The following is a 60,948-nucleotide window of genomic DNA, read 5'->3' as shown; positions in this document are numbered from 1 at the left end:
GATGATCTAATTTTCCTCTCCCACTCTAACAGTTTGGGATTTTCCTCTCCAAAAACGACAAATCCTACTTCAAAGTTACTAACTGGCATGTGGTAACTTCATATTGAGTGAAGTACTTCAGCCGTTGCCTTTATCCTTTCCAGGAGGCCTCAGTTTACTCCCCGCAGTCACAGTAACCGCCTGGGCACTCCCTGGGCGGAAACTTGGAGTGAGACCAGCAACTACGCCATTATCATGCGTCCCATTTGCCAGGTTAAAACATGGCTACCGCTGCAACACCCTACCCAAGATTCTCACTAAATACCTGGGCCTGACGAGCTTTGGGTCTTTCTCTACAGCAGGAAAGGAAGGAACAGCCATGCTAGTAAGGCGCACAAGATTTTAGGAAACCGCCACCCGACCCTTAGCTCGCCCGGCCTCTCCAAAACATACCCGACCACCACCCTATACCGTCACTTCCGTCGACCCAAGTGCACAGGATTGACAGTCGCGGCCATCCAATCAAAAGCAGGCCTTCCCCACTGGCAAGGCGGGGACGGGCCTGAGACCGAGAAGCCCCGCCCCCGTCGACAAGTGACGTCAAAATCGCCATGGCCAGCTATCCGTACGGGCAGGTGAGTGTGTGAGGGGCTGGCGAATCCAGGCAGGTGACTTTCCAAGTTTAGGCTCGGGACTCTGGCTTTGTTTTCTCCGCTCATCCTCTGCGCCTTTCCCACACTGAGGTCTCGCGCGGGAGAGAAGGGGAAAGGGATAATCGGTCGCTCCAATCTCACGTCACTCAGGTCTACACATCTGAGAGGTGGTGTCGCTCCCCCTTTGACGTTGCCCACCTGAGGATTTGGGGACCTTGGACCCCACACACAGGCTGGGCTCGGCCAGGATCCCACGCCTTCGCAAGGCTCCCGAGGGGGCTCGGGCGGGGTCATCAACGACAACAGAACTTTTAGAACAGTGATCCGTCGGTTTCATTTGAGATAAAATACGCCCCTGACGTACTGCATCCGAATAATCAGGAGAATCTGTAGTTTTAGCAGGCTCCACAAGTGAGCTTGTTTGACTACTTAGTCCAACACCTCCATTTCACACATAGGAAAAGTGAAACCCATAGAAGACACAGCGAAGTCACCAGGCAGTTAGGCAGCAGACCCCGAAGCTGTGAGCAAGATACCTCTTACCTACTTACCAGCCCATTTTGATCCAGCCAAGAACTCCACAGCAAGGTGATTTCTGTGGTCAGAATGCTTTGTTGGATGACAGAATGGTAGAATGGTTAAGTAAGGCGCACACCTTGGCTCCATCACTTTAATAGTTTTGAAACCCACGAGCAAGGAAGGGATTTTGCTTTTCTGAACTGAAGTTTCCTCCTCTATAAAGTAGGGCCGTGTAATAGGGTTTACCTCATAGCACTGTTAAGAAGAGCAATGAAGTGATTGTAAACCATTTGGGTACTACTAAAAGTATAACAGGTGCTATCTTTTAGTATTTTGATTTTAGACTCCTAGAAGAGTGCTGGGAGGGACCCTCGAAATCATCTCTTCATTTTAAAAGGAGGAAACTGAGCCCAGAGTGCAGTCTTGAGTTACCCAATATCACACTAATTTAGGGGATAAAACCCATGCAGGAGTTTTTGTACAAAGTATTTGGACCTCCATTGTCTCAATCATGAAGGCCCTGTAGGCATGGTAACAGGGGGTATTACCCCCAAATTATAGCTAAAGAAGTAGCCCAAAGAGGTTAAGTGGCTTGTCTGAGGTCATACATAGCAAGTGAGAAGATGAAGCCAGCACTAGACTTAGAACTCCTTTTATTGTATACTTAGTAGAGGTAGGAAAGAGAGAGGCCCACACCGCTGGAGTTAGGAGGAGGCATAACCAAGCAGTGTTTCCCAAGCTTCATTCCATTTGCTGAGTCTTGTGAGATGTTAACAGGTATTACTAAAAGAGGAGGACTCTGTGGTTAAATTTGGGGATTACTCTGTAAATACAGCTGAATAAGTTTGTTCACCACAGGGCAGCTCAGAATTCTTAATTTGTTAATCCATTATAAATATTCCAGAGAGGGATAGAATATGCAGTATTTTTTCAGACTTACTTAACCATGGAACCCCCTCATACACATACACTTTTTTTTTTTTTTTTTTTTAATGTTTGGTCATCTTTTGGTGACACTAATATTCCTAAGGAACACTGTTTGGGAAATCATTGCTGTTGTTTCTCAGTGAATGGTCTGGATCAGAATCACCTAGGAGCTTGTTAAAAAAGCAGATTTGGGGGTTCTACCTTAGACTTGTTCTGCACCTAGGAAGGGCCAAGGCATCTACATTTTAATAAGCTTTTAAAGGTAATTTGTATGCATCCTAGAAGCAGTGACATAGAAATTAAGAGCCTGAACTTCCAGTTTAGACAGAATGGGGCTGGAATCCTAATTTTACTTAACAGTTATATGCCCTTGGACAAATCATCTAAGGGATCTGAGTCTCAGCTTCCTACCTTTAAAAAGAGAGGACTAATACTTCAGAGGGCTGAAATATGATAAAGCCTATGGAGAGCTTGGCACATTGCTCATACTCAGTTTGTGCCAGTGCATGAGGGCATAACTCTTCCTGCTGTGATCACTGTTATCATGCCATGCTGCTTGGGCTTATGCTCAGTGAAATATTGAAAAGGAGCGCAGAGAGAAACATGTCTGGGATAGAAGAAAAACTGCTTTATTCTCCCATCATACCCTCGTTCACCTGTCCAGCTCCTTTCTGGTCCAAGAAAGGGACTAGGTTGTTTTAAAACATCCAAATACTTGGTGCCACCTCCTCTCCACCTAGTGCATGGCCCTGGAGGATTCCAGCCTACTGTTAGGAGTCAAAACTGTAATTTTCCACTGCACCGGGGTCCTCAAGCATTGACTAGGTGTTGGAATAGGAAAACTCAGATACCCTTTGGTCCTGTGGAGGAGCCAGCCTGATGGGTTTCAGTGCTTAAGAGCTTGGTCTCTGAGGCCAAAGAGATCTGGCTCCAAATCCCTGCTCTGCCATTTCCTTGCAGAAGTTTCTGGGAACAATCTGAGGCTCAGTTACCCCTTCTTTAAAATAGAATCATAAGAGTACCCACCTCAAGAGTTACTGTGAAGATTAAATGATGTAATCCATGTAAAATGCTTGATAAGGTGTTTCGGCATATAGTGGAAGAGTCATACAGATGTATAAGTTGTAGAGTAAGTTGGTAAGTATTAAGTGGGAGTAAGTATAAGGTACTAGGACAGCAACAGCAGGGATACCTAACTCAGCCTCAGTCCAGTTGCTATGAAGAGGGGGAAAGAGGGGGTAAGAAGTGAGACCAGACAGGTAAGCAAGGATCAGATGTCTTTTTGAGGAGTATAGACTTTGTCCTAAGAGTAGTGAGGGAGCCGCTGAAGAGTTTTTTCCCATTTGTGCTTTGGAGCTATTGCCGTTGGGCACTGAAAATGAGTTGAAGCAAGAGAGACTGGAGGCAGGGAAACCAGTTTCAAAGTTATTGAACTAATCTAGGTTAGAGAGACAGTGACCTGGTGAAAATGGTTTGAGAATCATTTGGGAGGTAGAGTTGAGAAAACTTGGTGCCTAATTGAGGCGTTGGATGGGAGGAAAGAGGAGGTACCCAGGAGGGCACTAGGGTTTCCCATTTGCTGAGATGGGAACACAGGGAGGAATAGATTTGGAAGGAGTGTCCGGGAGGTTGTTGGATACTTGGGTCTGCAGCGCAGGAGAGATGAGGCTGGAGGGAAAGACGGCACATTTGGAGTGTCAGCACAGATGTGGTAATTGAAATCTTGGGACCATTATTGGCTCGCTGTCTAATGGCTGCAGGTTTCTGGCCTTTAACTATTTTGGGAGGCTCTGTTGGTGATAGTCCAAACCACTCCTATGTCTTGTGATTGTTTAACCCCTTAGAATGGGCTCTAGCCTCCTCCGGTGGGCACTTGAGGGGTAGCTCCAGAGCACAGGTTTATCTTGGCAACGCAGCCTGCTCTCTTCTCCATCAGGACTCAGCATGGACCAACCTTTAACCTTGCAAGAGTTTTGGAGGTAGAAGAATGAGCCCTCAGAGCCGAAAGAAAATGTAGGACTTTCTGAGTGGCTTTAGTGGGATGGGATGAGCTCCCCATCACTTGCAGGTATACCGACAGATTCCAGAGATTCCAACATTGACTGAGAGGTTAGACTGTAGGGTCATTGGGATCTCTTCCAATACTGTAGCTCTCAATTTGGGTCTGGAGTGAAAAAAGAGTAAGATTCTTCTGAGTCTCCCTGATTTCTGGGCGTGATGCCTCTAAAAGAACTAATCCAGTCCTCTTCCTTAAACCCCTTCCACTGTAGAAATCCATTTTATTTGGCAGATACATTTAGGACAATCCTTGGCACTGCTACATGGTTGATGCCCAGTCATTTATTGAATACGCAGAAGAGGGTAGTGAGGTGGAGTCATGCAGACCCTGATTTAAATCCCACTTCACCTGTTCCAGTTGTGTCATCACAGGCACAGTATTAAACTTCGTGCACCTTAATTTGCTCATCCATAAACTAGGGATAATAGCACTTACCTCACAGGACTGAGGATCAGCGAGAGCCAGTTGAACTGGCAGTATCTAGGAGAGTCTAAATAAAATGTTAATTGCTCCTCCCCCACTCAAATAGTTCTGTGAAGCTTTGGGAACCATGGTTACTGAACTCTTCCTGTATTTTTTTTCCCTTTCATTTTCTTATGTTTATTAGCGTGAAATGCTCTTGGAAAACCTCTCAAAAGGGTCGGCAGCATGGAGTAGCATTAAAGAACCTGGAGTTAGCGACTCTGATTTTCATTTTTAATTCAGAATCTTTACTAACAACTCGGTGACCCTGGGAACTATTTTGCTGCCTCAGTTGGTAGCTCCACTTTCTTCATCTTGTGCAAGCTAGAAGCCTGAGTCATTCTAAACACTTGGCCTTTTCTCGCTCCCTGCTCCATCTCCTCCCTAATCTAATTAGTTGCCAAGTCATGTCTAGTCTATCTCTGAAATAGCTTCAGAATCCGTCCCGTTCTCTCTATCTCAGAGTCTGCTATCTGATTCAAGCCCTGCCTGCCCAGCGCCTGGCCTCCTGCCTCCGCCGCCAGCTCATCCTCCACACTGCTGCTGGTTAATTCTCTAAACAAGGCTCTCATCACGTTCCTCCCCTACTGGAAACCCTTCTATGGTGCTCTGTTTCCTCCAGCATAAAGCCCAAATTCTTTATAGAGTGCTATTCATTTCTTCAAATATTTATGGAGGATTGCAGGTGTCAGGCACTGTGTTGGACCCTGGGGTATGGTGATGAATGAGGACCAGTGTCTGTCCCTGGGGTGCTTACTGTTGTGTGGAGGAGACCATAGATTAGATGGACAGAAACTACTCCTAGATACCAGTAACTCCCCAGCTAACTGAAAAGCAGCAGGAAAGGTGTTTGGACAAGGAGTGTGTAAGAGCCTGCCTTTGAGTTCACACTGCATTCTTGCCCTTGCACTCTGCTTTTTTGCCCATTCCTTCACCACTCCTTGCTTGCTCATAGGTCTGTGCCTTTGTCTCTCTTCTCCCTTCTGTCCTGGATTGTTGTCCTCTGCCTCCATTTTGGAAAAGGCCTATGCATCCTTCAACGCCAGCTCCTGTGTTACTCCTGCCTCCTCCAGGAAGCCTTCCTTGACCCGTTTCATACATTTGTTCATTTTATTGTTCATTTATCATCTAACAAACAGAACAAATTCCTCTGCTCATGCCTCCTTGATAGCATTTAAGTAGATGTTTTCGATGGCACTGATCAGACTGTATCATAATTATCTGTGGGCTCCCCAAGGACAGGCCCTATTTAGTGTTGTGCCCCAGGCCTAGCACAGAGCCTAGCACAATATTGTCACTCTGTAAATGCTTGCTGAATGAAATCTTTTAATAGTTGTGTACCTCAATTTCTTCATCTAAAAATAGGCCTACTAATAGCTTCCTTTTTTCTGTTACAGGATTGTTGGCAAGATTCTTCTGTCAGTAGCGTTTGTATGCATGTGAAAGTGCTTTGTAAACTATTCACATGAGGGCTTTAATGCAGGGCAGAAAGGAAAGAGTTTAGTTGCTCCCAGGCTGCACGAGGCCCCCAAGAATATAATATGGAGGGTAGACCTGCCTGAGAGCATGTGCTTTGTTGGCCTGGGGTTATTTCATGGGGGGGGGGGCACTGTGCCTTAGGTCAGGGTCCCCAACCCCTGGGCCATGGACTGTTACCTGTCGATAGCCAGTTAGGAACAGGGCTGCACTGCAGGAGATAAGCAGCAGAAGAGGGAGCAAAGCTTCATCTGTATCTGCAGCCACTCCCAGCGCTAGCATCACCACCCTCAGCTCTACCTCAGATCATCAGGCATTAGATTCTCATAGGAGCACCAGTCCCTGGTGCCAGAAAGGTTGGGGACCACTGCCTTAGGTGCCCTAAGTGAGATGTAGTTTATGGCTTTGATCACAGGAGTTATTATAGAGCAGCTACTTCCTGGCTTGGGGTCAGCCTGTTCTTTGGTTGTGCCCAGACTCTGCAGAGTCCCCACTCCCATTTCTATTTTAACCTGGAATCCTGTGCCCTATTGCTTAAGGTGAGAAGGCTGTACCAGGAGGCCATGGGAGTCATTGGGCTTAGGTGTGGGTAGGAGTGATCTTGCTCCGCTTGTCTCCAACTCTTCAGTATGTCCCAAGCAAGTCCCTTCCCCTGTCCTGCCTTAGTTTCCCTATCTGTAAGTTGAAGGGGTTAAGTTAGGCAACTGACCTCCTAGCCACCTCTTCCATCACACCTCTCCAACTCCCTTGGGAATCTTTTTCACGCTTTAAGTCTCAGCTCAAATGCTGCTTTCTCATGGAAACCTTTCCTGATTTCATCCTTTCTCCTTTGTGATGCTATGGCACATGGCTTATGCATCCGTTTTAAACGCCCATTTCCTTATGCTGTTTGGTTAGAGGTTATAGAGAGTGTTTCCATTCCTTTCCTGTTAACTGTGAGCTCCTCCAGAATGTTTCGCTCTTCTTTATGCCCCACCCCCACCCCTGCCCTGCCTTGGTTTACCTGGCCCAGGGCTTTGCTGATAATGATAATTAATATAATAAGAGTAGCAGCCGTGATTTATTGATAATCTTCTTTATACCAGGCATTGTTGTAAGAACTTTTGTTTTTGTATTAATGGTTTTCAAACTGTCTTTTGGGTCATTGAGTCTTCTTTAGAGCTCTCTTACAATCTAGCAGGGGAGGGGCCTGCATGGTGAGGGGTCTGTAATCCCCACCTTACTTCAGCCAGAGCAACTTTCTTTGATCAGTTTTTAAATTTTTATTTTATCAAAAGATTCTTTAGCTAAAAATTAAACCATCAAAATTCTGCATTTCTTATGATCCACAGAACAATTCTGTGAGGAAGGAATTATTATAGTTTACTTGTGAGGAAATAGGCTAGAGAGGTTACAGTCATGAACTCAGCTGGGGAGAGCAGAGATTTATTTGCCTTTGACTTCATTGTCTGTGAAAGAGTCTTGCTACTAGCTATGGTAGCTTTCAGGGCAGAAGGGCTCCCATGATGCTGAGTGGGGAAGGAGGAAGGGCCTCCTGCTTCCTGTCCTTCCTCAGGAAGCCTTCCTTCTTTAAGCAAGCAGAACCCCTATTAGGTGAAGTGTGAATTTGGCTTTAACCTTTAGGGTAACACCCCCATAAGCTATCAAACACAATAAAAAGAGAAAGGCCAGGCTCCAGACTCTCGGTGGCTAGGCCACTGAGGTACCTTGCAGGTTGATCTAGAACGTGTCTAGGTGGCACCATCCTCACCATCCTCAGAACTGGGCCCAGCTGTGTGCTCTCTGTACCTTTGAGCTCAACCTGTCCACAGATGTGATGGAGCTGTGTTCTGCCCAGCCTTTTGCTGGCTATTTAAGGAGATGGAGCTGAAGACTCTGAGCCTCAGGGATCCCTGGCTGGAGGTGTGGGCTCATGGACAGGAGAGAGAATGCTCCCCGGCGTGCTCTAATATACAGATGGCTGGACTCAGCAGTCAGGAGACCTGAATTCTGGTCCCAGTCTCTTCACACAGTCTGTGTGTGATTTTTCTGGACTTGAGTTTCCTGCTCTGGAGAAGGTGCTGTTATTAATAGTTAATGTGTATTGAGTGCTTACTCTGTGCCAGGGTCTGTGTCAAAGCTCTTTATGTGACTGGTCTCATTTCATTCACATACCAACCTGGGCGGTAGGCAGGCACTGTTATTCCCATTTTAGAGCATAGGGTATTGAGATTTAGAGAGGGTAAGTCAGTAGATCAATTAGTAAGTGGCCAAACCTGAACTTCCTTTTGACTTGTAATCTTTGTACTATATTACCTTAGATAGAGTCTTGCCTGCCTGTCTCACAGAGCCAGGAGTGAGGATAGGGAAGTATTTTTGCATCATGAGCTACAGTAGGGTAAGGAAAACATGCTGAGGATGAATCCATTCTATGGATACATTGTTCGTGACTGAAGAGTGTCGGGGGCATGTGGTGGAGATCACATATGCACAGGGAATTCTGCAGAAGGTACCACGGGGTGAGGATTTGGAATTCTCTTTGATTCATTTGCCTACTTGTTTATACAATAAATATTTACTGAGCATCCATCCTACACTGGGGCTGGAGATAAAGTGGCAAAGCAGATATGATCCCAGCCCTTGTGGAGCCCCCTTAGAGTGCGGGGAAGGGGAGCCAGGAGGGTAGGATTCTAGCCCTGACTGCTGGTCATTGGTGGTGTGACCTTGGGTAGGTTGTATCCCAGCTAGAAGCCTCAGGTTCCCTATCTGAGTAATGGGGTCATAATTCCAGCCCTGCATATAGGATCAATTGAAAGAATGGCAGTGGCAGTGCTTTATAACTGTCAAGTGCCATGCTGTGGCTAGTTTCTGGCCTGTCATTCTGACCAATATCTTGCTTTTCTCACAGGGCTGCCCAGGAACTGGAGGACAAGCGCCTGGAGCACCTCCGGGTAGCTACTACCCTGGTGGAGGGCAATATGGCAGTGGGCTACCCCCTGGTGGCGGTTATGGAGGAGGCCCTGCACCTGGAGGGCCTTATGGACCACCAGGTGGTGGAGGGCCCTATGGGCACCCCAACCCTGGGGGACTCCCCTCTGGAGCTCCGGGAGGACCATATGGTGGTGCAGCCCCAGGGGGCCCCTATGGTCAGCCACCTCCAAATTCCTACGGTGCTCAGCATCCTGGGCCTTATGGACAGAGACCTCCTCCAGGTAAGTAGGGATCTTGGGCTCCAGTTACCCCTGACCTTGTTCTGAGTTGCACAGGGCCCATCCTTGCCTTTCCTGTTGACATGCAGGCAGCCTTACCTCCGGCCTCTTAGCATCTTGCTTCTAGCTTCAGCTCACGTCAGCAGAATGAGAAGTCTAGTAGTTATCTTTGCTGTGGTAACAACAACTCCAAAGTCTCTTTGGCTTGCAACGACAAACAAATTTATTGCTTGCTTGCACTGATTTACTCTTGCTTACACGTTGGCAGCTACGCATTTGGCTGCTGAGGTTCTGCTCCACATATCTTTTCTTTCCAGGATCCAGGCTGGAAGAGCAGCTCCTATTTGTGATATGCTGTCCTTGTGTCAGCCAAAAAAGAGCAGGAAAACTAACAGAAATGCATGATGCCTCTTAAAGCTTGTGCTTTCAAGTACTTTGTATCTCTTCTGCTTATGTTCTGTTGGCCAAACCACATTCCCTAGTCAAGCCTGGCATCAATAGGATGGGAGTGGCTACCCCTCTCATGGAGGGGCTCCTCAACCCACCAAGCAGTGGAAAGGATGCACAATGCTCTTATAAGGAAGTGGGGTGAAGATTAGCAAATAGTTAGAGACAGTAATATAGTGTGACATGGGGAGAAGGGCCATTTCTGTGTAAGAGGGACAGAGCACTCTATGTAGAAAGGCAAGGTAGCATAGCCATTGCAAGTTTGGGCTTCTGAGATCAGACTACTTACTGACCTGACCAAATTACTTTGCCTTTGTAAGCCTCAGTGTTCACATCTGAAAAATGGGTGAATGTCTCTACCTCGCAACATTGTTAATAAGGATGAAGTGAGAAGGTGCACATGGGCACATGGGAAGAGCTTCATCAGTATTCTGTGAGAGGACTCATGCTGGGGCGTTCTTAGCAAAGAGGTATTTAGCATTTAATGTGACAAGAGCCTTACCACTGAAAGATGCAGAGGCAGGCAGGAGAATGTTGGGATGAGACATGAAAGGTGAGGTACTGGACAGGGTGGGGCATGGGGAGGGGGCTTTGGCAATTCATGAAGGCAGAGAATCTTGGGTGGGGCCTTTGGGCTCTGAAAATTTCTGAGTGGTCTTAGACGGGGTCAGGGAAGGTGAGTGTCCAGTCCCTTGCTTCCTTCCAAACTCAGTCCAGTTGGACTCTTCACAGTATGCTGTTCCCAGGGGACCAAGTCAGTGGCAGCCTGGACCACTCTGGTGCACCTGAAGCATCTCTAGGGAATGGCACTGCTGGGAAGCTGAAGCATCTCAGCACATATACCTGGGCAGGAGACCCTGAGGGAAATGGTCAAACCTCAAGGGTTCTGAACTGTGAGCCATGGTATTTATCTTATCAGACCCCAGAGCTTCTGGCCGTTTGTTTTCAGCTCAGCAGCTTCATGGTGGATTTCCTCATCTTTTTAAAATCATGTCTCTGAGCCTATAGATATTATTGCAGGGAAAGGAGCCCCTGGCTGTGAGGCTTATCCCTTCTAGGCTTGAGACCAGAGAGAATCTCAGGCTGCAGAGGGGAGGAGAGATGTGTCTCAGGCTCTTAGCTGCTCACCTTCTGCAGCTTCCTCTCACCTGGCCACCATTGCCTCCTCTCCAGTGCAGCTAGTGGCTGGCCCTCCGGAGCAGTGCTTTTTAAAGTGTGATGCATAAATCGCCTGCACTGGTCACCTGGGGGGCCCCATCTCAGCCCCACTGAATCCAGAATCTGGGATTTGAGCACCACTGCTCTGCAAGACAAATTTGACCAATAAGCGTGCCCCACTGCCTGCAGGAAAGATCCTAAAGGCACTCGAGATCCAACGGGCCTGTCTATTCTCCTCTCCTGCATTGCCCCTCCCTCCCATTAACCCAAGACCCCTTGGAGTACTCTGAACACACTCTGCGCCTCTACCACATGCTTTTTCTTCTCCCTGTAACAACTCTTAGACATCTTTTCTGGCCCAGTTTAAATATCCCTTCCTCTGCAGAAATGGGACTGCACATATTCCAGGCCCTTTGCTAAAATTTTGATTTGCTGTTATTTAATCATCACAACCACCCTGGGAAGTAGGTCCATTTAGAAATGGGGGAATCAGTGCTCAGAAAATTAGATAATTTATCTAAAGTCACATAACCTAATAAGGATCAGAGGTCTTTGCTTCCAGAGCCTGAGCTCTTCCATGCAAACTGTAGGGACCGCATGTTACAGAAGCCATCCTAGGGACTGTGCCCCTCGTTCCCCCATGACAAAGCTACTGTTTTAGGAAGGGAGGTGGGGTCTGCCTGGATTTCATCCAAGGGGGTCGGAACAGTCCCTCAGTCAGGCAAACTTCTGGTCTCACCTTTGGGGCTGGGTTCTGGTTTCGCGCTACACAGCTGCCCACAGCTGTCTCTAATGCTGCCTGTGTGGAGGAGCCCCTTTGTGGCCAGTTAAGTCATTAGGTGTGGCAATACTGTGTAACTGGCTTGTTCCTAAGACAGTCTTCTGTGCTTCTTCACGTTCATCTACCACCCCTTCTCCTGCCCCCACAGCTCACCCTGCGTCTATTTCCAAGTGAATGATTTTTTTCCTCCATCCACTGACATACACTCAAAGCTACTTAAATATTCCCAACAGACACACAAAGCTATTTGAACCATGACAACAGCACTAATAATCAGCAGTTATATAGTGCTTAGATTGTGCCAGGTGCTGATTTAAGGGTTTTCATGTATTCATTATATCTTCACAATAACCTTATGAAGTAGATGCTATTGTGTCCTCATTTTACAGATAAGAAAACCGATGCACAGAGAACTTAAATAATAACCAGAGCTGCAAAATGGGGGAGCTGAGACTTGAACTTAGGCGAACTTTAGCATGAATCGAGCCCCTTCCCTTTTTGCGTCTGGCTCTGTGCTGGCCCCTGGGGATCTGGAGATGAGTTAGGCTGGGATCCTGCCGAAACGTGGCTCCAAGTCTGACCTGAGAGGTGGCAGGAAAAAACATGTCCACAGTGGAGTGAGCAATACCATAAAAGAGAAGGAGTAGAAAGAAGAGGGGAAGGCTGCCTGTCCAGGGACAGAAGAATAGCAAGGCTTTACGGAAGGAATAGCATTTCGTTTGGGTCTTGAAGGGTGGAGACGAAGTGGATGCAAAGAGATGAAGGAGAAGGGGTACGAGGCAGAACAGAGTGAGTACAGGCTCTGGCGGGAATGTGCAGGTGTGTGTAAGAGCAAATGCAGTGCTTCATCTGGGCTGGAGCAGAGGTGTGAGGGGGACAGCGAGGACAAAGCGAGAGAGGTAGGCAGGAATAGGCCCCATTGTAAGGGCCCTGGAATGCTGTTTTAAGGATATGGGTCTTTATTTTGTAGGCAGTGGGAGCCATTGAAGAGTTTTGAGTTGCGGTGGGGGTAAATCGGTGAGAACAGAGTTCAGTTACACAAAGATTACTTGGTAGCAGGTGCAGCGTGACAGAGTCACTGTAAGGATGATGCCGATAGGCTTTTTGGTTTGTTACAATGGTCCAGGTGAGAGGTATCTGAATCAGGACAGGTATGGGAGGAACAGGGAGGAGGAGGAGACACCTGTTTGTGGAAATGACAGAACTGGGCAGCTCTCTGCATGTGTGGTATGAGCAGGTGTCAAAGATGTCTCCAGGGAGGTTTGGCGATGGGGACGCACATGCACATCACTAGTGGTAGGGAAGGAAGACAGGAGGAGTTCCATGGTCACACATACTCTGGCAGCTCCTGGTAGGCTGTGTCAGCTCTCCACCATGCCTGGATAATCAAACCTGATTCCCACCCCAGAGAGCTCCCTGCTGCTAGAATTCTCAAATACTTGTCTTTGGGCTGTGCTTGTTAGGTGCTCAGCAAATATTTTTGGGTCCCCAGTCTGTAGAGAAGAGAGAATCTCTTTTCAGAGAAATGTTAATCAGCCAGACAAGACCCTGTCCCTTAGAAACTGAAAATCAAATAGAGATGTGACTGGCACACTATAGGGAAAGTCCAACAGATTCACGGAGTAGAAGTCAACCGCAATACTCTTGAGTCTACACCAAAGGTCTTCTCCATCAGTGTAAGGATGCTGGCTTGATGGAAGGGGGCGCCGAGGGGAGTGGATTCGTGAGGCTTGGTGGGTGGGCAGAGTTAAAAGTCAGGGAGGCACTGGGACTGGCCCTTCCCTGCATTTTTGCAGATTCGCCTTAAGACCTGCATCTGGCTCCCCTGGTTTTCACCCCTTCCTGCAGGCGGCGCCCCCCCTAATGTGGATCCCGAGGCTTACTCCTGGTTCCAGTCAGTGGACTCTGATCACAGTGGCTACATCTCCATCAAGGAGCTGAAGCAGGCTCTGGTCAACTCCAATTGGTCCTCTTTCAATGACGAGACGTGCCTCATGATGATAAGTGAGTACTAGCCTTCCCCATGTGCTCAGGCTGGGCAGAACCACCTGATGTGACAGTAGGCAGGTAGGCATCCATTCTAAGGAGAAATCTTTTGGCCAGGGAGGATTTCAGGCAGGGAACTGGGTTTAAAGTTAGATGTCCTAGGCTGAGAGCACTTTCTCTTAGGTCTTTTCTTAAGTTGTAGGCTCTTCTGAGTCACAGGCTGACTCAGTTTCCCATTCTGCAGAGAGGGAGTGCATGCTCTGGTAGAAGACGGCAGCGGGGAGCGGGGGGTGGGTCAGCTGCTAGATTTGCAGAGAAAATGCAGTTCTGGCAGGAGTCGGGCAGAGGGTGGCCAGGGGTGGGGGCTGGTGCCCCGCATGATGAAGGTGTATCTCGGATTTAGCATCTGGGCCTCAAGTGTGTGGTTCTGTGGAGTCTCCTACTCCAGCCTGGGGAGAAGTGCTGCCTCAGTGGTACCCAAAGACCCTTGGCCCTTAATCTTGAAGCCTGACTTCCCTCCTCTCCCTCCTCCTGTCCTCCCCGCAGACATGTTTGACAAGACCAAGTCAGGCCGCATTGATGTCTATGGTTTCTCAGCCCTGTGGAAATTCATCCAGCAGTGGAAGAACCTTTTCCAGCAGTACGACCGGGACCGCTCGGGCTCCATTAGCTACACAGAGCTGCAGCAAGGTGAGGGCCATGACAGGGCACAGAGTGCACAGGCAAAGCCAGACTTTTCTCTCTGCTCCCTAAGATAGAGCAAGGGCTTTTCTCAACTAATACCAAATGTCCAACTGCACTGAAAATGACTGCCCTCGACACAGGCCCACTTCCCACCCCTTCTGTGACCTGGCTGGGGCATTGAGCCAAGATCCAGAGCAAGGAAACACCTGTGTCCAGGATCGGGGCTGGACTCCTGGTGATGGGCAGTGCTAGGTGAGACAGGCCCAGCTGGCAAGGAGCCATGGGAGTGCAAACTCCGCAGCCCAGAGCACTTTGAGACTGTGGCTTGTATGGCTCTTTTGCCTCCAGTTTCTAGTATGCCAAATGGAAAGAGCCTTGGACAGGGCTCGGCAAGATGGCCTTTGTTGCTAGCTCTGCTAGAAGGCAGTTTCCTTCCCAACTCTGGGACCTGCCCAGACCACTCTTAAAGTCGCGGTTGGGAAAATGACCTGAGGTCACAGCTCCAGGTCTGGTTCCAATTTTGATTCTAGAGGGTGAGTGATTAGTGGGGTGATAACCTGACAAGGGCTCCTTGGAGAACCCAGCTCCTTGCCCTGGCTGTGGATTTTAGTCAGACTAGGAAGCTCTGTGGGTGGAGATGAGCTCACTGTATCTGTACTCTGGTAGAAGGGAAAGATGACCTGTACTGATCACCTACTCTCTTGTGGGGTTATGGATATTGGTAAGGGTGATATCACAACAAAACTAGTATTTATTGATGAATGTTTGTTATTCGCCAGGCACTGTAATAAGTACTTTTAATATGTTTCATTGTTTATTCTCCTCATGTGATAGGTAACTTTATTATTCCCTATCCTAGACGAAGGGTCCCTTATGATTGCCCTTTTACTCATGAGAAACTTGCCCAAGGGCCACATACCAAAAGGGGAGCAGAGATGCTAGCCTGAGCGGGTAGATTGTGCAGAAAGAAGGAAGGAAGCCTCACAGGTGGGGGGACAGGGATAGCAGCATGTAGGCTGTGACCTTGGAACTGCCCAGAAGCCTTGCCTGGGAAGATGATGATGATTTTATTATTTTGAACAAATAATATTTACCAAATGCTTATTATGTGCCAGGCACTTTACCAAGTGCTTTTGCATGGTCTGCTCCTTTCATCCTTACTAGAACCTACCAGACAAATATTATCCCCATTTAGAGACGTAAGACAGAGGGATTACAAGGTTATGCAGCTTGCCGAGGGCCTCTCTTGACTCTAGAGCAGGCCTCTGATGTCCGCCCTGGGGCTCAGGCTTCTTTCTGTAATTCAGGTGAGTTAGAGATGAGCACAGATAGTCTGGTGTCATTCTGGGACCTCACAGGCCCCTGACTGAACAGACAGTAATGGAGGTTTAGAAAACAGGGACGAGGCCTTTCAGCTAAGGGAAGCATCCAGACAGAGCCCCCGTTGTACTCCTGGCATCTTGGATAAATTCTCGGGACTTCTGTCCTGTTTCTGCTTCGGTGCCAATCCCCGTGAAGACCCCTGAAGTGCTGTGCTCATGGAGCTGGTTGATGGCAATGCTCATGACAAGTTTTTGTGTCTGCTGTGTGCCCCTCCTCTCCAGCTCTGTCCCAAATGGGCTACAACCTGAGCCCCCAGTTTACCCAGCTCCTGGTCTCCCGCTACTGCCCGCGCTCTGCCAATCCTGCCATGCAGCTAGACCGCTTCATCCAGGTATGCACCCAGCTGCAGGTGCTGACGGAGGCCTTCCGGGAAAAGGACACAGCTGTGCAGGGCAACATTCGGCTCAGCTTTGAGGACTTCGTTACCATGACAGCTTCTCGGTTGCTGTGACCAGCCCATTGTAGAGAGTGACGTGCACCAGGGGACCTTGCCTGGCTCCACATAGTGGAAGAAGCATGTGGCCCTCTCTTCTTTTCCTGCCCCTCCTAGTAAAGGATTCTCCCTTGCCTGCTGCCGCACTGTTCCACAAGAAGGGTAGGCATCCTATGTCATAACCACCAAATAGCGGGGTCCTGGGCTGAGGCCATACAGGTAGGGGCTTGACCTAGGTCAGGACTGAAAGTTGAATATCTTACAGCCCTGCGCATTTAAGAGGCGCAGCCGTGCAGCGGTAACAGGAGATGCCAGTCATGGCAAAGGAGTTCGTGTCCAGCTGGCCGGGCTCCAGCCTCTAGCTTCCCTTCTGTGCCCCAGCACCAGCAGTGCTCCCCTTAGCACCTGTGTCCCCTCACCCGTGCCGTTCCGGTTTCTCCAAAGTGGAATCTGACCAAGCATGAGAAAGAGTTGCCCGGGGGAACAGTGGCTCGGATCCCACCACCCCCACAAGTCTGCGTGTGTTAACTTCCGGGGGCTGTCCCTGCTCAGGGTGCCTAGACAGTCTGCTCTCTGGGCATGCTGGGCCAGGCTACTGCCCTCTGCAGCTCACACTCCTCACTTGTCCACCGTTCTCTGCTTGGCTTCAGTCCCCAGGAGGCAGTTGCCACTCCCACTGCCAATGCTTTTATAAAATGTTGTTTAAAATGTTTTGTTTATTTGGGGCCAAAAGTCCAGTGAAACTATAAGCTTCAATAAAATGATAAAACTCAGTTCCACATTTTCTACCTCACCTTCCCAGCTATGGGTTTATATGCTCATCCATTCAGTTATTCTTTGATTTATTCTTTCATTCAATAAATGTTTGAGTACATCCTATATACCATGCCATGCAAAAAAAAAAAGGCAGTTCAGGGTACATGGCCTACATAAAGCTGCTCCCATTTACCAGGATGAAGTTGAAGGGTAGGGATCTGGGGTCAGCTCAAGAAGCTGACCTTGTGTTTTATAACAGTTTTAGGGCTAGCATTTTGGGATGGAAGCAGACAGCTGCCCTAAACTTTTTACAGCATGGCCTTTTTATTATCTCAAGCCCGGTTTTATTTTACAGACAAACTCCATTTATTGTTATAGCCTTACCCCCATTTTTATTAAGCACAAACACCTGAACTTGCCTGTTGGGTCTTCAGATCAGCGTGATAACCAGTCTATACCGAATGGTTATAGTGAGCTTACAAAATTTCAATCAAAAGCCAAGTCACATTCTGGTTTGCCTGGGAGACCTTATCCTAGGTAATGATGTGATATCCTTTTGCTTTGGATGGGCAAAGCTAAGGAACTCCATGCCCTAAGCAGGTGCTCCCCTCCCTGCAGTGGGTGGTTGGGAAAAGAAGCAATGACTGTTTGGCAGTTCAGGCCCAGCAGGTATGTCGGGCTCAGCCAGTTCAACCCTGCTCATTCTCTGTACTACTGGAGTCCTAGAATTTGATGGAATCCAGTTCCTGGAGGCCAGCTCCCGTCCACAGCTAGAATCCTCTCCATGGCCCACTGTGAGTCCTGCCTCTGCTTGCCAATCTCCAATGACAAAAAACTCAGGGCCTTTCTAGGCAGCCCATTTCCTCCTTGACTCCTAGAACCTTCTTCCCGATGTGGTTTCCAAATCCTGTCACCTGGAAGCCACCACCCATTGGCTACGGTTTTCTCTTTTGGGCCACCCAGAACATACATCACCCCTTTCTCCATGCCAGCCTTCTAGATACCTGGAATCTGCTACCACATTTCCCTCAAGTCCTCCCAAACTCTCCAGCAACTCTTGACTAAGCATTGCTCCCCTTGGCACCTTGGTCACCTCCCCTGAATTTTCTCCAGTTTATCCAAGTCCCCCAAATGGAGGCACAGGGCTCACCATGGCACTGGGTTCAACCAGTAGAGTAGAACTGCCATTATGGAAAGTTTCTGTTGTTTCTTTGTTCCCACTGAGCCAAGCATGTACTAAAACCCATCTTCAGATTAGTGCCAATCATAGCCTCAGCTGGTGCTCAGCTGTGGCCAGGGAGCCCAGGACCTAGGTTGGTCCTTGTGGGCATGGTTGGTTATGAGCTTGGGGGCCAGCCCTCACACCTCATTCCGCACACTGCACCTCCAAGCCTGGCTGCAAACTTGACAAACAGCTTTGGATCCTAAAGCCAGCAGCAGGAGTGCAGAATGGGCAGTACAGCCCAGCCCACCTGGCCACAACTGCACATCTGTGGAACTGTCCACGAGAGCAGGGTTGGTGAGTGATCTGTAGGGTGGGATGATAGACTACACCTTCCACCCACTCAGGCAGTGCCTAAAACTCTCTGACTGGGCCCCTGGCAGGATCATGGTTTCACCCCACTTCTTGACTTGACAGGTGAGGTCAAGAAGGAGCCCACAGCTCCATTAATCAGGTTAAGCAGACCCAGTGGTGCGCACGGCTGGCCTGGCCTCTGCCAGATGTCCCCTGCCCCTCTCAGCAGAGCAGTACTTCAGACTGTGTTCCACCTCCCGCTCTGGCAACAAGGATCAGGGCATCTGGCAGCCCTCTGATCATCTTGGTGGCAGACAGAGCACGTCTAGCCAAGTCTGTGGCTTTCTCTTATTATCCAGTGAGTTCATAGAGAATAAATGCAAGCTCTGATTTCCAAGAAGGCGAAAAGAATAGTAAGTCTGCTAACCCCACTGTTTGCCCACCCCGACCTTCCAAAGGCCTCTGGGCCCATGAGCAGACAGATGTGCCGAGGATCGAGGTCCCAGGCATCAGAATTGGTACTGCCTGAGGAAGCAGCACTGGGTGTTCTCAGGCCTGGCTAGGAGCCCATCTGGGATGCAGTGTGTTGGGGGACGGGAGGTGGGAGTAGTCCCTAGATAGCAGCATTCCAGTGCTGCCTGTCTTCCTTCCCCGCCCCCACCCCTGCACTGACTTCCCCACCTTCCTTGTTCCTAACCTAAGCACAGATTTTGTGCAATGACAAGGAAAGGGAACATTCAGTGCCAGGCTTTTAATTACAATTGCTTCGGGCTGCTGGCCTCCATGCTAAATGGCAACGTGGAAAGTGTTTTATCACACCACAAAACCGAAAGGGTCCAGTCTACGGTGTGTGCACTCGGGCACCTGGTGAGCATGGGGCTGTGTTCCCACAGGGGAAGGGCTGGGCCCAGATCAGTTCGCCGGGCATGAGAGTGGCTGGCTTTAGGGAGCCACTGGGCCAGATGGAATTGCCTGCTGGGGCCCTTCTAGCAGACTCCAGGGAAGGCTGGTAATTGGGTAGGAGAGGGGTCTTTGGGAGGAAGGCCAAGCTCTGCAAGGATGATGACGGCGGATGGTACTGTGGTGTATGGCCAAGTGAGAGGAATACAACGATAATCTTGTCCACAACTCTTTACACTTTACAAATTGCTTTCTACTCTCTTGAGCATGCTTAATCCTCACATCAGTCCTCTTTAGGGGACACAGAGAGAAAGGAAGTGACTGGCCCAGAGTCAAACAGGTAGAAAACCAGGACTGGAGCCCTGGCCTTGCACTGGATCCAACAGTCTTTCCACAAGGAGTGGGGGCTGGTCCCCCAGGAGCCACTAGCCCTTGCTCAAGGCAGCACCGTGGTGACGCTGGTGAGCACCACGTGCTCTGAGACTTTGGAGATGGAGCACCGGCTATGCAGGGACAAGGACTTGTGGCTGGCAGAGGAGCGGGGGCTGGGGGCTTTCAGAGAGCCGCAGGGACCCGGGCCAGGCAGACAGCAGGAAAAGGCAGCCTTAAACTGCTCCCGGAATTTACCTTAGTTGGGAGACAGAAGACAGCCATAAGGAGACAGGTGTAGCCGGAAGGGGCCTTGGACCCAGGGACACCCATGCAACTCCAGCCAAGCTGCCTGTGAGGGGGCAGGAGGGAAGGGTGGAGCTGGGAGGGAGAATGCCCCAGGGCCACCCCTTCACTGCCAGGAAGAGAGAGGACAGAGGCCTCAGAGCCAGTTCCCAAGGAGGAGTACCATTCTTATCTGATTCCTTGACTGCACTCTGGCTCTGAGCCCAGCTCAAAACGTGGCATCTGGCTCAGGGGCCTCAGGTCACCTCTGCCCTCTGTGTTGTGTAGGTGGAGGAGCTTGAGGCTCACCTTCTGTCTAGGCTTTCCCCGTCTCTGCTCCAAGGTGATGAAAACGACAGCAGTAGTAGCCCTCACACCAGGCACCGTAACTGGGTGTCTCGGCCTTGACCCCCAGGAGAGGCGGGGTCCTTTAAATTCGCTTCACAGATGAGACACACAGAGGTGCAGTGGTTTGCCCAAGGTCACAACCAGAAGGTGGACCGTTTCTAATGCCGAAGCCCTTTGCTTAATGAGTACGAGAGTGGCGAAGGAGCAACTACCACAGCCACCGTGTCCAGCCAAGGGGCACCAGGGAAACAGGTTTTTGTCTGGAACCGAAACCTCCTTGATCATGTTTCATCATCCTGCGAGCCTCTCTGGTGCCCAGCAGAGGGTCAGGCACACAGTAGGTGCTCAGTAAATGTGGACCAAACAGAGGAATGCACGTCAGGAAGTGCCTGGCTGTCCACTGTAACACTCCATTCATCCCTTCTGTTCTCTGAGCCGCAAACCACCCGGCCAGCCTGTTAAGTAATTCTTGAGCCTCAGTGAGGGTGATAATATTGACCCCTGATCCCTTTCAACCTCTTCTTGAAGATTATTTGTGTCCAGGCTCGAACAGTCATCTGGACCAGTCCTTTAGGCCTTGTCCCAGAGTCAGAGGTCTGGTGAGTCACACTTTTGCTGAGTCAAAGTTAGGGGTGCATGACCACTCTGAGACTGAGGTAGAGGGATAGGAACTGCGGGACAGCTGAGAGGAGGCCCTGGTGGGGGTCAGGGACCGGGAGGCCTGGAATTCCGGAGAGGGGAGTGAGAAGGCTAGTGCTGGAGGAGGCTGGATCCAGGATAAACCTCCAAATTCTGGTCCCTCTGCCAGTGTGTGTCTAGCCTGAGAAAGCCCTCTCCCTGCCTGGGGCTGCCTCCGCTGGTGACCCTCTCTTTCCTCTGACACCCCAATTATGCAGTCATCTCCTCAGGCCCTCTTCCCACAGGCATGGCTCCCTCTGGAGCCTCTGTTAACCAGAGGGGCTGACTGGAGGTCCTGCTGTGCACGCACCAGGCAAGGGTAGAGGTGAGCTGGCCTATCCTTCCCACCCACTCGCTGATCTGTATAATCTGCAAAACTGGGTCCTGGGTGGTGGTTAGCTTCCTCTGGCCACATTTGGGAGTGTGGCCAGTCTCCCACTCAGACCAAGGCTCCTGGGTGGGGCCAAGTCTTCTCCCTGAGTGGGAGTGCCCAGAGCAGAGTCAGGATCCCTAGAAAGGAGAGGTATCTCCTCCCCTGTCATCCTTTATTCGGCCTAGGCTGGGGATAGGGAGACTATTCTCCTGGGGACTGTTGCCGCCCTCGGTCACTCTGCCTCGCCAGCCCACTTACCACTGAGGAAGTTGTAGATGATGGGGTTTGCAGCGCTGTTGGCATACACCAGCCAGTGGGAGAAGGTGAAGCAGGCATAGATCGCTTCTCGGTCACTGGCTTCGTGGAACATCCCGAACACCCTAGAGGGCAGGACAGTCAGAAATGGGGCAAATGTGTGTGTATGTGTTTGTGTGGTGTTGCTCATAGAACTCAAGCTACAGGTCTGTAAAGTACAGGAGCTGCCCTTCCATCCGCCCGGTATCCCTTTCCTGGGTCCGGGGTCTTGACTACAGTTTTTTGTCTTGAACAACAGAGAGTATGACTAGAGCAGGCCTAGGGACAGGGACCAGGGTATATCTGCTCAGTCACCAGCTACCTAATCCCCTGAGGCTCCCCATCTACTTTCTCATCCATCCTGATAGCAACATGATGGGAGTCATAGGCACCATCCATTTTTCAAAGAGGGAAACTATTTGAGGCTCAGAGAAGTTAAGTGACAGGCCTAAGGTCACACAGCCATGGAGCGGCCAAGCACAAACTCACGCTGAGATGGTCTCGTGTCAAACACTCCATGTTCTTTCCTTGCACCTCAAGGCCCCTCGCTTGTGGCGCCCCTGTCTCCCTCTGTTTAGCATGCCGTCCCTCCTACAGGGCTTGGTCCTTCCCTTCCTTCAAGTCTGCCAAATGTCACTTCCTCAAAGAGGCTTTTTTTAAACGATTATATCTTAGAAAAGATTTAAAACCAAACCAAACAAACAAACAAACAAACACCAACCCCTGTGACTGTCACTCTCTATCCACTTTCCCTATTTTATTTTTCTTCATAGCAGTTATACTATATATTTCTTTCTCTCTCCCATTGGCCGTAGCTTCTGGAACAGCAGGGACTCTGTCCTGTGCACTGTTCACTGTGTTTTCAGCCCTACCATCTGATGGGTGGATGAAAGAGTATTCACAGTAGCCCTAGGAGGTCAGGACTGTGGTTATTCACATGTTACAGATGAGGGAATTGAGGCTCAGAGAAGAGAAATGACCTTCCCCAAGGTCACACCATGGCCTTGGCATGGAGCCAGGTCTTTCTCCAAAGCAGAGAGAGCTCCTTCCTCTGACCCCACCCACCACTACCACCCACTCCAACGTCTCCCTACGTGTTCTCCTCACCTCTTAAGGACATTGAGGACACTGATGGGCAGGTAACAGAGGGCAAAGACCAGCAGCACTACCATCAGCATCTTGGCTGTCTTCCTCCGGGCACGCATCTGCTTCACCTCGGCCAAGAAGGCCCGGGCCCTGGGCGGAGGCTCTGCCCTGGGGTCCTGCCCCTGCTCTTCCGGCTGGTCTGAGGGCAGCTTCCAGTTTCTCACCAGGGCGGATGTGGTGCCAGGGATCTGTCCAGCACACAGAGACAGCGATGGTGGGAGGAGCTTCCGGTGGGAGGAGCTCGCGGTGGGAGGTCGGTTTCCTTTGCAGGGCTCTGCTTCAGGCTGGACCCTGGGGCAGGTGGAGGTGGATGAGGGGAACAAACCCTTGCAATAGGAAGGAACCTAATATTCATGATAAAGACCAAGACTGGACTGAGAGTGAACACCATACCTTCATTTTTCATTAGCTCATTGTGAGACCACCCCCAACGTGCCTTTGGGGACAGTATTCTTGGCCCTCAGTTACAGATGAGGCAACTTAGAGAGGCAGGGGACACTTGACAACATCCTCCCAGCTGCCCATCCATCTTCCTTGGATCACCATCTCCTAAGATCACCACCTCCATCTGTAGGGTAGGAGCGGAGGTGAGCTGTGCCTCCCGCTGGCCCATGCCTGCCTACAGGGAGGTCTGGGCAAGGGGCAAGCAGGTGGGTAGCATGGACTGACCTGGGCTTCAGAGCACAGGTCCCAGCCTTGGGTCAGTACCCATAAGCCTATCATGGTTCCAGGCTCCTGGAGCAGCCACTGATATTCTTGAAGTCTCTTCTACCACCGGATGCCTGAATCACCCCACAGCAGAGGGCATGAGGCTAGAGTCCAGGAAACTTGGGGTCTAGGGCCAGCTCAGCCATTCATGAGCCATATGACCTTGGTCAACTTTCTTTTTCTGAGTCTTGGTTTGCCTGTCTGTTAGAGGAGGAGAGTGACTGCTGCCACCTTGCCTGGGAGCTGTGAGGAGCAGGTGGCATGTGGGAGATGGTAGACTGCAAGGCTGGCCATGTTCTAGCTTGCATCTTCTCACTGTCCAGACACTGACCCGACACTGACCCAGGACTCACTCCTGCTGGTGCCAAGGGCCTCTAAGCACCCTCCACATTTCCTCCCCCGCTCCACCCCTACAATAAATACCACATAAAGCCTGCTATGGGTCAGTTTGTAATAGGGTGAAGAAGGCAGGCCCTGGGACCAGGAAGGCTCTGCCACTCAGCATCTTCAGAATGGGTAAATGGGTAACGATACTGCTGCTTTGGTCAGATAGTCATGAAGACATTGTGGGCAACATGCCTAATTTGGCAAACAACATGGAGGTGCTATTGTTCTGGCACTGAACTGAGCACTGCAATCCCACAGATCTGGGTTTGAGTCCTTGACCTTCCTCCCACTGGCTGAGGGCTTTGGGAGAAGTTGCTTTGCCTCTCTGGGTCTCTTTGTTCACATATTAAGTTGGGGATAATATAAGAGGATGCAAGCCTGCCTGGAGGTGCATGGTGCAATCAGTGGCAGCTACTGATACTAGAACAATATTAGTTACTATTTGGTTCCAGGATCAGTGGTAGCGCTTTTGGCTTTGAGTTTCATATGTCCCTGGGTGTTGCCTCTCTCTGGCTGCAGACAGGATGGCATGGCATGTTCTGAATGCAGAGAACTGTCTACTCTTTTAGACCAGTACCCCATTCCCTCCCAGCCCAAATAGTGACACCAGAGTGGGCCTCACCTGGCGACCCCAGAGCTTGCGGAAGATCTGGAAATAAGCCACGGCCATGAGGCCCAGCGGGGCCAGGTAGGTGACAATGAAGAAGCAACTATGGTAGATCTTGGGATAGAGGTCATCTGTAGGAACCAAGAGATGGAAAGTTTGGGCCTAATCTGGGACCCCTCAACCTTTCCTGGTTAGCAATACCACCACCCTGCCCCTACTAGGGCCAACACAAGCAGCTGGGCCCCATACAGGGACCATGGCAGAGAGACTTTGGAGTTGCCCGACATGGGGGTGCCCATCCTGAAGGAATCCCTAGCAGATGTCTATACTAGAAGAGGTACCCACTCTGGAGTTGCAGCTGGTAGATGTCTGGTCTAGGGTGTCCTCCGGGAAGACACCCACCCTGGATGCCCTGACAAATTTCTGCTCTAGGGGAGTATGTGACCTGGAGGTGCCCACTTCACGGATGCCTGCCCAAGGCTCCCGCCATTACCTGCCCAGCGTTCGTCACAGACAGAGAAGAGCCAGGTGCGGTTGGCTAGCTCGGGCAGCACACTGCTGCATTCCATAACAGCAGCCTGGGGTACCATGACAGCCAGCGACACAGCCCAGATGCCTAGGATGGAGCCGCGGGCACGCCGGGCGGTGCTCTTGAACAACAACGGGTGGCAGATGGCATACCAGCGGTCCAGGGCGATGAAGCTGAGCGTCAGCACTGCCACTGACACAGACACGGCCTGGCCCATGGGGACACAATGTCAGTCCTCTCGGGTGCCACCCAGAGACATGGGGTCAACGGTGGGGCTCACAGCCCAGAAATACCACGCAGCTGCTAGGTGCAGTGCACATCCTGACCCCACCACTTACTGGCTGTGTAAATTTTGGGCAAATTACTCACCCTCTCTAAGCCTCACCTGCAGAGTGGGAATACATCATTCACCTGGCAGCATTCTCATGAGAATAAATGAAATCATGGATAGAAAATGTCCAGCTTTGAGGCCTGGCAAAGAGTAGGTGCTCCCCTGCTATGAATAATAACTTAACACTTATGGAACTTCCTACATGCCAGACATTGTCCTCATTATCCTCACCACAATCCCATGAGATGGGGACTCATCCCCTGTTACAGAAGAGGAAACTGAGGCAGGGAAGGTTAAATATCTCCCAGGGTGATTTTCCTCGTCAGCCTGTCTTTATCCTTAGGGTTTCTAGAGTTAATCAGTTGAATAGAAAACCTCAAAACAGTGGGAAATCCAAGAGGCATTCCTCTCTGCCCTGGGATGCTATCCCTTCCGCAGGCTGTTGGGAAACAGGCCTCATTCTGGGAGGCAGGGATGAGCCTACGCTCCAGGTGTAGGTGGGCAATACCTCCAGGAGTGCTCCCGCCTTCTGGGGTACCGGAGAGGGTTGAGGAATACAACTGAGGGGCCATTCTGGCCTCTGGCCCACCTTCCACTCCCTGCCCCCCAACCACATCTGGACATCCTGATTCCCAATGGGGGAGAGGCGCTGGCCAGGGTGGGGGAAAGGGGAGGAGACTTTCCAGCAGGCCCCTTCAAATCTACTCCCCTTGGGATCAGGAAGCAGGCCCACGCGCATTTGTGTCTGCCACTGTGGGCTTGCGCCTCTCTCCTCCACTGCGTGTGGTCTACCTGGAGATCACTGTGTATGTGTCCACACACGGCTGTGTGTGTGAAAGGGAGGAGAAAGGATCTCTGTGTGAGTATGCGGAGCTGTCTGTATCCTCCAGTGTCAGGCTTGCCTTTGCCCTTGCCAACAGTAGAGGATGACCTGCAGAGGTACTGAGCCACTGTGTCCTGTCTGAAAGGCATGTCTGAGGGTCACATGCTTTGAAAGGCCATGGTTTTTTAACTTGGAGGGTGTGACAGGAGGGTGATGAGGGGCACGGAGACAGAGCTCACCTGTAGATAGGGGATGACCTTGCAGAGGGCATGTCCAAAGAGCCAGGACTCAGTGATGTCTACTAGGAGGCTAGCCGGCAGGCAGATGGCTGTCACCAGCACGTCAGCCAGGGACAGGTTGACAATGAAGTAGTTGGTGACGGTCCTCATGTGGTGGTTCCGCCACACGGCCAGGCAGACTGAAGGATGGCATGGGGATGCAGTTAAGCCAAAAGCGGAGCCATGCCCATCCTAGCTCAGGCTCACCAGCGAGCCCCGACCCTACACTACTGGTGCAGAGAGATAGGGGCTGGGGAAAGGGGAAGAGAAGAGAGGCCTAGGACCCCTTCCAGTTCCCTAGGGAATCCCGCAGCAGCACGAGGACATAGGGACCTACCCAGCGTGTTGCCAACAAGGGCCACGAGGAATACAGCCACGTAGGCGGCGATGAGGACCCACTCGTACTGCTTCGGGTACAGATAATCGCGCCACAGATAGCGGAGCAACTCATCTTCGTAGTCGAGAGGCACCGCGGACGGTTCCCCACTGCCAGCGGGGACCCCAGTCTGGGCAACTAGGGTGGCGGAGGGCTCCATGAGCTCAGGAGCTGCTGCGGCAGAGGGGCATCATGGGCTCTGCGGAGGGAGGGGAGCCCGGGCCAGGCCTCAGCCCACTTCTCTCAGGCCCCGGAGTCTCGCACCCAAGGCTTTTGGGGTTCCAGACCCAAACCTCCTGAAGGAAGGAAGGGAGGAAGAAAGAAAATATTAGGGACTATGCTAGGCAATTTGTATATAAACTATATCTTAATTCTCACAGTCCTGTGGATTGTGATGGAGAAGGACAGAGCTCTCCCCTTTCATCCTCGGTTTCTCCATCCATACAATGGAGTAATGACCGTACCTACCTCACAGGACCGCCTAGGACAGTAATGAGCTCTAAAGCATGCCTAGTGCTTTATCCAGAAACCAGCGCAGAAAGCCAGCTTCCCATTATTAGAGAACCCTGCTTTACAGAGGAGTTGGAAGCTCAGAGAGGTTAAGACCCTTGCTCAAGGTCACAAAGCTACCATGCCGGGTCTGTCTGAATCCGCCAAACACCACAGACTTCGGAGGGAAAGCCAGACGATTGCAAATATTCACCCCTGAGTCCATTCACAGGCCTGAATTTTTGCTTGGAAAAAAAGTCAAGGCAGGCGTTAGAGACTCAGGCCCCGCCCATTGGACCGGTCAGACCCTTCCCGGTGCGCGCGCGCTCACACACCCCCGCCCCCGCACCCCAACACACACACACACGGTGGGGGTAAGGGTGCAGGGAGGAACTGATAACCTCTCTGGAAGTGAGGAGAGAGCCCCAGGCCCAGCTCAGCCCCACAACTAGCCCCATCTTGAATCCCGGGAACCGCAGTGCATCCCAGCGGCCGCCAGGGGTCGCTGGGCCTGCGTGTAGGCTGCACTCTCCATTCATAAATCTGGCCTCGCTCCCCGCCCCTAGGCGCTGGCTCAGACCCCTCCTTCCGCGGGGCTGGGCCAGGACGACCCCCGACTTGTGTAGGAGGGTTTCGAGTCCTTAGAGACCCCTAGAAGAGGGGGAGGAGGTTCCTTCATACCCCCAACGAATGTCGGCAGACCCACTCCCTGAACGGGACGCTCCTTGCATCTTAGGGACTTGGGGTGGGGGGGGCGGGGGCTGTGGAGTTTGGGGAGGAGGAGTTTGGGCGTTGGGGGTTCTGCAGGAGCCTGCCAGGAGGAAAGCCTGCTGGAGACTCAGCCTCCCAGCACCCAGGTTATCCCCCTGAGACTCCTGGCTTCTGCGGAGGATCCTTTAGAACCCCTACCTTAGGCTTGGGGGTCCCCCACATCCCGCACCTGTTAGTTCCGAGACCCCGGCGTCCTTGGTTGCTGGTTCCGGACCTTGCACTGGGGACTTCGCCTCCCTTCCCCGAAGGCCAGGCTCCTAGGGGGGCTGTGGCTGGCGCGGGTTCGGCTGGGCTGCGCGCCGCAGGGAGGAGCAGGAGGGGCAGGACGGGGAGGGGGGCCCCAACCGGTCTCGGCTTCTTGTCTCCTAGCTCGGAGACCCGGAGGGCGGAGGGCGGAGGGCGGAGGGAGATGCTCATTCCTTCTCGCCTGCCACTCACGCTTCCATCCGATTCCATTCATGCGTCCAACCGCTCATTCATACCGTTCACATTCATTCCAAATTTCTGCCTCTGGCCACTCAGCATTCGAAGTGCACCTACTGTGTGCCAGCGAGCCCTGGGCAGCTTCGGAGAGCCACAGTGCAGAGGGGATCCCAGCTCCTCTCTCGCTGCCTCACCTAGATGATAAGGATGATGGCACAGGTGGCTCACAGGACTGAGAGATGACGCCTGCACCGCCTCCAGCAAAGCTCTAGGGCTGCTGGAGTGGCTAGCTCCCAGCGATGCCAAAGGCCAGGCTCGCCCATCTCCCAGCCCCCATTCTATCTGCCCCCAAATTCTTTTTGTTCATGCCACTCTTCCCCTCCCAAGACAGAGACGGTAGGTGGGGGTAGGCAGAGGGCAATCAGAGGGGCTAATGGATTCGACATTTACTAAGCAGTGTGCTCGGCAATGAGCTATAATAATACAACTGCATTTGAGTAGTCCCAGCCGCGCATGATCTCATTTAATCAACCCTGAGAAGTAGTTGTTATTGTCCCCATTTTACAAGTGAGAACACTGCACTCACATGGTTCAGCGACTTGCCCAAGGTCACATAGCAGAGGCAGAGCGGGGATTAAAGCCTGTGCTTCTCTTCAAATATAGCTGCCTCCTCACCTGGCCTGAAGCAAGTGAGCTCATGGCCTGGCAAGTCCTCTATGGTGCCAGGAGAACTGTGAGCGAGCCCTGGGTGGAGTTGCTGTGGGCCACAGAAGGACAAATTGATCAAACCAGGACATCAAGACAGGCTTCCTAGAGCAGGAATGAATACCTGCAGACCTGAAGAATGAGAAGGTAGCCCTGCAAGGGGATTGTGGTAGCAGCAGAGATAATCAAGGTAGAGGAAACAGCAGGTGCCAATGTGTAAGAGGTCAGGCCTTCTAGGAAACACAGGTAGGTGAAAAGCAACACCCTGGGCATCGGGCAGTCACATTGGCTGTCCTCCGCCTCAGGACAGGACCTTCCTAACACATCAGACCCATCCTCCTTCCTTGCCCTCTGAGACTCACTGATCCCTCCTGGGAGATGATTTTTGAGATGTAACCTCTATCTTCTCTGTTGCAGCCAAAGCCCTTTTTCAAAGGAGCTGGAGCTTTGCTGTTAGGCATAGTGCGTAGGAGGGGGAGCTGGGGCAGCATAGGGGACTGGTTCCAGTGACCCTTTTTGCCTCTCCAGAACAGGAGAGAGGATTGAAGTTAACCCTAAGGCAGAACCCCGTCCCTGGGCAGGCATGACCCAGCACAATGGGTGAGGGGTCATAGCATCCCTCTGTTCACAGAGCTCTGTCGTGCCTGCCTGAAGTGCTGGCAGAGGTAGGGGAATGAATGAGGGGACACAAGAGAGGAATGGCTGGTTTGTGTTGTGTGTGTGCGTCCGTGTGTCCCCACACTCGTGCCTGTGCATACATGTGTGTTTGAGTGTATTTAAGTAAGGGCTGGGTGTGTGTCTGGGAAATCCCATGTGTGCCTGTGCGTGTCCGGTCTCTGAGTGTGTATATAGGTAGGGGACAGGCTCTGGGTTGATGACTAGGGGCCACCCTGGGTGGGATGGGTCTCGATTTGTCACTGTATATGTTGGTGTATTGGTGTTCGTGTCTCTGAGGAATGTGGGAGGTGGAGGGGGTGTCTGTCTCTCTGTGTCCGGATGTGCAATTGTGGCTGCGTAGCACTGGCTCCTGGTGTGTTCCCTGTGAGCGTGAGAATGTGAGTATGGGCCTTTCTGTCCATGGCTCTTTGAGTGTGCGTATGTGGAACTTGGTATGTCTGCCCCCACAGCGATGACTCATCTAATCCCCCCATGTTATGCACCCTCATCTAGAGCTGCAACTGTTTGCTATGTAAGGGCTGAGCAGGGGGTTGTAGCATGTGGGGGATGGGAGGCAGATCTTGCAGGACACTCAAATGACCAGCTGCAGTAAACAAGGTACAGCCAGTGATGTGAAAGGTACAGACTGGTGTCTGCCTGTGTGGGCAGAGGGCACCAGCTGAGCCCAGCATAGTCCAGGCTTAGAACCCAGCTTAGCGCTCAGAACTCCACAACTCAGGCTCCCCAGACACCCTGGCTACAGTGAGTAAGGAGGTCCCCAGAACCCCCCACCATTATACATGAAGGTACATATGTCTGTGTGGGGAAAGAGATGTGGCTGAGAATCCACCTTCTTATCCACAATATCCACTTTTACAGAGCCGGTCCTACCTCTTCTTAAGAGAGATCTCAATTGCCGAAACTCTCTTTATTTTTTGGTACCCAGAGATGACTGCTCCTGAGGACAAGGGATCATAAGTAATTCTTTCTACCCTGAGACAGCAAATCTTTCTTTCTCCCTATCAGACCCTACTCAGGCAGGAGGCTCTGGGTGCCCACGTCCCTCTGGTCCTGAGTCTGGCTCCCTTAGACAAGCCTGAGGGTGAGAGAGGTCAATTATTTGGCCTCAATGAGCATGAGGGAGAGACTCGAGGTGTATGCTCAGAGAAGACCCTGGAGCCCAAGTGGGGCTGCTGGTGCTATGGAAGACACACAAGGAACTCGGTATTTGGGTCCTTGGGCCCGATAACACTGGCCTCCAGGAACTCCTGGCAAAGTGCTCTGTCCACGGAAAGGACTCAGGGACCTCATGTCCTCTGTCTCCAGTCTGGGCGCTCAGCCCTGACACCTCCACCCAGGGAGGGTGGCCTGAAACCCTTGTTTTGCCCAAACTGTCTGTCAACCAGTGGTCACAGGACCTCTTGTTGATCTAATTCTGAGCCTCTGAGCCACAGGTCCCTGTTACATCCATCTTTGAGTGTCAGCCCAGGCACCGGCCCCAGGTGCTATCCCCCCTTCGTCCCAATTCCGGTGTGACTTACAGTAACCTCTGTCTGGCTAGGACTAGAGTAATTGAAATGTAATTGAATTTTAAACTTGCTGATGCTGCCACAGGCCTGGGATGTGGATGGGAACACTCTGGGAAGGGCAGAGGTGCTTTTCAGAAGAACAGAAAACAAGCAGAGGTGTGGGGTTAGGTGAAGGAGGGCCAGCAGTGGCCTGGCTGTGGGCCTGGAAAGGGGTGCTCTGAGGTCTTAGTCTAGGCAGGCCATGGAGGCAGTGGGGGCAGTATGGTCCTTGGGCCCAATAGCACTGACCCTGGAGCTTCTTGCAAAGTGCCATGCCCATGGAAGAACCCAGGGACCTCATGTCCTCCATCTCCAGGCCAGGCACTAAGCTCTCCTGCCTCATCTCTGCAAGGAGGGCTGGCGCTCCTTCAGGGTTTAGGTGGCTTTAAGGGGATCAGTATCTACTGGGAGAGCAGAGGACCCAGGGCCCAGAGTCACGCATCTTGGTGGCTTCACGAGCTAGAGAGCATCTTCAAGCCAGCGGGAGAGGCAAGAGGGAAGCGGCTGGAGATAGCCATCTTCTGTCTGTTCACTCCTCAGATACTCACTCAACAAACACAGGCAGATAGGTTGCAGAGATGGGCGCCCTGCTGGTTATCTTGGAGAGACCCCATGTAAACAAATGGCTGGGGGTGGGTATCTAATGCATTAGGGTGGCAGACTGTAGAGTCAGGGCTGCAGGACGGGACTGAGACCAACAATGATAGTGCATGTGAACCCATAGGAAAAGCAAGGCAACCCCCAGTCTGTTAAGTCTAGTGTCAAAAGGAGGTTAGGAGCATAGACTTTGGGGCTAGAAAGGCCTGGGTTAGACTCCTGACTCTGCCTGTGTGATCTTGGACTGGTCACTTTGTCTCTGTGATAGGTTGGGTAATGGCCCCCAAAGCTGTCCATATCCTACTCCCTGGAACCTGTGGATATGTTACATGGCAAAAGGGACTTTTTGCAGGTGTTACTAAGTTAAGAATCCTGAGATGGGAGATTATCCTGGGGTATCCAGGTGGGCCCATTGTCATCGCAAGGGTCCTTATAAGAGGGAAAACAGAAGGGTCAGAAAGATGTGATGGTGAACCAGAGGTTGGACTGATGCTAGTGCTGGAAGGGGCCATGAACCAAGGACTGTGGGTGGCCTCTAGAAGCTGGGAAAGACAAGGAACAGATTCTGCCCTATAGCCTCCAGAAGCAACACAGCCCTGCCAATTCCTCAGTTTTTACCTCATAAGACTCATTTTGGACTTTAAAACTCCGGAAGTGTAAGATAAAAAAATTTATTTTAGTCACTAAGCTGGTGGTAATCCGTTACAGCAGCCATAGGAAACCAGCGCAGCCTCTCCGTGCCTCGTTTCACCGGTTTCGCCCACAGGAGCCTTTGTCACATCGAGTTGTGTAACGTTCACTGCAAACGGGCAGATGTGCAGAACAGCAGGTGCTGGGCTCCGGCAAAACAGAGACTCACAAAGTCATACGATATTTTTTAAATCATTTAATACATACATTTTTAAATCAGAGTCGTCGTCATGGGAAGAGTCAGGCCTTAGTCAGACATCTTCTGCTTGTCATTTGTTATTGTCTTCATTTTGAATCATATATGGTGCAGGAGGTGGCTAAAGGTCTAAATCCTAAAATAAGTAAATATTAGTAATAAATGATATCTTTATTATTAGTAATAAATGTATCGTTAGTAATAAGTCATAGTAAATATGTCCTGGTGTGTTTGTCCTGACATAGGAGCACACAAAGAGAAGCCAAAGAAGGAGAAGCCTGGTTTTCCTGGGAGAGGGGTGTGTGTGTGTGTGTGTGTGTGTGTGTGTGTGTGTGTGTGTGTAGACTGGGGGGTTTCTATAACCTGGATCACCAGACATTTGAGAGGATCTTTAACAGGACAGAGAAAGGTCTGGAGGCAACTTGGGCTGGGTTTTGAGGAATGAATAGGAGTTCACAGATGAGCTTTGAGTGAGACTCGCTAGGCTGGAGTGGAAGAAGAAGGCGTGGCATTCTAGGCATAGAATTCTGAGGGGACAGCAAGAGCAAAGGCAAGGGATGAGCACGGCAAAGGTCTATTCTGGGGCCACAGTAATCACTAGTTTGGCCTGGGGGTGCCCCTAGGAAGAGGACCAATGAGAAACAGAAACGTAAGTGAAGGGCTGGCCTTGTGTCTAGGCTGAGGATCTTAGACTCAATTCCAAAGGCAGTAGGATTCAGGGAGGGCGTAGGCGAGTGTGCGATGCAGACAGATCAACAGTCATGCCCTCCAACCTAAACACATTGGAAGTGAATAAAGAGTACATTTTCCTTGTTAAAGATTCAAACCATTAAGAATAAAATGAAGTAAAATTATTATTTTTAATTATGTAGAATAACTATTGACTCCTGTATTAGAATATAGTTAGTGTAACAAAGATTCCGCACATGACAGTGGCTTAGAAAGACAAGTTTATTTCTCAATGCAGACCAGCCAGAGCTGGCGAGGCAGCTCTGCCATCACCAGGAAGCCAGAATCCCACCAGGATAGAAGAGAATCGTGGTTATGAGCACAGGTTCTGGTGCCGAACTGTCCAGGTTTAAATTACGGGTCTGCCACTTATGAGCTGTGTGACTCTGGCATTCTGCTTAACTTCTCTGTGCTTGAGTTTCACCACCTGTAAACTGGGGATAACATAGTACCAATCTAAGATAGGGAGAATAATGTTCCCCCAAAGATGTCTATGTCCTACTCCCTAGAAACTGTGAATGTTACCTTACATGGCAAAAAGAACTTTGTAGAAGTGATTAAGTTAAGAGTCTTGAGATGGGGACATTATCCTGGATTGTCCAGATAGGCCCAGTGTTATCACAAAGGTTCTTATAAGAAGGAGGCAGGGAATCAAAGTAAAAATAGGAGATGTAATGACGGAGGCAAGAGATTACAGTGGTGTGAGGTAGGGATCATGAGCCAAGGAAAGCAGATGGCACTAGAAGCTGAAAAGGCAAGGAAATAAATACTCCTTTGAGTCTCCAGAACATAGCCCAGCTGACACATTGATTTCAGACTTCTGATCTCCAGAACTATAAGAGAATAAATTTGTGCTATTTTAAGCCACTAAGTTTGTGGTAGTTTGTTACAGCAGCAATAGGTTACTAAATACACATTCTCATTAAGATAAATGAGATAATATGCCCAAAGCACTTAGAAAAGGGCCTGACACATAGTTAGCATATATACAAGTGTTAGTTCTTATTATTATGCCAAAAACTCTTGGCCTGGGTCGGAGATGGCTGGTCATATCCACATTCCAGCTAGTGGAGAGGCACATCATTTCTTACACCCAATTGGCCTGAATTTGGTCACCTGGTCACATGTAACTGCGAGGGAGGCCAGGGAATATCATTTTTCTGTGGGTAGCCATGTGCCCAGTGAAATGTAACTTTTCTATGACTAAAAGAAGCTGGGAAGATGGTTACTGGAGAACTGATAGTGTCTGGCACAATGTCCTACTATAAAAATGGAGAAGTTTAGCAAAAATATCTTCCCTTCGTTAGCTACACATTTTCCAACTCTTTTTTCTTGTGCTATTAATTTTATGCACTGTCTCTTGACTCTCCACTGTGTAAGATGAGACATCCTACAAGTTCTATCACTCTTGCCCTTCCTCTGCCTATCTCATCTCACTTAACCATTTCATTTGCATCTGGTATCCATAATTTAAATGTTCTGTGTGTTGTCTACCTCTGAATTTCAAAAATTGAAAATCGATAAAGTGTTGTTTTTTTTTTCAATATTATGATTATGTAAACGTTATTCTCTGCAGAGCTACCTAGCCTCCGGGGACCAATGGAGAAGGAACTATATTTTATAGTTTAAACGCCGCCTGAAGGGAAATGCTCCAGGCTTCCAGTTCAAATGTATTTTCCTACAGTCTCAGATATTCTGTCATGTTAAATTTTAATTTGCTTCATATTTGGACCATGACTTTCTTATACCATTTTTGTTCTGCTAGAGTTTCTAATTGCTTTTCTCTTTTCTTCTTGGGAAAAGAAACATATGCCTTTTAAATCAGGTCATTAAAATCCCCCAGCTTCTTAATTACATTATTTGTTGAATGAAGCCCATTCTCTTCTAAAGACATTCTTCTCCAAACCCTCTGACTTCCTGTTCTAACTTTGACTGATGGCTTTATGGACCTCTGGTATTTCCATTCATTGCACTCCTGGGTTAATTCCACTGTTTCATAAATCTGTTATTTCTCTTTCTTGCATTTCATCTCTGTTTTGCTGGAGTATATCTTCAAACGACATTTTTAAAAGGGGTGCATGGAAGGAAAGCTTTCTGAATCTTTGCATGTCTGAAAATTCTTTAATTCATCCTTACACTTACTGAGTGGGGAGATTAACCAGCAGGCATCGCTTTAGGGCATGTGGAAGAGGGGTAGATAGGCAAGTAGACACCTCAGTTTCGCACCCTGGGCCAAAATAAGGACTGGTTTACTCTAGACTCCACTACTCTGAGGACCGCTGGTCCTCTTGAGAAAGATCACTTAATTTCTTTAGAAAATAGTCCTCTCTCATTTTTTAATCTGTCCCTCTCCCTGTATGTTCTATGTGTATGTTTGCAGGGGAGAGTTGGTGGCAGATGCTGGCTTATTATTTGCCAAATAGGCCTTTACTTGAATATTTTCCAGATTTTGTTTATTCTCATACCACCATCTCAATTTTTGCCATAGTTTCTTACTACCTGTATTAATATTTCTTTATGGTATTATTTTTTTAATTGATTATCCTAACACTATACCAGTCAAGTTGCAAGTTTGATAATATAGTTATATCTCTTATTGTTTGCAATTATATAGTATTTTCTAATCTATATTAGAATAAACATATAATGCTTAAGATAACAGAGGTGTTTTTTATTTACCACTAAATATCATCCAAAGCAGTGGTGCATGTACTATACTTCAGGGACAATTTTTCAAAATAATTACTGTATTGATTACCCTCTAATCAATTGCCTGAACTTTCTCTATGTAGCTGCCAATTTGAGCCTGCAAGTTACCCAGGCTTGCTCTGTGTTTCCTCTTTATCAGCATTAGCTTGTGAGGCTTCACTCTCATATCTATCATGTCAAAATTGCAAAGGGCTGCTGTACCTTCAGGCGTCTCTTCCTGGGATCAGGCATGAGAAAGAACAAAGGGAGGAAACACTTCCAAGAAGATAACCCTTCACATCCAGTTTCTAGAAATGGAGCACGTGAACCCACTTTTCCTAATTACCGACCAAGAGAAATGAGATTTCATGATTGGCCTGGACCAAATCATGACTCATCCTTTGGGGTTGATACTTTCATGTTACAAGAAACAAACTGGGGCTTGGGTAAAGACACTTCTCCTGGGACCAAGAGTTTTCTGCCTACGGCCTGAAAAAAAAAAAATCAGGATTCTGTAGCAAAGTGCAAAAGGTTTGGGGCACGTTGTTGGTCAGACAATGGACCCTGTCTGTTATATCTGGGGTATCTTCTTTCTTATCTTTGCTCTCAGGATATCCATAGTTTTATTTTAGATGTGTCTCTCATGAACAGCATATAGCTGGATTGTGTGTTTTCATGCATGCTCATAATCTATCAACTGGTGATATCAGTCCATTTACATTTTTTTTGTGTGATTATCAGCATCTAAAATTTTATTTCTATATCTTATTTTGCGTTTTCTATTTACATGTATATTATCAATAGTTATCAATTGCTATGTAACAAATTACCCCCAAACTGAGCATCTCAAAACAACAAACATTTATTATCTCACACAATTTCTTAGGGTCAGGAATCTGGGAGCCATATAGCTAGGTGATTCTAGCTCAGGCTCTCTGGGAGGTTGCAGTCAAGCCATCAGCCACAGCTGCAGCCATCTGAAGGGTCTGTTAAAGATCTTCAGATGTGAGCTGAAGGCAGGAGGCTTTAGTTCTTTGCCACATGAGCTTCTCCATAGGGCTGCTTACGACATGCCTTCCCCAGAGTGAGTGATCTGAGAAATAGCTCAGAGAGAGAGAGAGAGAAAGAGCAACCAACCAATATGGAAGCCATGGGTCTTTTCTAACAGGATTGCCAGATCAATAAAAATACAGGATGCCCAGTTAAATCCAAATTTCAGATAATATTTTAATATTTGCATGGGACATGCTTATACTAAAAAATTATTCAATGCTTATTCAAAACTCATATGGGACTGAGCTTCCTATATTTTATCTGGCAATCTTATTTACAATCTAATCTTGGAAGCAAAACTGGTTGCATAGTTTGTGGGGCCCTTATTAAAAAACTATTAAGAATTTCAAGTCTGAGAGCAGAGCATTAAAGCAACATGGAGCAGTTCTGAGGGCGGAATTGTATGCAGGCACATGTGCTCACTCCCAAAGAGACAGCCCTGCTCAGAAGTGACATGCCATCACTTCCACAACATTCTATTGGACAGAAACAAGTCATTAAGTTCACCCGGCACGTTGTGGAAGGCGCTACACAAGAACCTGGGTCCCAGGATAAAGGGATCACTAGGGCCATCTTGGAAACTGGTAAATGCACCAAGCTTTTCTCCGCTTCTTTTATTTGTCATTTCCTGCCTGGAAGTGGACTGACACTCTTCATTCCCTTTGTTTCCTCTCTACTGGTTTAGAATGTCTGTCCTTTCATTAGTCATCCTTAAATTTTCAATATGTATACTTCAGTTAACAGAGTTTAAAGTTAATATCCTCCCTCAGAACAACCTCGCTTAGACTGCTTTGGAACTGTGATCATAGTTTCCTGCCTGTAATCTGATTGTTCTCCAGTTTTTTAGTCTTACCTTGTTTATTTTATTCCCCAAATAAGTCTTAAAATTTTTTATAAAGGCTATGCTTATTTATTATTATTATTACTATTAATTTTTTTTTGCTTTTTTCCTACTTCTCGAAATCTTCTTCTTCTTTCTGGGTTTATTTCCTGAGTTTTTCATGTTATCTTAATGTGATGTCTTGCCAGAACTGAGGATTCCTATGGTGTTTTTTAGTGATTTTTAAGACCTTCGTTGCATCTCTAGTCATGTTCTATTTTTGTTCCCAATATTGTGTATTTTGTGCTAATGATTTATTTATCTTATTAAGGTTTTTAAAAGAATTAGTTCAACTTTTTGTTGCTTTCCATATCATTACTTTCTGCTTTATCTTTATCGCTTCTTTTCTTCTACTCTCTTTGGGTTTTCTGAAGGCATCTTTCCAAAGTTTTGAGTTGGATGCTTAATTCATTTGTTGCCAATCCTTCCTGGTTTTAATAAATGCATTTAAAACTATAATTTCCCCCCCAAGTTTTATATTTATCATTATTCAGTTTCAAATATCTTATAATTTCCATTATAATGTTCTCCTTAGCTCATGAATTATTTAGAAATGAGTTTTTAAGTTAACAAAGATCAAATTTCCTTGGCCAACTTTTTATTTTTGGTCTCTAATTGTATTATACTGGGATGAGAGAATCTGACTGAATGATATTGATGCTTTGAAAAAATTTTAGATTTCCCTAATGGCCATGTATATGGTATTTTAAAAACTATTCTATATGAACTTGAAAACAATGAGTAACTTAATTGATTTGCTACTTGGTTTTAAGAAAGTTTAATTAAAATTTCTACTTTGTTTATAGGTTTGTGACTTTCTCCTGACAATTCTGCCGGAATTGCTTTATATGTTTCATCAAAATACACATAAATTCATGATACATATAAATTCATGGTTCTATCTTCTCGGCAGATGGTTTCCTTTTACGAGTGTATTGGTAAGGGTTAGGCTGCTGTTACATGAGACTCTTGAAAACAGTGGCTTAAGACAGAAGTTTATTTATTGTCAATTTAGAAGTCTATAGCCACGGTTCCTATGGGGTTTGGTAGAGGGGAAGTCACCAAGCAGGAGAGATGAGTCGAAGGGAAGAGAGTGAGGTTGGAGTATTTAATCCCCAGCTCCTTCACGGTGAGGTCACCTCTGCCCTACAGGACTCTTCCCATCAGAGTCTTGGTCACCTCTCCCTCCCCTTGGCCTCACAGGCTTTGGGGGAGTGAAAGCTGTGCTGCTGCTAGTCCCAGAATGCTGCATTCTCTCCTGTGACTCCCCTACACCCTGCTTTGTCATTAATCCTTTTGAAAATAAACTCTGCCCAAATTCTAATTAGAGCGCACCATCTGCTTCCTGTTGGGACACTGAGTGATGCAGACTGGCACTGTGATTTTAAAAGTCATTGATTCCGGATGCCTTCAGGCAAGCGAGCACTCTCCCATACATGCCGGACACAGGCCCCACTACTTCCTATTCTGACACTCCTGGCTCATTCTTGTATCTGCCGCGTCTGAAAGACAATTGAAGCAGAGATGGCAGAGACCCTGGGTTAACGGCCCCAGGCTAAGACAGCCACCACACCCAGGTCTCCAGAGCACCATCCTGCCATAAGGAAAGGAACTACAGTCTACCAGTGACACCTACTTTGTCCATCTCAACATCAGCTCAGCTTGGCCCCTTGACCCATGGTCAGAGCTGTTTCTCTCTAGACAAACTCAGCAGCTCAGAGTCACAGGGACTCACCTTTGTCTGAGGATGCCTTACTACCTCAGATAGACCAATACCTAGTGCCTATCACCTTCTGCAGGACCCAGAGTTAAACTGGCCCTTTAAGGTGACTTTGGATATCTCTGCTCCGATTCATTAGGGACTGACTTCTTCCATCTCTCTGTGGGCCTGATTTTTTCCCTCATTTCCTCATTCTTAGGGAAACCCTCAATCTTTAGCATGCAGAGATAACAGAGATCACTGTTTCCATTCTACAGACTGGAAAACTGAGGTTCAGAGTGAAAAGCGAGCTTTAGGGAGTCCAGTGAGCTGGAATTTGAGCCTAGGTCTGTCTGGCTCTGAGTTGGAGGCTTTCGGAGGGCGGTTTGTGTGCTGGTAGGAGACAGGCGAGCTTGAATGGAAGCCCAAGTAAAGGACAGTGCCACAGCTGGGGGACACCTCAAAGCCAAACTTGAACCTTCTCCTGGCCTGGCTGGGGCACAACATCTGAGTGAGAGGTGCAGAGTTGGGGCCTCAGCAACAAGTCGGCCTCTGGGGTTCAACGGACTGAGAGCCACTGCTGGGTCAGCTTTGTCCTCTTGGGCCAGAGTCCAGGCCTCAAAGAGTGGTTACGTGGAAACAGAATGTACGTAAAACACGCAGTCCGTCGTTGCTGCGCAGTTCTGTGACTCTGTAGAGGTAGCTTCTCGTCGCTGCTCCTTTCGGCTGAGGCAGGTGAGCTGTGAATTTGGCCACCAGGGGGCCCTGCTGCCAAGGTCGACAGGGCCTCTGGGTCCTGCCTGAGTGTACTCATTCATTCATTCATTCATTCATTCGTTCATTCATGCATACATGCCTCCTTCTCTCAACAACCAGCTCCTGTGTCTCTTCCGTATCCAGTGGCGTCTGAGCAATACTGAGAACAGAGAGGGTGCGGCACTACCCTGTTATTAAGAAGCTTTCAGTCGGCGAGGGGTACTGCAGTGGGGAAAGCAGGGTGGCGGGGCGGAGGAGCACAGAGGATGGATGATGATTGTAAGGAAGGGTCAGGAAGGCTTCTCTGAGGAGGGGGCTTTTGAACTTGACTTTACAGGATAAGCAAGTTTCAGCTCCCGCTCCGCCAACTCTGCTGCCTCCCTGTAGCCACAGGCCAAGCCTGCCTGGGTGTTCATGACACCCCCTCCATCCAGGCTACCAGCTTCTGTGAGCCCCAAACTTCAGGTCCCCACTATCTGTGCACAGAGCTGGAGGCCAAAGAATCTGCCTGGGTACGAGATAAAGACGGGCTCTGAGCACACCAGGACACGTCTAGGGACAGCCCAGGCTCTGGAGCCCGACCACTGAAGGTCCCTACCGTGGCCTAGCAATGTGTCCATGTGCATGTCACGTCACTTCCCCTCACCCCTATCTCCAGCCTCAGTGTCCTCCCAATGAAATGAGGGAATAACAGTCCTTAGCTAGAGTCCATATCTTCAGTATGGCTCCCTTGGCACCCATCTCTTTTATCTATAAACCAGAATATTCTGTTAACTGTCTCATTGCAGCCTTTGGTGGGGACCACGCTGTGCCCCCTGGAGCAGAGAGCAGGACGTCCCCCCCCCACCACCACCACTACCAAAGCCCTGCTCGGACTCAGCCTTGCTTTACCGTGGGCAGACTGCCTCAGGTATTAGTGCCAGAGGCACGGAATTTGCACAAAGTGGGTGGAGTTCTAGCAAGTTACCTCCCAGGGCTCAGGAGTGAATCACGGAGGAGAAGCTTGGGGAGGAATCCCTCGCACTTTGACCTTCAAAGGGTTGTCTCTCCGGCTCGATCCACAAATTCAGTGGACGGCAGTGGGGTCTGTGTCCAGGTTCACCGCGTGTCAGCTGTGTGACCTGACTAGAAACACTCTTCCCTGAGCCTCGATCTCCTTACCTGTCAGTGGTGGTCACAGCAGTCCCCAGCTGTCACGGGCCCATTTCTGTCATCTGTTCAGCATTCCTCCTCCCCCTGGAATGGCAGCCCTTCCCTTCTTTGGGGATCTCCTCCACCACCAAATACTGTTCGGCATGGGCTGTCGTGGCTTCCATGACCCTGTACCTTGGCCCAGAGGTGAACCCCTAATTAGAGCCAGGCCAATCAGAAGCCTTCTCTGCAATGTCCAGTTTTGTTTTGAATTGGAACTGAGAAAATGGTTGCGGGCTGAGGAGTTGTCATTGGCCACATGCCCCTTTTCATTAGTCTGCAGAGAAAAAGACAGAAGAGAGACTGTGCTGACTCTCTCCTGGCATGATTTGGGTCCCTGATTCCAGCTGTGTCTGGGCCCACTAGCCTTGCTTGCAAGCCGGAAGTTCACCCTTTCTTAGATTCTGAGAGTCGTCTTGCTGGTTGGCACTGGTTTCCAGTGATACACTTTCTCACAGAGATGTATATAGGATCAAACGGGCTAAAGTGTGTGAAACACTCAGCCCAAGGCCTGGCCCACTGCAGGCCCTGGAGGCATGAATTCCTTTCCCTTAATGGGCACCAGGCAAGGATGGGGGGTTGGCAAGGTACCAGGGAGATGTGGTGAATCAGCACTCGTGAAGTGATATAACTCAGCCACTCTGGGGAAACTAGAGTCAGGTGCCTTGGGACCCCGCAGAGCCCCACGGGAGACCAGAACGAATGCCCAAGCAGAACATTTGGTGGATAGAAAAGGATAGGGCTAAGAAAAAAATTCCTGCCCTATCCCTTTGTGGGAGGAAAAAGTGTCAACAGGTACTCCCTCTGTGTCAGAAACATATGCTGGAGTCCCTGGAGGTCCAGAAGCTGGATGCTGAGAAAGGCTTTCCAGAGAAGGAACATGTGAGCTGGGTTTTGAAGGATAAGAGTTTGCCAAACAGGGAAAGGACTTGGAAAGGAACATGGACTATCCCTACCAATCAACCAGTGTCTGTACAGAGCTGATCAAAATGAGGATTGGGATGGGCTGGGTTTGAATCCTGCCTCAACCAAACTTGAGGCTCTTTTATGCTTCTGTTCCTTATCTGCAAAATTAATTGGAAATAAGGGTTTGTTTTTAGTACTAAAGGAGAAATATATGTAAAGCGGTCAGAACAATTTGGTGGCAGAAAGCTGTGGTCAAACACTCAATAGAGGTTTAGCTCTTTAGGAAAAGCCTTTACATTATCAAGTCCAATGCCCTTAAAATGATTATAGCTGTTACCATTTATTGAGCCCTTAAGTTCCAAGCTTGGTGCTAAATGCTGAGCATGTTTTGTCTCATGCAATCTAACAATTCCAGGGAGTGAGTACAGTCATGTGCCACATTACTATATTTTTGCCATGAAGGACATCATATACATCAATGGTCCCATAAGACTGTAATGGAGCCGCAAAATTCCGATCACCTAGTGACGTTGTAGCTGTCATAATGTTGTGACACGATGCATTACTCATGTGTTTGTGGTGATGCTGGTGTAAACAAACCTATTGCACTGCCACTTGTATAAAAGTAAGGCAAACACAATTACATACAGTACATGATACTTGTTAAGGATAATAAATGACTATGTTGCTGCTTTGTGTATTTACTATACCATACATGTTACCTTTATTTTAGAGTATACTCTTTCTACTTACAAAAATGTTTGCTGTCAAACACTGTGCTGTGGCAGTGGCCTCATACCTCTCACTTTACCAGGTCTCTTGATTGTATCATTTTTCTCTTGTGCCTGATTTAACCTTACATTTCATAGAGTAAGGTGCTATACAGTCTTGTAGCCTAAGAGCAACAGGCTATATCATCTAGCCTAGGTGTGCAGTAGGTTATACCATCTAGGTTCGTGTAAGTATACACTATGATGTTTGCTCAATGACAAAATCACCTCACAAATTTCTCTGAACGTATCTCCCTCCTTAAGCGACCCAGGACTGTACTATTATCCTCATTAAAGATAGAAAACCAGAGGTTTTGAGAGGCAAGATTACATAGCCAGCCGGTGTGGAACGGCCAGAGCAGGGGTCCAAATGCAGATTTGTCTAATGACCCATGTCCTAGGCCCAGGGAGAGGAAAGGACTAGGCTCAGGACACACATGAAGGGGCTGGGGAACCAGGATTTCTTATGGATGAGCTCAAGAGCAGTAATCTGGTGGGTGGCGGGGTGGGGTGGGGTGGGGTGGGCGGAGCTTTAAGTTTGCCTGGCTCTTTATAACGACACATCCATTACTAACGTCAGAGAACCAAGGGTGGCTGATGGAAGTTACTGAGGCACCGCTAAGCCCTCTACAGTTCCACCTACACTCTCCCACTCCAGGGCGGCCGGAAGGACCTGGAGCTTTTTGACACTGTGGAATAGGGCTAAGGAAGGGCTGGGTCAACTCCACAAGGTCTGCAGGGCCGGCAGTGCTAAAGACTGAAGACCAGGCCACACCCCAGTTCCGCTCCAGTCTCCACCCCTGTAGCTTCCGCTGAAAGTCCTTGTAGAAAAATTCCAGCCTTGCCCGGCGGAGTAGCCCCAGGACAGGATTTTTCCAACTGGGTGGGAGAAGTAGGGTGTGTCCTGGCAGCAGCCCCCCACCATCCTTGCTTGGGTCCCCTCGGGCTGGCCTTGGCTCCTTGGGGAGGGGCGGGTCGGCCAGCGGACTCCGGGCGGGACGTCCTGGCAAACAGGAAATGAGACAAAGGCAGCCGCTTATCGGGCCCCCACATTCCTTTCAGGTGATGCCTGCGCAGCCAGGGGACTCTGGCTGGTCCCCAAAGGCTGCTCTCCAGGGAGGAGGACTTCCCAGCCTCGCCTCCCCTCAGCGACTCTGGGAGGGGGGGGGGGGCAGGCGAGGAAGATCCCTGCCGTGGGGAGACTCCTCCCCAGGCACAGCCTCCCTGGGAAGGCAAGTGGCTCCCTACTGACATCTGTACCTAGAGGGATGTGCTGGGGACCAGGTCTTGGAAGAAAGTAGAGGGGAAAATTTAGGTCATATTCACTCAACGATTCCATAAACTGTAATGCCACGTTATGCCAGGGTACGGTGGGTACTAGGACCTACTAATGAGCCAGACCCAATCCCTGCCCTCAGTGAACTTCCAGTTAACACAGGAGCTAGGCAGACACCCTGGGTGAAAGGGCAGGGTGCGGGAGAGTTCAGGGAGGGGGTTTCTAAGCCACAGTGGGTGGAGTCAGGGTGGTTTAGGGAAACATCAGTCGCCCTCCCCAGGTACTGTCTGAGTGAAGGAACCTTGGAGTTGGCTTTGAAACAGGAGTGGAACAGGGACAAGTGGTGGGCCAATGGAAGCTATCTAGACGGGGGGGACAGCGTGTGCAAATGCCCGGTGGTCTGCATGTATACTAGACATGTGAGGAGCAATGAGGCCTCTGGAGTTGCCTGAGCACAGGGTGAATAAGCTGATGAGGATGTTGGTCAGGTGGATCCTGATGGCCTTGAAAGCCAGGCTGAGGCCTAGGCTTATTTTGCTGGCACTGGGAACCTGAAAAGGTGGGGTAGGAAGGGGGCTCGAAGAGGCAGGCCCAGCTTAGCCCAGGGGCAGGGGAAAGAGAGGGGGCCCCTCGCCTGGGTGGCTTGGAGAGGCTGATCTGCAGAGACAGAGGCTCGGCTTCTGTGGGGCCGTGCCCCGCCTTGCCTGCTGGGCACCGGCGCCAGTTCTGCTGATTGGTGGGTTGCCCTCCCACCTCCGGCAGCGCTGACTCAGCGTCTGAAAGGTGGTTCCCACGGGCACATGTCTCCCTGGGGGCCAAAGGTCATGCCCTCCATGCCCCACCTCCAAGTGGGTCGTGCCCAGGGCTACTGACAACTAGGGCTGATTGGAGACTAAGATGTCTAGACCACCCACCTCTGCCAACCAGCAAGGCCTCGGGCTACCCTTTAGGCTCCGCCTATGCCACCCCAACTCTGGCCTGGCTTTCTATTCTCAGAAGTTGCAAGTTACTAGAGTTATCAATATATTGTTTTTTATTTTAAAACAGTGAAAAGAAAAATAAATATCTTTGGAGAATAGGAGTACAGGGTGGGCTGGGGTCGTGGGGCTGGACACTTGGGGGTGTCCTGGCTTTGGTGGTTTTGCGTGGGAGTGCCGAGGGCCTGGGATCTGCAGGTTGGCTCCTCCCAGTCCAGGTTCTGCCCATCCCCGCTGGGAGGTCTGGGGACTCCACCAGCCTCGCCTGCCCGCGGCTCCCAGGCCGGGCGCTGTGTCAGCGGAACCGCGGGGATTAGGTCCCTGGCGCCGGCCTGTGCCCGGGGCACCATCGGGTGGGTGGGCAGGCGGAGCGGGGGAAGGCGCCCCGCAGGGGGCTCTTCCGCTGGCTGCTCTGGCGTGGTGCCCGCGGCCTCAGTGGTGACCCATATCCTCCATGCCCACGCGGCCCCAGACGCCCAGCACGAAACTCTCGATGTCGCACTCGTTGGTGCCGCGCACGATGCGGAAGTGGCCTCTCTCGCCCCAGGCTGGTCCCCACGAGTTGGCCGCACTCTAGGGAAAGAGGAGCGTCAATAAGCAGGATAATGGGAGTGGAGCCAGGAGGAGCATCGGGCCGGGAAGGGGATAGGGGCCGCGCCGGGACTCACCCAGTATTTGAGCGTCCTTCCATCAGGCAGAGTCTCCTCTCCCCACCTGCAGGCCAGAGAGAAGAGGGGCAAGCACGGCTGACTCTGCCTGCCTTCAGGAGCTCCACCCCCAAGCCTCCCTATCCAGGCCCGTTGCCTTTGGTGACTTGGGTAAACTCTTAGGACTTGGACAGGTCTCTGTCCCTGTCTGTAGCTCTCTATCTCCACATCTCTAAGTCTGTGTCCCTGTGCCCAGCGTGGGGGTAGGCACGAAGGAATAACTAGAGGGGCATGCAGAAAAAGGGAGAACCCGGGCCACCATCCCGCCAGGGGTCCGCATCCTGTGTACCAGTTCTCTGGGACCTCACACTTCTGCCTGCCCACCCTCCTCATTTGGGGAGCCAGGGAAGGGTGGGTGCCAGCAACCAGAAGGAAGGAACTCAGAGAATGTGGGTACCTTAGAGGCCCCGAACTTCCATGGCAAAGTACATTGCATTGGTTGGACAATTGAAATAAGTGACCCTAATGTCTCCTGTTATCTCAAGTGGGGAAACTGAGGGCCAGGGAAGTGAGTCAGGCAGAGTTGGGAACAGGTGCTTAGATGCGGAGAGGTTGAGCAACTCTTGAATCCTTGTCTATATTTCACTGGAATTATTTTATCCCAGGGTCTAAGGAAGAAACAGTTCCTAGAAAACTTTAAAAAGCCCCCGACTCTTGGTGTGACCAGGGCAAGTCCCTCCTCTTTTTGAGTCTGTTTCCTCCTCTTTGAAATGCGGCTTTACAGAGAAATAGGATTCAAGGCAGGCTCAGAGCGCTCAGTGCAAGCTCAGCTGCCCCTACCTTACCTACTACCTCCCTCAAGCCCCTCACCCTGTGATCTTGACTGAATGGGTCCCATGCCGGCGGTATCGCTCTGGTCTCCCAAGGCTCACTGGTGTGTGACTGTAGATGCCGCCCTGGTACAGGAAGAAGTCCTCGTGCACCTCCATGAGGGCTGTGGGCAGAGGTCAAAGAAGGGCCAGCTCAGCCTGTAGCCCAGGCACCGAAGCCCAAGTCTGGAGATGCATGCCCAGACCCCAGGGCCTCTCATACCAAGGCTCTAAGTGCCCCCTCCAGTGGTGCTGCCCGTGGGGACGGGACATTACTGGTCCCCACTCCTGGCCCCAGTGGACTTGCTGCTTGTTGTTGTATAAACCACTTGTGCCTCTGTGTCTAGTCTTAAGCAGGCACAAGCTTCTGGAACTAGGAGCAGGATGAGGGCCATTTACCTTGGACAGGGCCATTCTCCATGAGCTCCTTCATGATCTCTTTCTCCTGGAGGGTGGAGGGCGAGGAGGGGGGCATGTATCAGGGGTGAGGTTCCGGCACTTGGCCAGCCTCTCAGCTCTCTTCCTCTCCTCCTTTGCCCAAGTGCAGACTTACATTGGAACCAAGGCGGTAGACAGGAGTGACCTGGTAGATGTCATTGGCATGAACATGGTGATTGGGGCAGCGGGCAATGGCCTGGCGTTTGCCCCGACCCATGGCCCGGCTATGCATCATACAGCGGGGCTCAGGGCCGGCCTCGTTCCGCTCCTGGCCCGAGAACGGGTAGCAGTTATCAGACACAACCCTGGAGAGGCAGCAGGAAGGAGCAAGGGCAGAGTGAGTGTGGTCCGGGCCCTTCCCGCAGGGGGCTTTCCTAAGGCCCCCGCCACATGCCCTCTTCCCTGCCCACACCCCACAGCTGCTCACCCTCGACGTCGCAGGAACCACCAGGCACCATCGAGGCGCCCACCGCGGCAGCCCTTCTGGTTGTGCTTGTCACAAGACAACAGGTTCTGGGGTGACAGGACAGGCGTCATGTGCCCCAGAGAATGGATTGAGACTCGATCAGATGCCACGGCTGGTAAGAGGAGGCAGAAGGGCCATCAGAGGGCTCAGGCCTTGGCTTTCCCTTCCCACCATGCCAGCTCCTACCCTTGGACTTACCTGCTGTGGAGAAGGCCCAGGAGCCTGCACAGTTGCCCTGGTCGAGAGGCTCATGGATTAGGTTGGGCCACTTCTCAGAGGCCTCAAAGGCTGTGGGCAGCCTCTCCCCTGGGACCAGCACTGTCTGCAAGACAAAAGTCACTTGGTCTGCCTCCTGCCTCTGCCTGGCCTGCCTCTCAGGGGCATGTTGGCCTTGCACGGCCACCAGGAGTCCAGGACGTTCTGCAGTTTGTTCCTTCCTCTTTCTGTGGAAGGATCCCAGCAACCTTCATGCTGACTGGAGTGGAAGACCGGAGCATCATTTAGTGACTCCCTAGTGTCAGGTGGGGGATGACTAGTCTTGTTTTACAGATCAAGCAACTGAGGCCAGGAACAGGTAAGTAGCCAGGCCAGAGTCACCCTGCTTTCCATCCTCAACCCCTGCTTCATTCCTCCTCTGCACCGTCTAGTCTGCCACATCCTCCTTCCCACCAGGACCTTGGGCTTAGGGCCCCAAAGGGCAGGGGAGGGAAGAAGCAGTCAGGTCCCGTGACCTAGCAGGCTGCCAAGGCAAACAGCAGGAGGCAGAAAATAGCAGAGGCCCTGGGGAGTAGGGCAGGGGCAGGGTCTGGTCACCCCAGCCTTGAGCTGAATTCCCCCTGCAGGGAGGGCCACTCTGGCTAGCCCCTGCCTGTTCCCCGCCTGCCACCGAGAAACAGAGCCTCCAGCATGTGCCCCAGCCCTGTCCTGCTGAAGTGCTCTTTCCTCACCCTTTCACTGTTCTGTGTCTGGTTCCCATTTGTCCCCCAAGAGGGTCCCAAAGAAGGGAAAGGAGAAGCCCCCTCCTCCCTCGGGGTTCCACTGAATTGTCATTTGTTTCCGAGAATTGCTGCTCTCTGGCCAGAGCTGGAGGAGCATCTGTCATTCCCTTCCTAAGGTGACCTCCTGGCCCCTTGGGATCTAACCCAGCCATACTGGGACCAGCGACATTTTTTCCCAGGCTGGGGAGGCCAGGAAGGGGTTCATGCTGGAACCACAACACTCAGAATCTTAGGACCAGTTCTCGAAGGCCCGGAGAAAGGGAATGACTTGTCCAGGGACACACAGCCTATTATAGAAGGATAAGCCCAGGCCTTTGGAGGAATAGGGCACAGGGCAAGGATGGACTTACATGAATCTCATTCATGTTGGTGACAGAGGAAGATGGGCGGATGGTGCCCAGACGGTAGCGAATGCCGTCATCCAGGGTCATGCCCCAGAAGGCACTGTGGTTCCCAGCCCGCCACCTGAAAGAGGAAGAATGGCAGTGACAGACCTGCCAAGACTGGGGTCTTGGAGGTGTGTGCATGTGGGTGGGAAAGATGAATATGGGCTACGTGTGCACATGAATACGATCTGAGCATGGCTGTGCCAGGCAGGTCATGCATCTCAGGCAGAATGTATGCGTGTTGTGTGTGCACATGCATGCTTGTCCACCGGGGGCATTTCCAGGGCCTCTCACCCGTAGTTGCCCTGGTTGATGGCGCTGATCATGTCTTGGTCCACCAGGCATGGCTCCTGATCACATTCCCACTGCCCTTTCTCCTGGCAGGTGCTGGGAGAATGGGAGGGAAGGAAGAGGTGAGGGGGTGCTAGGCACCCTCTGAAGGTCAACATGGGCCTGAGATTTTATACCAGCATTTGTGGGAAGACCCTTAGATGATCCCATCCAGCCTGGTGGCTTTCAATGTCAATGTCAAGTTCACGATTCTCAAGTTTATATCTGCCTGCATCTCTCTCTAAACTCCAGATTCAAGAATCTTGCCGCTACTCAACATCACCACTGGGGTGTCTAACAACAGTTCAGACTTAATACATCTCATATGGAATTCCTGGTCTCCCCTACTCCCATGCCTGCCCCTACCACAGTCCTCAGAAAACAGCCACTCCATCTTTCCTGGAGCTCAGGCCAAAGCCTGGGAGTCACCCTTGACTTGCTTTCATTTGCCGATCCAATTAATTGGCAAATCCTGTTGGCTCTACCTTAAAAGCACATCCAGAATCCAAACCACGTCTCATTCTTTCCTACAGCTCCCGTGGTCCAACCACCTTTCACCTGGATTACGTCGTGGCCTCCTCAGTGTTCTCCCTGCGTCTGCCCTGCGCCCCCCTCCTTCAGTGTATTTTTAACACAGCTGCCAATGATCCTGTTAAACCCACGTCATATCACATCGTTCCTCTGCCTCAAACCCTCCACTGGCTTCACATCACGGAGTAAGAGCCAAAGTCCTTATGGTGCCAGCAAAGCCCTGCATGATCTGTCCTCCTGTCCCCTTTCTGACCCCCTCCTTCTAGTTCTGGTTCCTGAGGCTCCAGCGAGGCTGACCCCCAACTGTTCACACCAGCCATACTCCTGAGCCAGAGCCTTTGAGCTGCTCTTCCTCTAATAACCTCATCTTTCACTTGCTTCTTCTAAGTTTTTATTCAAATGTCACCTTCTCGGGAGGCCTGCCCTGGCCACCTGTTCAATATCCTCTATTCTTTCTATCTACTTCCCTGTTTTATTTTCTTCCTTAGCACGTCATCACTATCAGACATACTACATATTTAGTTATTTATATTGTTTAGAATTGTTTCCTTATAGACTCTAGGGTCTTTGAGAGCAGGTATTGCTTGGTATCTTTAGTGCCTAGAAAACAAAACCTGGCATATAGTAGGCACTAGATAAATACCTGTCGAATGAATGAGTGAATGAATGAGGAATATAGTGAAGTGACTAAGAGCATGGATTCTGAAATTCAAAGCCTGGGTTCCAGTCCTAGCTGACGAGACATGTGACCTCAGATAAGTTATTTCAACTCTTGTTTGTAAAATGAAGACTAACACTACCACCTTCCGGGAATGCAATGGCAGGCTCGCAAAGCATTTAGCACAAGGCAGGGCCCACCTTAAATGTTCCAGAATTGTTATCGACCATTATTGTTCCCATTACAGTCACCCTGCCCCCACCCCTCGGGAGTTTCAGACTTAGATCCAACTGGCCTCCTGACAGCTCCTCTGGGTGTGTAAAAGTCATCTCCAACTTAAAATGGCCAAAGTGCCTTTCCCCAAAACGGCCGTTCTCCTAACATCCTCAGCTCAGATAAATGGCACCTTATCCACAGGTTTTCAAGCCAGAACTCTGCGAGGTCTGCGAGGTCTGCGGTGTCTCGGCCCCGCCTCCACTCCCGTGCTTCCCTAAACGGTAGGTCCGGAATGTCACATCAAGAAAGACTCCTAGTCCACCTCACCTGCCTCTCACCCTTCCACTGCTACTGCCAACTGAGATCCTTCATCACGCCTCACCTGGACTGTGGCAATGGCTTCCTAACCAGGCTCCCTGCCTCTTTATGATTCCCCCACAAACCTCTTTCTGAAGCCAGAGAGATCTCTAAAGAATGTAAATGAGATGTAAACTGCGTGATCTCTAAGTGGCTTCCCATGACACTTAGAACAAAACACAAAATCCTCGCCACAGCTCACAAGACCCATGGGAGGCGACCTGCACCTCCGGGGCTTTTTCTCCCCATTTCACAGCTCCAGGCATTGAGCTCAGTCCCTCCCCAGGCCTTCCCAGAAACTATTCCCCCCTGTTCCCTCCTCCTGGCCCTGGGCCACTTGTCCTCTCATCTCTCTGGTATCAGCATAAATGTCCCTTTCTGAATGGCCTTCCCTCGCCCCCACCCCCATTATTCTCTCTTTTCCCCTATCACAGCTATGAGAGGTTGTAAGGGTATTTTTATTTGTGTGTGTGGTTCTTCGCCATTAGATCGGAAGCTCTAGTACAAGAACAAGGACCATCATGCATTCTGGCTGTACTTAGTAGGTCCTCAATAAATAAGTGTCGCCTGAAGCGTTGAATTCTATGAATTCTTCGATGTTTTTACAAGCTCATAACTCAGCTATTACAAGATGCTAAATTACCTCCTTCCAAGTCCGCTGGAGGCTCCCGCCTCCAATGTTGCCTTTTAAGGAGCCTCAAGGGGAACCAAGACCCAGTAAGGCTGGGCTCTCCAGCCCCAGGAGTGGGCGGAGGCAGTGTTAGAGAGGACCAGAGGAGACTGCAGAGAAGGGAGATTCTCCTTGTCCTTCCTCCCTGCTCAGACTCCCTCCAAGCATCTCTCAAGAGTTCATAAAGCCTGGAAGGCCCACAGACACTGGCCCACGCCCTTCCTCAGGTGCCAAGCACAGAGAACACAGCCACCCAAAGCCGGCCTGCAGGGGGGCGGGGTGGGGGGCAGTTGGGCTGGCCACTTCCTCCTCTGCCCCCAGGGCTGCCCAAGCAAGTCTAGACTGGGCTGGTGACAGCATTCCAGAGGGGGCCTGGGCCACCAGGTCCCAGGGACAGGAATGGGAGAAAGTGTTAACCTCTTGCTGTCCAGAGGCATCTTATTAGCATGCAGGCACACTACGTCTTTCTGAACGCACACCCTCAGTTCACACACACACACACACACACACACACCACACGCACACACACAGACAGACACACACACACACACATTCTCTCACCCAGGCACACTTTCACTATGACCCAGCACCCTTCTCGCCAATGAGGCAATGGAAACAGCATATGCGTAATACATTCCAAAAGTTTCCTCCTCCCTGGGGCCTCTCAGTCCCAGGCAAAGAAGGCAGGAGGGGAGTGGTGGGTGCAAAGCCTCCTCCTCTAAGTCACGGGGTCCCCATTATGGCATTCAAAGCTTCCCACCAAATCCTTCTCAACTTTCCATCTCAGGCCTCACATTAGAGTAGGGGGCACACCTGACCCCTTCATCCTCCTGTCCAGAGTAGTGGGGAGGGGTGGGGAGGGAGAGGGGTCACATTCCAGGGAAGGCCCTGCGACAGGCTGGCTGGCCTCCAGCTCAGTCATCCCTGACCCTCATCCGGTCCAGGGCAGCGGATGCTGCAGTCAGAGGTTTCCTTCCTGGCACCCCCTTCTTGGACTATCCCATGACAGTTCAGAGGAGGGGGGCCCAGCCCAAGCCAGGAGAAGTCAGGAATGACTCCCACCTCAGGGTCGTACCTAGAGTCAGGTATCTGTGGTTGATCATTCCTGGAGAGTGTTGTTAGAATGCTTACACAAGTCGACATGATTACTGTAAATACTCCCATGTTCCGTATGAGAAAACTGAGGCTCAGAGAAGGGAAAAGACTTGCCCAGCAAGTGAGTGACAGGGGTAGGATTTAAACCAAGCTTACGTGGCCTCACCCCGCCCCCACAAACCCCAAACACTCACCAGCGGTTACAGTTGTCCCAGTAGGTTCCCAAGACTGGATAGATGCGATCCCCACGCATGCATCCTGGTGAGAGAGAAGAGAAGAGAAGTGGAACCGAGACAAGAGACTATAGACTAAGATGGCCAGGTATCCAGATCAAGTATCCAGACATGCGTGCACACACGTCCCGGCCCTTACTGAAGCTAAAGTCAGACTATAACTTAAGACATCTCCTGCAGGGTCACACCCCAACTGCTGCACGGGAAATTCAATGACTCCAATTTGGATCCCTCTTGCTTCTCTTGCATTCCAGCCACAACACTCCTTTTGATCCTTTGCATTTAAATGAGTTGGGGCTTGGTGATGGGGGATGGGCAGGACATGAGGAATCTGAGGCCCAGAGAAGGCAGGTGACTCCACTAAAATAACACAGCACTTTAGGACGACAGCCCAGGTCTGCAGTCTTGCACCTACAGCCCCATGGAATTGTGGGAAGGGATTCAAGCGTTCTCCTGGCAGACAGGGGCAAGTGCATGGGAAAGGAAGGTGGCAAGGGCTGGAGGTGGGAACGGATTTGACCCATCTCCCAGGTGTGATCCGCCATCTCAGGGATGGAGAGTCTTGAGCAAAGGCAGAGGAATGGCTAAGATGACCCTGATCAACTCCTGTGTGCTTTATCAGCCTGAGGGTGAGTCAGCAGGCGGAGCCAGCACCTTCCATGTCCCGGATATGTAAACAGGACTGGGAGAAAGGGCAAGAAGCTGCCCTTCTCCTGGGCCAACTTAAAATCTCACTAACCAAGGATCTTCTCTCCTTCAGTCTTGGAGAGATTCGAGTTGGACCAGAGTGAGGACTCCCCAGAATCAGAGAGTGGAGCAGGGTCTCTTTCCCAGATTCTACAAAGCCTCCCCTGGAAATGTCAGTGCATCAGCCTTGCTCCTGAGCCTTGCTGAGTTTGGGGCTGACAAAGTAACCCACCCCTGGCCGTCTGGTGCCCACCTTGGACGGGGGGAAAAGGGGGTGGCACGCCGAGGCAGAAGTCCCAGAAGTCAGGACAGCAGTCGGAGACGGTGCGGTTGCAGAAGAGGTCACAGTAACAGGTAGCACCCAGGTAGGGCAGGGCGCAGTCATCGGTGCGGCCGCGGCAGCACAGGTCCTGCTCCTGGCAGTACCGGCCACCTGCATCCCGGATGCCCCGCAGGTGCAGAGCCGGTGCTAGCTCCCGGCGCCCACGACCTCGCCGGGCACCCAGGGCCAGCTCACCAGCCAGCAGCAGCAACAGCAGCAGTGCCTGTGGACATCGCCACATGGTGCCTCCTGGGCCCAGGGAGGGCAGAGGTCAGGAGTCAGAAGCGGTGGGCAGCGGAGACTACCTGACACCCCAGGGACTGATTTCCCAGCTTCCTGGGGCTGTGAGTCCAAGGGTTTAGTGGGGTCAGAGACCCCGATTCCTGCATTCCCAGGCAGGACGTGGGCAGAAGAGCCACAGTTTATGTGTCCTGGCTTATAGGGGGAAGGGGACTGAGCAAGATAGGAAGCCCCTCTTTAACCTGCCTGGGTACCTTCAAGGATGTGGCATTCTTGGTGCCCCCCACTCAATACCAGTAGTTCAAACCCGAGATCTCTCCCGTCCTGAGTCCCTCTGCCCCCTCCACCTCAGTCTCCTCCCTGACACGGGTCCCTCTCTTCTGTTCCTCTCTGTGTCTCTCTGACCCCTCCACTCCCTCTCTCTGCCATCTGTCATGTCCCTCTGTCCACCTCCTCTTCCTCTCTGTTCCTTCTGTCTGCACCCTCTCCCTTCTGAGCAGAGGAGCGTCCCTACCTGATGAGGGGTGTGGGCTGGGCCCAGGCTGCCCTACGCGCCGCCTCCGGACTCCTGCGACCGCTGGACACTCAAAGTCAAGTGAGGAGCGCGGGGCGGGATCGCTTTTTGTACCGCCCTGCCGGCGGGGCGTCTCCCTTGCCGCGCCGCGGGAGGGAGGGGCCCTGGCTCGTGCGCACCTGGGGTAGCCCGGGAACTCAGGAACCCGGACCTATGAGGGGCACGGTGAGCACGTGGCTGTGCTCGTTTGGTCTTGGTGGAAGTAGTTCCCTTAGGGGGCGGAACTCCAACCGTAACAGAAAGGACTGTGGTCTGACACCGGTAAGGACTTCCCAACAAGCTTCACCGTGGGCCTGAGCGGCTCGGGTGGAGAAGGGGAGATAAAGGGCAGTGGTGCTCAGAGCTTCGCAAGTGGTGTTTGGGAAATGATGGGGAGGGTGCGGGAGGCAAACATCTTTAAGTCCGCTCCTGACCCCTCAGTAATAAAAACAGCCAGGTACACCTCTCTTCACAGTGCCCACCAAGCCTCCTCCTTTCCCAGCAATGATTGGAATCCTGATGGAGATGGTTTAGGACCCTGCAGATGTCTTGAGTGGCTCATCCTCCCCAGGGTTTGAGGTTGGTGTGGTGTGGGGGCCTGCAACCCCTCTTTGTGTCTGCCAGGGCATTTCGCCAGGCACTGCCCTCTTTATCAACCACAAGGGCAGCCTGCTTGGCACCTGTTCTCCTTCAGGGCCCAAGAGCAAGAGCTCTGCCAGCTGGTGCCCCCTGCAAAGCCCCCCCTTCTTGCCCCAGGCATAAACCCTTCCTTTGCCTGGGCTGGCCTGGGCCCCAAACAATGGGGCTTCTGTCCTGTCAGGCCTGCTGTCACCTTTTACCTCCAGGTTGCGCAATCCCCTCTCTTCCAACAGATTGAGTTCAGGTCAGAGGACTCTGCAGCAGGGAGGATGAAAGGGACCACCTGGACAGATGCCCCTCATCCCTAAGCCTGAGCCTCAAAGCCGCCCTGGGTGGAGGAGGAGGACGTCAAGCATGGGGATTCCCTTTGCCCTCTCTCTGACCTCCCTGCAGACCTCCCCCAGCTAAGGGCATCCTCAGCTGGCCCACTCCTGGGGGAGGGGAGGGACCAGAACAAACAGGCATCTGTGGCTGGGTTACCCCCTGCTGGGGGAGTAGGCAGTATGAGTCGCCAAGGGGATCCTGCCCTGATGGGAGGAGGGGGTGGAGGATGGGGAAATAATTTCCCGGGTCCCCAGCACTGGCACTAACACACTCAGGAGCTGGCCCATCTGCTTTCTGCAGGGACCCGGGACAAAGCCTAGATGGGAAACTGAGGCTCAGAAGATCAGCCACGTCTGAGTCACATGGCCAGAATGTAGGCTCTCTACTTGCCACCTCTCCACTCCTTTCCCTCCAGTCACCTTTAGTCACCCACTACAGGTCTCAACACCCTCCTGGTCGGGAAGTCCCTTCCCATGTGTAACCTCCATCCACCTCACTGCAGGGTGGGTCCTTCAGGATTAGCAAACGTTAGTTATATCCTCGGGGTAGGAGATGGAGGCTGCCTTCAGAAGAGCTGGATCAGTTTCACTTGTAGTTCTGGGGCTGGGGGCAGGTCCAGAGGCGTCAGGCTTTTTCTTTGCTTCAGACCACCCCCTGTAAGCCACCTGTGCGAGTCTGTGTTGTGTGTGTGTTTATGTGTGCATGTGTATGTCTGTGTAGCTGTGTTTCTGCTTGCGTGTGTCTGTCCGAGTCTGTTTGTCTCTCTGTTGCCTGTCTCTGCTATGTGCCTGTGTATCTGTCTGGATGTTGCTTTTGTGTTGGGTCTGTCTGCCAGTGGATTATTTATTTGCCTGTACTTGTGTGCTTATTGGCTAGTGTGTCTGTGTTTATAGCTGCGTGACTGTCCCTCTCTGTGTCTGCCTGTTTGCTAGGTGTCTGTGTATCTGTGGAGGTATCTGTGTCTGTTTGGGGGTTTTGGTTATCTGCCCGTCCTTGCCTGTCCGTCTGTCAGTGCATAAGAGACAGAAGCACGGAGCAGTGGAAGATAGCAGAGCCAAGAGCGTGGCTGGGGGTGGGAGGGTCCCTTCTCATCACTTAGCTTGGCACTGAGCCCACACAGTGGAATCTCATGACTTACTGGGTTCCTTGGCCAAAGAGGAGAGGAAAAGGGCAGGGCTCTGTGAGGGGGGCTGGAATCCCACTTTCTTTTTCCATGACCCCTTCCTTCCTGGTGACTCATTCTTCGTCTAATTCTTATCCAAGGGCCTGGGGTAGAGCAACAGGTAAGGAGGCACAGCATGACTTACTGTCTGAGCCCTCTGCCTCCTGTGGGGCAGGTGGCCTGGGGCTCAGCAGTGACTCTGTCCTCCCTTCTCTGTGACTCTGGGCAGATACTGCCCTCTCTAGGCCTTGGTTTCACATCGGTACCTGCTTGCTCCCTTGAGGCCCTTTCATGTTTTTTTTTTTTTTCTTTCTATAAAGGGAGGTGAAACTAGAAAGGGTCAGTGACTTGCCTACGGCCGCACAGCAGAGCAGGGCTCAGGCCTCCCCTCTTCTCTCTAGGAGCACAGCACTCCCCTCCTTTTCTCCCCGACAACAGCTCTGGGTGCTCAGAATGGGCCATTCTCCTCTGGAGGCGGGGCCTCTTGGGACAAAGATTCATTGTGTTCTGCTCAACCAGCGTCTGCGGCCAAGGACCCATTACTTCAGGCCCCTGGAGCATAGATTTTTGGGTAACAAACAGCACTAAAGCTCTGGCTGGGGGGTCCCTTGTGACCCTCTGTGGTCAGCCAGACATGTCTAGAACTCAGAGCAGTGCTACCTGAGACTGAGTGTGAGATCCAAGCCAGGCCCGATGTTGTGTGTGTTAGGCTATGTCATGACGCATCAGGCTTTCCGGGGACCTGTTTTATTGCCTTTTAGAAAGTACTGCCCGCAGGGCTCTGTGACAGGCAGAATGTCACGCTCCTGTAGCATGCTGGAACTTGTGATGGATAAGATCCGGGGCCACGTGGAAGTGCATGGAATGCTTTACTGTCTGATTTTTCTCATTCATTCAACAAATATTTGTTGAGCATTTACTATGTGCCAGGCTCTGTGCTAAGTGCTGAACGTTCAGGGTTGAACCAAACAGACACAGGTCCTACTGTTGTGAAGTCTTCAATCTAATGGGAAGATAAGCAAATAAGCGAAGATACCCATAAATCATTCCACAGTGTGCAGTGCTATGAAGATATGCACAAGACATAGGAAACTGGAGCAATGCAGTGGTCAAGGAGGACTCAGGGAGATGACCTCTGAGCTGATACCTGAAGAATGAGAAGGAGGCAGCCATTCCTAGATCCCAGGGTAGAGACCAGGAAGCTAGATCAGTACGAGCAGCAGCCCTGAGGCCTGGCACTGGTTGGTCTGTTTGAAAAACAGAGAATAACAACCCGGAGTGACCCCACTACAGTGAACGAGGGAGATGGAGGAATGAGATGAGCCTAGGAGGTGGGCTGGGGGTGCAGAGGACCCTGAGGGACATCATGTGGTTCACAAGTACTCTGGCTGCTCTGTAGACCGACCACAAGGTAAAAGTGGATTCAGAGAGGCCAGCCAGGTAGGAGGCGCAGGCATGACCCAAGCTATAGATGCTAAGGCTTGATCAAGGCTGGTGGCCATGGAAATTAAGAAAAACCAACCTATTCAAGAGCCATTTTGAAGGTGGAACTGGCAGGACTTGCTGAAAGATCAGATGTGATGGGCAGAAGAGGAGAAATTGAGGACTTCTGGGTGTTTAGCTTGGTGGGTTGGAGATGATGCAAATTCTCTGCTCCTCCTATTGAGGGGCAGAGACTAAACCCCTCTCTGGAATCTGGACGAGCTAGGGGGTCTACTTGGATCATAGAGTACCAAGTACCCATGCTGGTTTCTAGCTCAGACTGGAAAAAGAGGAGTTCTGAGCCTGGGAGGCTCTCAAACGGGAAGCCGGGCAGGGAGCAGGAATGGTAGACTGAGCTGGGAGGAAGGAGGAGAGCCAGGTGCGAGAGCCATCGGGAGCCGGTAGAAGAGAATGTTTCAAGCAGGAAGGAAAGCTGACCTCTGTGGAATGCTGCCCCAAGGTCTAGTAAGCTGAGGACAGAGAAGTGTCCACTATATTTGGCAATAAGGACACTGAGGTGACCTTGATGAGAGCATTCTTAGTGGAAGAGTAAGTATGGGAGCTGGATTGGAATAGGTGGACCAGTGAATGGGAGCCAGTGAACTGGAGAGAGCAACCATAGACAACTTTTGAGAAAGTTTCAGTGTAAAAGGAAGCAGAGAAATGGGACATTGGTTGGAAGGGAACAGAAGGATCACGGGAGGGTTTTGTTGAAATGTGGAGGGTATAAAACTGGGTCTCTATGCTGATGACAATGACCTGTAGGAGACAAGGAACTGATAATACAGAGAGAGGGGATTACCCAAGAGGAAAGCCCTTGATAAAGACTTGGACAATCATCCCAGAGATGAAAGGGTAGGGGAGAAGACGGGTTTGTAGAATGGGCCATGTGAAGACAAGGCAGCCTCTCTGATGGTTTCTATTTTCCGGTGGAGTGGGAGCAAGTTACAGCCAAAGTGAGATGGAAAAGAGTAGGGAGTGGAGGATCAAGGATTAGGTGTGAGATCCTTATCACAATCAAAGCCACTAGAAAAACAGAGAAGGATTTCTGTTAGTGTGGAGTGACTGTTTGAAGTTGCTGACCATGAATTTGTAATTACCTGTCATTAGTCTGTTTGATAGCGTGTTCTCTGCCGTACACAGCATGTGCCAAGAATGGGCCTTTTCCCAGGTAATCCGATTATCTCAATTTATAGATGGGAAAGCCAAGACTCAGATTTTCTGGCTCACTCAAGGTCACACAGCTGTGAAGGGCAGAATAGGACCTAGAGCCCAAGCTTTGAGTGCCTGGACACATGACTCTGCAGATGCTAAAATTTTCAGGACTAAATTGACTCTCACACCCAGTAGTTTTTGTGGTCATCTGTTGTTGTTACAACCTGGGAAATGTAGAAAAGAGAAACAGCTTCTTTCCCTTTTCTGTAATATTTCTGTATCATTGGTGCTTGGGGGCCAGTTGAGCACAAAGAGCCCCTAAGTGCCGCTTCCTTGCAAAGTCGGTTTGCTGAGTAACGGCGCCATTTCTCCATCTCCATCTATGTCTAAATCGTTAGCTTCTTTCGACTCTGGGCCAGGAGTGATGGGATATGGGGATAATGGTCTCCCTGCATCTCTTAATTACCTGCCTTCCTTCAATTCAGCATCACTTTCACTAAAGAAAGTCCCTGAGAGTAGCATGGTTATCACCAGCAAACATCTTAGAGAGCTGGTACTATCTTCAGTGTCTGTTTACAGAAACATTTCCACACCTCACTTGACAGTTCCGGGGAAGCGCTGCTCTTCCCA

At 50.7% G+C, this 60,948-nt stretch overlaps 3 protein-coding genes across 5 annotated transcripts; 1 reads left to right on the top strand and 2 right to left on the bottom strand.

The window, feature by feature from the left end:
• Positions 1 to 510: 510 nt before the first annotated feature.
• On the top strand, positions 511 to 16,908 carry PEF1 (penta-EF-hand domain containing 1). The gene is made up of 5 exons (XM_016150395.2): positions 511 to 614; positions 8,963 to 9,266; positions 13,498 to 13,653; positions 14,182 to 14,325; positions 15,924 to 16,908. Exons 1-5 carry the CDS (start codon positions 591 to 593, stop codon positions 16,151 to 16,153), a joined length of 858 nt encoding a protein of 285 aa, XP_016005881.1. The 5' UTR covers positions 511 to 590; the 3' UTR covers positions 16,154 to 16,908.
• A 149-nt stretch (positions 16,909 to 17,057) lies between these two features.
• Positions 17,058 to 28,330, bottom strand: HCRTR1 (hypocretin receptor 1). Its single transcript, XM_016150394.2, has 8 exons — positions 28,269 to 28,330; positions 26,801 to 27,135; positions 26,425 to 26,603; positions 24,996 to 25,239; positions 24,518 to 24,633; positions 22,762 to 22,988; positions 21,619 to 21,740; positions 17,058 to 19,934 (listed from the first exon to the last, which is right to left on the bottom strand). The coding sequence occupies exons 2-8, from the start codon at positions 26,997 to 26,999 to the stop codon at positions 19,744 to 19,746; spliced, it is 1,278 nt and encodes a 425-aa protein (XP_016005880.2). The 5' UTR covers positions 27,000 to 27,135; positions 28,269 to 28,330; the 3' UTR covers positions 17,058 to 19,743.
• Positions 28,331 to 45,893: 17,563 nt separating this feature from the next.
• TINAGL1 (tubulointerstitial nephritis antigen like 1) lies at positions 45,894 to 55,627 on the bottom strand. 3 transcript variants are annotated; one of them, XM_016150387.2, is made up of 12 exons: positions 55,518 to 55,627; positions 54,695 to 55,012; positions 53,716 to 53,779; positions 49,959 to 50,051; positions 49,629 to 49,743; positions 48,479 to 48,602; positions 48,242 to 48,392; positions 47,930 to 48,119; positions 47,776 to 47,821; positions 47,378 to 47,501; positions 46,529 to 46,574; positions 46,293 to 46,433 (listed from the first exon to the last, which is right to left on the bottom strand). In XM_016150387.2, exons 2-12 carry the CDS (start codon positions 55,002 to 55,004, stop codon positions 46,293 to 46,295), a joined length of 1,404 nt encoding a protein of 467 aa, XP_016005873.1. In that variant the 5' UTR covers positions 55,005 to 55,012; positions 55,518 to 55,627. The 3 variants fall into 3 exon arrangements, with proteins under 3 accessions (XP_036087057.1, XP_016005873.1, XP_016005875.1); XM_036231164.1 differs by lacking the exon at positions 55,518 to 55,627 and having other exon boundaries at positions 45,894 to 46,433; positions 54,695 to 55,004; XM_016150389.2 differs by lacking the exon at positions 54,695 to 55,012 and having other exon boundaries at positions 55,518 to 55,624.
• Between the last annotated feature and the right edge of the window lie 5,321 nt (positions 55,628 to 60,948).

Source organism: Rousettus aegyptiacus, unplaced genomic scaffold (assembly GCF_014176215.1).
Source record: "Rousettus aegyptiacus isolate mRouAeg1 unplaced genomic scaffold, mRouAeg1.p scaffold_m13_p_1, whole genome shotgun sequence".
Lineage (NCBI taxonomy): Eukaryota > Metazoa > Chordata > Mammalia > Chiroptera > Pteropodidae > Rousettus > Rousettus aegyptiacus.
This window is presented reverse-complemented; position numbering and strand designations above follow the sequence as displayed.

What these genes read in the sequence shown, in the direction of transcription:
- TINAGL1 (XM_016150387.2), bottom strand. Translation starts at nt 55,004, where the DNA reads ATGTGGCGATGTCCACAGGCACTGCTGCTGTTGCTGCTGCTGGCTGGT. An exon ending in CCCTTTTCCCCCCGTCCAAG is followed by an intron (nt 53,780 to 54,694) that starts GTGGGCACCAGA and finishes CTCTCTCACCAG; the next exon opens with GATGCATGCGTGGGGATCGC. An exon ending in CATTCAGTCAAGATCACAGG is followed by an intron (nt 46,575 to 47,377) that starts GTGAGGGGCTTG and finishes TCTGGCCTGCAG; the next exon opens with GTGGGGAGAGGAGACTCTGC.
- HCRTR1 (XM_016150394.2), bottom strand. Translation starts at nt 26,999, where the DNA reads ATGGAGCCCTCCGCCACCCTAGTTGCCCAGACTGGGGTCCCCGCTGGC. An exon ending in CCTTGTTGGCAACACGCTGG is followed by an intron (nt 26,604 to 26,800) that starts GTAGGTCCCTAT and finishes GCCATCCTTCAG; the next exon opens with TCTGCCTGGCCGTGTGGCGG. An exon ending in GCAAGCTCTGGGGTCGCCAG is followed by an intron (nt 22,989 to 24,517) that starts GTGAGGCCCACT and finishes TGTGCTGGACAG; the next exon opens with ATCCCTGGCACCACATCCGC.
- PEF1 (XM_016150395.2), top strand. Translation starts at nt 591, where the DNA reads ATGGCCAGCTATCCGTACGGGCAG. An exon ending in GACGTGCCTCATGATGATAA is followed by an intron (nt 13,654 to 14,181) that starts GTGAGTACTAGC and finishes TCCTCCCCGCAG; the next exon opens with ACATGTTTGACAAGACCAAG. An exon ending in CTACACAGAGCTGCAGCAAG is followed by an intron (nt 14,326 to 15,923) that starts GTGAGGGCCATG and finishes CCTCCTCTCCAG; the next exon opens with CTCTGTCCCAAATGGGCTAC.